The 61078-nt window shown below is 40.0% G+C and overlaps 5 protein-coding genes across 5 annotated transcripts in view; 2 read left to right on the top strand and 3 right to left on the bottom strand.

Annotated features, from left to right (window-relative positions):
- Window positions 1-2785: 2785 nt before the first annotated feature.
- Window positions 2786-26654, bottom strand: LOC311034107 (uncharacterized protein; the record flags this gene model as incomplete). The annotated part of the gene is made up of 3 exons (XM_084041851.1): window positions 26485-26654; window positions 5166-5423; window positions 2786-2943 (listed from the first exon to the last, which is right to left on the bottom strand). The coding sequence occupies exons 1-3, from the start codon at window positions 26534-26536 to the stop codon at window positions 2786-2788; spliced, it is 468 nt and encodes a 155-aa protein (XP_083897977.1). The 5' UTR covers window positions 26537-26654.
- Window positions 6816-16009, bottom strand: LOC311033447 (uncharacterized protein; the record flags this gene model as incomplete). Its single annotated transcript, XM_084040958.1, has 6 exons — window positions 6816-7031; window positions 7872-8026; window positions 10838-11045; window positions 11877-12031; window positions 14843-15032; window positions 15875-16009. 6 exons carry the CDS (start codon window positions 16007-16009, stop codon window positions 6816-6818), a joined length of 1059 nt encoding a protein of 352 aa, XP_083897084.1.
- Window positions 26655-27811: 1157 nt separating the features above from the next.
- LOC311065294 (uncharacterized protein) lies at window positions 27812-35802 on the bottom strand. Its single transcript, XM_084085552.1, has 4 exons — window positions 35606-35802; window positions 34922-35179; window positions 34146-34286; window positions 27812-29290 (listed from the first exon to the last, which is right to left on the bottom strand). The coding sequence occupies exons 1-4, from the start codon at window positions 35658-35660 to the stop codon at window positions 29139-29141; spliced, it is 606 nt and encodes a 201-aa protein (XP_083941678.1). The 5' UTR covers window positions 35661-35802; the 3' UTR covers window positions 27812-29138.
- Window positions 35803-42471: 6669 nt separating this feature from the next.
- Window positions 42472-45832, top strand: LOC311065290 (toll-like receptor 1). Its single transcript, XM_084085547.1, has 3 exons — window positions 42472-43787; window positions 44014-44131; window positions 45330-45832. Exons 1-3 carry the CDS (start codon window positions 42590-42592, stop codon window positions 45538-45540), a joined length of 1527 nt encoding a protein of 508 aa, XP_083941673.1. The 5' UTR covers window positions 42472-42589; the 3' UTR covers window positions 45541-45832.
- A 13472-nt stretch (window positions 45833-59304) lies between these two features.
- Window positions 59305-61078, top strand: part of LOC311065289 (toll-like receptor 1) — a 4539-nt gene continuing 2765 nt past the window's right edge. The window contains exon 1 of the mRNA XM_084085546.1: window positions 59305-60723. Within this exon, the coding sequence (XP_083941672.1) occupies window positions 59427-60723 (1297 nt within the window). The 5' untranslated portion in view covers window positions 59305-59426. The remainder of the gene's footprint in view (window positions 60724-61078) is intronic.

Here is a 61078-nt window from a genome sequence, read left to right as displayed (position 1 = left end):
TAATAAAAACTGCTTTTTCCTGAACACATTAAGACCGGGAAAGCATCTGTCATTTTCGATTCGAACCATTATCTTATACGTTGGCTATTTAAAAATAGCAGATCTACAAGCTCATAGCGCCACTGAGTTTTGTAACATTTGTATCTCAAATCTTTGCTTCTGGGGGATTCTATAACATTTGAAGACAATTTAGAAGACATCTAATGTCTTCTAAATCTGTGTTTCTATGATCAGTGGTTCTCAAACTTTTTCATGTCACTTACTTACTTACTAAGTTGAGTACATGTACTTAGTTACTTTCCATCCACTGGTGATCTGTATATGAATGCATTTAAAGTATGATATCTTATACTTACGTTCTCTGTGGAGTATAGAGTAGCTGGTGGATGATTTGAGAAGTGACGTTCGTTATAAGTGAAGGAACCTTTATGTGTGACTAGAATGAGGAACTCAGGTATGTGATAATAAGCAGGGTTCCATTTGTAGCAGTGGTGGAAAAAGTACTCGCATTTTTGACTTAAGTAAAAGTATCAATACTGCAATGTAGAAATACTCTGTTGTAAGTCCTGTATTCAAAACGTACAAAAGTATTGGTATCAAAATATACTTAAAGTACCAAAAGTAGAAAGTAGTCATTATGCAGAATGTCCCATTTCACAAGTTTTCAAAATGTATAAAATATATAAAAATCTTTTGAAAATAGCAGATCTACAATGCGTCACGATGCGACGCATTGTGAGCTTGTAGATCGGCTATTTTCAAATGGCCAAAATGTATATAGGACTGAAGTGGTTAATGTATGTTCTGTAATAACAATCAAAATCTACAAAGTAACTAGTAACTAAAGTTTTCAAAGAATTGTAGTAGAGTAAAAGTATAATATTTGCCTCTGAGATGTATTGGAGTAGAAGTAAAAGTATTGAAAATCATTCATAATAATGATTATATTATAAAACATACATTAACCATTTCAGCCCTAATTTATACATGGGCCATTTGAAAATAGCAGATCTACAAGCTCACATCGCATCAAACATTCTACTGCTTTTAATTTTGGTACTTTAAGTATATTTTGATGCCAATGCTTTTGTACTTTTACTCAAGTAACATTTTGAACACAGGCCTTTTACCTGTAACAGGGTATTTTTTATATTGCAGTATTGATACTTTTACTTAAGTAAAACATTTTAGTACTTTTTCCACCACTGCCTGTAGGCTTTTATGTGATCAGGCTGAGGCTGTGAGCCACTCTGCTACAGAGGAAAGACGGCCACAAACATTCTGTCCTGTTTTTCTTTAGTAGGACATTTGAGTAGAATAATAACCATGATTAGAAGAAATAATATCCATACACTACAGTTGATTGATCGTATCCAATCGTTTTGCAATGCAAATAATCAATTTTTATCGATACTAAGTACTTGCGCGTTGTACTGTATTTAGTAATTTTAAGAAGAAAGAAGAGAAAGAGGGGTTTAATTACTTTTCCATTACATATCTCTACACTTGGTTTATGGATAAATGTATGTAATCTCTGTGTTCATGTCAAGGTGCGGGTTTGTCCATATGTGTTCAAATACAATGTCCATGTATTTGCCAGAGAATCACTGTGTATACTTATTTATATCCATAATAATGTTTCCCTTAAAAAACCTGCTCTATCCACACGTTTCACACAGTTTAAATTGTTTTGCTAAATAGTTATTAGTGAATCGTATCATATCTCCATGAATGAACCAATATCGTCCATGCATCGTATCGTCAAACATTGTATCTGTCGTGATGCGTATCGTATCGCTGTTAAAATGTATCGTTACCCCCCCTATTGATTATACTGTACATTCATTCATTCAACTGGGTTACTATGAAGAACAAAGGTATTCATAGATGAACCATCACTAAGCAGATGACATATCTTTAACAGCCAATAGAGGGTAGCATAACACTAATGAATTCAAGGAGGTTTTTTTAAACAGAAGGCTCAACAGATAAATTATGAAAATATTGTTTTTTATTGCAAAAGCTAAATCTCATAACAAAGCTCACATGTACAGGCTTCAATGGCAAAGTAGCATATGTTTAAGTAAGATATCTGCAATGAATTTAAAAACAGGATTAATGCTAATATCCGCTCTTAACTTTAAGCAGCCACACATTTTAAGTCAGCAGATAATTCCGCTGATCTAGTATTACACCTCAAGCTTGTTTTTATGTCAATTCAGCTGTTAAAAAGCCACAGCATGAAACAACTAAATGTCAGCGTCTGAGACGTCAACCATAACCCACTTCATCTTAATTTCTCCTTTATAAGAGACATCAACCATAAACCAATTCATCTGACAGAAATAACTTCTGATTTCTAAAAGTTCTCTGTCTTATCATCAGAGTCACACACACACAGAGAGAGAGAGAGAGAGAGAGAGAGAGAGAGAGAGAGAGAGAGAGAGAGAGAGAGAGAGAGAGAGAGAGAGAGAGAGAGAGAGAGAGAGAGAGAGAGACACAGAGAGAGAGAGAGAGAGAGAGAGAGAGAGACACACACAGAGACACAGAGACAGAGAGAGACACAGAGACAGAGAGAGAAAAAAGTGGTTTGACATCAACCTCTGGTGTTCTTAGACATTGAATTAACGTTTGGATCCAACGTTGGAGTCCAACCAAAATCCAAGGTCTAAATAACATCAGAGGTTGACGTCAAACCAACGTTGGGTAATGACGTCAATCAAACTTTCATTTTCAACTAACCCACAACAGTCATCCAACGTTAGAGGCCAACGTTGATCTAACGTCATATTGACGTCCTGTGCCAGCTGGGCATGTTGCAGTAAAGCGGGTCTTGTGGTGGAGGAGGGCGGGTCTTCATCTTGTAGTAAATGTAGAATCCAACACACACCATGAGCAGGACGCACATTTCAGCCACTTTGAAGTAGAAATACACACTCTGTCCTGGATGACAACACAACACAACACAATGGAAACAACATGAAGTAGAAATACACACTCTGTCCTGGATGACAACACAACAACACAATGGATACAACATGAAGTGGAAATACACACTCTGTCCTGGATGACAACACAACAACACAATGGAAACAACATGAAGTAGAAATATACACTCTGTCCTGGATGACAACACAACACAACACAATGGAAACAACATGAAGTAGAAATATACACTCTGTCCTGGATGACAACACAACAACACAATGGAAACAACATGAAGTAGACAAACTCACTCTGTCCTGAATGACAACACAACACAATGGAAACAACATGAAGTAGAAATATACACTCTGTCCTGGATGACAACACAACACAACACAATGGAAACAACATGAAGTAGAAATATACACTCTGTCCTGGATGACAACACAACAACACAATGGAAACAACATGAAGTAGAAATACTCACTCTGTCCTGAATGACAACACAATGGATACAACATGAACTTCATATACAGCTTGAGGAACCGAATAGAACAGGGCGCCACTTCTCCATTGAACTTCAATGGACACGACTGCCATGTTCTATTCATTCGCTCTATTACTTGAGTGGTGTGCACGTTCTTGATATGCAACAACTGATCACAACTCCACTGAAAATATCCTCTTCATTATGGATATCCTGTATACGTCTCCATATCATCAACATCAATTCACATGCTCAAATATTTAATTTACACATTAAGAATTATACGAATGCCAGAACAAAATGATAACTAGAAAAAGTGCTCCTCGGAACACAAGTCTCCGCCAGGTCAGGTAAGTTATTGTGGCCTCCTGGTGGCACTATAATAGGCCAATGTGAAAAGGGTGCCATTTCTTCTTACGTCTTTCACGGCAATCGGACATGTTCCAAAAATGTGTTTTGCTAAATTAAACCTGCTTGTGGCACTATAGCATGTGAAAAGGGTGGCATTTCTTCCTCGGCCTAGTGGGAATGTGCGTGCAACATTTCACGGAAATCGCATTCTGCGCTCATGGTTCGAGGCATTTTGTTCAAAACAAACCAATCCTGCAGACTTTGGAAGCCAATCTTAGCTAATCAGGATGGAATATGGAAAATCGGACAGATCCGTGTTGATCACATGACTGTAGAGATACTGTGTACTGATTTGTGAGATGTTTGGAAAAATCTGTAGAAGTTAATTATAAAAAAGATGTGTTGTGCAAAAATCTGCCTCCTGGTGGTGCTATAACAGGCCAATCTGAAAAGTTCGGGGCAGAGGTTCATCTTTGGCAACCAGGAAGTGTGTGTGCACAGTTTCGCAGCGACCGGGCCAGCGGTGCCGGAGATTAGTTGTTCACAGACAGACGGACACGCGGACGGATGGACAGGGTGCAAAACATTAGCAGAAAATGATTTTAATGCTTTTCACTGTTGTACGGACAGCAATTGAAACGCAGTCACTGATTGGCCCGATCATTTTCTGATTTCTCATACTCGCTCCCTATGGGCCGAAGTCCAGACTGATACCGGGGAGGAACGTGAGAGTGAACGTTATCAGTCTGGTCAATGCCAGGCTAGCAAAACATAGTCTCGGCCATGCCTTTCTAGCCTGGTAAACCCCCCCCTTCCGGAAATCTCATTCGCATTTGATTTCAGGAATTGGGTCTGGCCTGAGGGCTTATCTGGGCGTTTCTTGCTCGTCCACAAAATGGACTCGCCTATCAGCGTCCTCACTCATTGTTCTGTGATTGACAGCTTACGTTGGCCAATCTGGTGGAACCCGAGTGAACCCGAATGGAGACGAACTGCTGATTGGCTGAAGCGGTTGTCAGCCAACGGTAGCCTACTAATCCCGCCCAGCTCCCGGCCACAGAAAGTCGGCCTGCATGCCAGACTCACTACTGAAATCAAATACAAATGAGATTTCCGGAGGGAGGGGTTTACCAGGCTAATGCCTTTCGGCCTGAGAGAGACAATAATGAAACCATGAATTCACGATGGTTGATGATAAGGTCTAAGCCAGGTTTATACTTTGTTGTACGATGTTGCGAGCCATAAATACTGTAGCTGATGTAAACAGTTCACAAAGTGACGTCTAGTGAGCTTTGCAGATTCGACATTTTCGACACGCAACACTGCACACGAAGGAGCATAAATGAATGATTACTAAAATACCACAGTCATCAGCATCAGTTACAATCATGTTCAGTCTCACCTCCACATGTAGAGATGTTCTCACTGACAGCATGACTGCTGAAGGTGTTCATGACAGAGCAGGACAGTTGTCCAGACAGACCCTGGATGAGAGTGATGTTCTGTGTGCCATGATGTCCAGAGAGGAGCTGCTTGTCCGTCAGGGTTTGTCCGTCCAGAGTCCATCTGTACTGGACACTGTCCCATTCACAGGAGCAGGACACCCTCATCTGTCCTTGGGACAGACACTCAGAGGACAGCTTAGGAGGAGACACTGGAACTGGAGGACACACAGTTAAAACACAGTGGAAGTCAACACATTAGTTTGAAAGTAGATGTGACAATCAAAAAAATGTCCACAGGGAGGGGTTTACCAGGCTAATGCCTTTTGGCCTGGCAGAGACAACAAGACTGCAATCTGTCAATTGCTAACTTGCGCCTTGAGAATTAATGTACAATTTAAACAAAGAAACCAAAAAAAAACAAAACTGAAAAAAAGATTGTAAACAAACAAATGTTATTTCTTAAATATATTAAAAACTTAAATTTTTCAAAAACAAGAAAATGCAGTGTTAGTACACAAAAAAATAATTGAATTAAAATCCAAAAAAAGAAAAGTGATTTGAGTATATTAATGTAGTAATTATTAGAAAAAAAATAGTTCAGTTAATATCAAGTACAACATTTTCTTGGTTTGTAGATAAATGTATCCTAATTAAGTCATGATCTGAATAATATGTGTCTTTGACTTCAATAGTTATATTCTTTTCTTTACCATTGTTGTAGTACACGTGATCTAGATGACTTCCATGATCTGTTGTTGGAGAATCCACTAATTGTTTAAAATTAAATGTAGAAAACAATGTGTCTATATGTTCGTCTTTGGTCTTTAAAAGGTCATCATTCAAATCTCCAAGAATGAGAGTTGGTGTTGTAGACATCTTTTCTAACATTAATTTCATTGTGTTCTTAAAAATATTAAATTTCATCTTAGGTTCTCTGTAAATAAGGACTATACGAAGTTCCATACAAAAATGTAAAAGAATGCTTATGTATTCTAAGGTGTTAGAACAAAATAATTCTTCTTTGTGTCTGACTCGACTTTCTTTGTGTATCTTATAACTCCTTAAGTACAATTTTGAGGTATTTTTACTTTACTGGAGTATTTCCAATTCTCGGTACTTTTACTTCTACTCCACTAAATCTCAGAGGCAAATATTGTACTTTTACTCCACTACAATTACTTTAGTTACTAGTTACTTTGTAGATTTTGATTATTATTACAAAACATACATTAACCACTTCAGCCCTATACATTTTGGCCATTTGAAAATAGTCGATCTACAAGCTCACAATGCGTCGCGATGTGACGCATTGTGAGCTTGTAGATCTGCTATTTTAAAATTATTTTTATTTGAAAACTTTTATTTGAAAGTACTCATTCTGCAGAATGAGTAGGCCTACTTTCTACTTTTGATACTTTAAGTACATTTTGATACCAACACTTTTGTACTTTTACTCAAGTAAATTAATAAAGGATTTCTACTTGTAACAGAGTATTTCTACTTTGCAGTATTGATACTTTTACTCGGCAAGGCTTACTTACGAAAAAGTTGATGCCCCTGATTTTGAGGCCCAATCCTGGCATACATTTACAGTGTATAAGGAGGCCTTACTTACCCTTTACATTGAGGGTGAGCTCAGAGCTGAGGCTTTTCCCCTGGGGAACGATGACCTGACAGAGGTAGCGTCCGGAGTCGGACTCCTTTGTGTTGTTGATGTACAGTGACAGGTTGGTGGAGGGCATCTCTGCCGCCGCCGTAAAGCCCACACGCCCCTCGAAAAGAGAGCTGTCCGCACCGATGGATCCCTTCGAGTACGAGATTATCTAGAAAGAATGAGAATGATGCATGATCTATACTGCGTCGTACAATGGTGTCAAAGACCAACAAACAGCACACCACAATGCATTGTGGGGTGACATGTTGTGAGCTTGTAGATCAACTATTTCTGGTATAAATTAAGCATGAGTGTATCTGATCAGACGGAGGGAAATAGCAGATCAAAGGAACATTCAGTTTCTTCCCGGTGACGCTGATGCAAGAAAGGTGGCACTGATTTTTAAAAGTATGACCTGCAGTATGGAAGCTTTGTCCATAATCACATGTTATGTTCATTGCCAGCACTGCAGAGGAGAGACAGGTGACCACAACCAGATAAAAACAGGAATGCTTAAAACCATTTAGAAGTCCCTTGTGCGTCATTTGCAATGCCACTTCCAAACTGGCCGGTGATGTTAATGAATTAAATGACGAAGTCAATTCAATGTCCCTAAATTAATGAAGGGCCCGGGCTGCCCCGTGTTTTCTGGAAAACTAATGCATGCTTCATGTGCCGATCAAGTGCCCGATAAAGTTGCCCACCCCTGCTGTACAGTATGCTATTTTAAACGATAAGAAACTAAGGTTAAGATGCAATACAAGGTGTGTGCCAGTAGCGACCAGGTCCCTTATCTTTATTATTCTGCGCACGCACGCACGCACGCACGCACACACACACACACACACACACACACACACACACACACACACACACACACACACACACACACACACACACACACACACACACACACACACACACACACACACACACACACACACACACACACACACACACACACACACACACACACACACACACAGAGCTCCCTGTTCCTGTTTCTCACCAGTTCAGTGTCGTTATTGCCCAAGAAGGTCCAGAGGATGGTGTTGGTGTTTTTATCGGTGCCAGGCGCGGGGGAGTACGAGGCTTTCAGCACCACCATCTGACCTTGTATCACCTCCATGTTCTTGTTCGGCATCTGGATCTGAGCCCACACATCTGGATTGACAGAGAGAGAGAGAGAGAGAGAGAGAGATTTGATGTTTTGATTTATTGTGTCTGGAAAAAACAACAGCCATGGTTCTGCATGAATTCTAAGAAAACGACCATTATCATTAAATACAAAAACATCCATTCGTGTCGTCCACCGTCCAAATCACGCTCATATTTGCTGTTTTGAATGTGAACCCCAGCAAACGGTATCGGAGGACTGACCAGGGCAAATCAACATAGGGATGGCCCTGTCGTCATATGAATGGCCCAGGGGTGTTTACTGTTTAGTAGCCTAGGCAAGTGGTTCTCAAACCTTTTCATGTCAAGGACCCCCAAAATGATATGTATTGTGCTGCGGACCCCCATCTCAAAAACATTTTGTGCCAGGGATTTTTTCAAAATAGCAGATCTACAATAGCGCACTCTGTGCCGCACTATGGGCTTGTATATCTGCTATTTTTTAATAGCCAAAGTATAAAATATGGTTCAAGTGGTTTAAATGATTGTAAGGCTATATTAAAGGGATAGTTCACCCCCAAAATTATTTTTTTTCCTATCGATTAGTCACCCCATGAAGACTTGAATTATTGGATTTTCTTTTGTTTTTGTCGCATTTCTAAGCCAATAATTTGATGACCGTTAGCAGTTCCGATAGAAGACACAAAGAGTCTCCTCTGTGTCTCCTACCGGAACCGCTGCCAAACGATCATTCAAGAATTTTCCAGCTGACAGCGAACATAGTAAAAGAAAGAAGGAACTGAAATCTCCACCAAGCATACCGTAAATAAAAACTTGAGGAAAGCTGAACGTACCCAATGTATGACAATGTAATGATCAAACCTCGTACTTCAACCTGGCATCTCATTTATTTTGAGATCCCAACATTCAACACAATAACTTCAACCAACCATAAAACAAATCTACAAAAAAAGCTATACAAACAAAGTTTGGATGATATCCATACTGTAGATATGTACTTCTGGAGGCACAGTCTTTCTCAAAGATGGAAGATGTGAGGACTACAGAATACTCTTTTGGCAAACAAGATTTAATCTTTTAATGCAACAATATTGGCAGCAGTTTTACCTCAGTGTGTGTTTGCAGTTTGTTGGTTGATGTATGCTACTGTAAACACGTCATTCAGTATATTCTCAGTGGGTCAACATCACCTTGTTCTGCCTCACCTCAAAAGCACCGCAACACCCTAATTTCTGAATTGAACACGTGGCACTGACTTCAATTTCCTACACTAACACAGCTAAATAGAAAGTGTTAATTTAGATGTAAATTTATCGAGTTATTCAAAGAGCAGCAACAACAATAATCTTTTCACAAATGTCATGTTTCTCCACAATTTTGGCCACATCTTCAGAGTGGGAATAGGCCTACTTGACTCAGCTCTAGTTTCAGTTCAGAGTGAAAAAGTTCCTAACAGGATTCCATAGGGATAGCCAGTGATGGTTGTAATAGCAGCAAGAGGCCTTTCAAGCGCCATTATGTGGTATTATCCTAAAAAAGGTAGTAAAAGTACTTAAAACTGGAATTACTCAAGTAAAGTAAAAAATACCTAAAATTGTACTTGAGTAAATGTACTTAGTTACTTTACACAACTGGTGATGTGACAATAAAGCTGATTCTGATGTGGATGTAATCCAGATTGAACAGCTGTATATGGCACATTCATCACCTAAAATAAAATGTATGGATCTTTTATACCAGCTTCCACAGACAAGCATGTCTGTGTTCTAGTGCCGAGTGCTATGAGCTTGTAGATCTGCTATTTTAGAAAAATCGTGAAAATGTGTGCAAATCTTTGAATACATATTTTTTAAAGCGAACAATCTTTGCTTCAGGTTCAGCAAAGATTCAGAGTCCCTGCAACAACATATTTGGAGATGGGGGTCTGTGGCTAAATACATCATTTTGGGGGTCCTTGACATGAAAAAAGTTTGAGAACCACTGATATTATAGCAACATACGTGTTCCAGAAGATTTCAAGATCAAGATTTAGAATCCCCCAGAAGCAAAGTTTTGAGTTACAAATGTTTGCTTTAAAAAAGTATGAGAGTTGGTGTTGTAGATATCTTTTCTAACATTAATTTCATTGTGTTCTTAAAAATATTAAATTTCATCTTAGGTTCTCTGTAAATAAGGACTATACGAAGTTCCATACAAAAATGTAAAAGAATGCTTAAGTATTCTAAGGTGTTAGAACAAAATAATTCTTCTTTGTGTCTGACTCGACTTTCTTTGTGTATCTTATAACTCCTTAAGTACAATTTTGAGGTATTTTTACTTTACTGGAGTATTTCCAATTTTCGGTACTTTTACTTCTACTCCACTAAATCTCAGAGGCAAATATTGTACTTTTACTCCACTACAATTACTTTAGTTACTAGTTACTTTGTAGATTTTGATTATTATTACAAAACATACATTAACCACTTCAGCCCTATACATTTTGGCCATTTGAAAATAGTCGATCTACAAGCTCACAATGCGTCGCGATGTGACGCATTGTGAGCTTGTAGATCTGCTATTGTAAAATGATTTTTATTTGAAAACTTTTATTTGAAAGTACTCATTCTGCAGAATGAGTACTTTCTACTTTTGATACTTTAAGTACATTTTGATACCAACACTTTTGTACTTTTACTCAAGTAAATGAATAAAGGATTTCTACTTGTAACAGAGTATTTCTACATTGCAGTATTGATACTTTTACTCGGCAAGGCTTACTTACGAAAAAGTTGATGCCCCTGATTTTGAGGCCCAATCCTGGCATACATTTACAGTGTATAAGGAGGCCTTACTTACCCTTTACATTGAGGGTGAGCTCAGAGCTGAGGCTTTTCCGCTGGGGAACGATGACCTGACAGAGGTAGCGTCCGGAGTCGGACTCCTTTGTGTTGTTGATGTACAGTGACAGGTTGGTGGAGGGCATCTCTGCCGCCGCCGTAAAGCCCACACGCCCCTCGAAAAGAGAGCTGTCCGCAACGATGGATCCCTTCGAGTACGAGATTATCTAGAAAGAATGAGAATGATGCATGATCTATACTGCGTCGTACAATGGTGTCAAAGACCAACAAACAGCACACCACAATGCATTGTGGGGTGACATGTTGTGAGCTTGTAGATCAACTATTTCTGGTATAAATTAAGCATTGGTGTATCTGATCAGACGGAGGGAAATAGCAGATCAAAGGAACATTCAGTTTCTTCCCGGTGACGCTGATGCAAGAAAGGTGGCACTGATTTTTAAAAGTATGACCTGCAGTATGGAAGCTTTGTCCATAATCACATGTTATGTTCATTGCCAGCACTGCAGAGGAGAGACAGGTGACCACAACCAGATAAAAACAGGAATGCTTAAAACCATTTAGAAGTCCCTTGTGCGTCATTTGCAATGCCACTTCCAAACTGGCCGGTGATGTTAATGAATTAAATGACGATGTCAATTCAATGTCCCTAAATTAATGAAGGGCCCGGGCTGCCCCGTGTTTTCTGGAAAACTAATGCATGCTTCATGTGCCGATCAAGTGCCCGATAAAGTTGCCCACCCCTGCTGTACAGTATGCTATTTTAAACGATAAGAAACTAAGGTTAAGATGCAATACAAGGTGTGTGCCAGTAGCGACCAGGTCCCTTATCTTTATTCTGCACGCACGCACGCACGCACGCACGCACACACACACACACACACACACACACACACACACACACACACACACACACACACACACACACACACACACACACACACACACACACACACACACACACACACACACACACACACACACACACACACACACACACACACACACACACACAGCTCCCTGTTCCTGTTTCTCACCAGTTCAGTGTCGTTATTGCCCAAGAAGGTCCAGAGGATGGTGTTTCTTTTTTTATCGGTGCCAGGCGCGGGGGAGTACGAGGCTTTCAGCACCACCATCTGACCTTGTATCACCTCCATGTTCTCGTTCGGCATCTGGATCTGAGCCCACACATCTGGATTGACAGAGAGAGAGAGAGAGAGAGAGAGAGATTTGATGTTTTGATTTATTGTGTGTGGAAAAAACAACAGCCATGGTTCTGCATGAATTCTAAGAAAACGACCATTATCATTAAATACAAAAACATCCATTCATGTCGTCCACCGTCCAAATCACGCTCATATTTGCTGTTTTGAATGTAAACCCCAGCAAACGGTATCGGAGGACTGACCAGGGCAAATCAACATAGGGATGGCCCTGTCGTCATATGAATGGCCCAGGGGTGTTTACTGTTTAGTAGCCTAGGCAAGTGGTTCTCAAACCTTTTCATGTCAAGGACCCCCAAAATGATATGTATTGTGCTGCGGACCCCCATCTCAAAAACATTTTGTGCCAGGGATTTTTTCAAAATAGCAGATCTACAATAGCGCACTCTGTGCCGCACTATGGGCTTGTATATCTGCTATTTTTTAATAGCCAAAGTATAAAATATGGTTCAAGTGGTTTAAATGATTGTAAGGCTATATTAAAGGGATAGTTCACCCCCAAAATTATTTTTTTTCCTATCGATTAGTCACCCCATGAAGACTTGAATTATTGGATTTTCTTTTGTTTTTGTCGCATTTCTAAGCCAATAATTTGATGACCGTTAGCAGTTCCGATAGAAGACACAAAGAGTCTCCTCTGTGTCTCCTACCGGAACCGCTGCCAAACGATCATTCAAGAATTTTCCAGCTGACAGCGAACATAGTAAAAGAAAGAAGGAACTGAAATCTCCACCAAGCATACCGTAAATAAAAACTTGAGGAAAGCTGAACGTACCCAATGTATGACAATGTAATGATCAAACCTCGTACTTCAACCTGGCATCTCATTTATTTTGAGATCCCAACATTCAACACAATAACTTCAACCAACCATAAAACAAATCTACAAAAAAAGCTATACAAACAAAGTTTGGATGATATCCATACTGTAGATATGTACTTCTGGAGGCACAGTCTTTCTCAAAGATGGAAGATGTGAGGACTACAGAATACTCTTTTGGCAAACAAGATTTAATCTTTTAATGCAACAATATTGGCAGCAGTTTTACCTCAGTGTGTGTTTGCAGTTTGTTGGTTGATGTATGCTACTGTAAACACGTCATTCAGTATATTCTCAGTGGGTCAACATCACCTTATTCTGCCTCACCTCAAAAGCACCGCAACACCCTAATTTCTGAATTGAACACGTGGCACTGACTTCAATTTCCTACACTAACACAGCTAAATAGAAAGTGTTAATTTAGATGTAAATTTATCGAGTTATTCAAAGAGCAGCAACAACAATAATCTTTTCACAAATGTCATGTTTCTCCAAAATTTTGGCCACATCTTCAGAGTGGGAATAGGCCTACTTGACTCAGCTCTAGTTTCAGTTCAGAGTGAAAAAGTTCCTAACAGGATTCCATAGGGATAGCCAGTGATGGTTGTAATAGCAGCAAGAGGCCTTTCAAGCGCCATTATGTGGTATTATCCTAAAAAAGGTAGTAAAAGTACTTAAAACTGGAAATACTCAAGTAAAGTAAAAAATACCTAAAATTGTACTTGAGTAAATGTACTTAGTTACTTTACACAACTGGTGATGTGACAATAAAGCTGATTCTGATGTGGATGTAATCCAGATTGAACAGCTGTATATGGCACATTCATCACCTAAAATAAAATGTATGGATCTTTTATACCAGCTTCCACAGACAAGCATGTCTGTGTTCTAGTGCCGAGTGCTATGAGCTTGTAGATCTGCTATTTTAGAAAAATCGTGAAAATGTGTGCAAATCTTTGAATACATATTTTTTAAAGCGAACAATCTTTGCTTCAGGTTCAGCAAAGATTCAGAGTCCCTGCAACAACATATTTGGAGATGGGGGTCTGTGGCTAAATACATCATTTTGGGGGTCCTTGACATGAAAAAAGTTTGAGAACCACTGATATTATAGCAACATACGTGTTCCAGAAGATTTCAAGATCAAGATTTAGAATCCCCCAGAAGCAAAGTTTTGAGTTACAAATGTTTGCTTTAAAAAAGTATGAGAGTTGGTGTTGTAGATATCTTTTCTAACATTAATTTCATTGTGTTCTTAAAAATATTAAATTTCATCTTAGGTTCTCTGTAAATAAGGACTATACGAAGTTCCATACAAAAATGTAAAAGAATGCTTAAGTATTCTAAGGTGTTAGAACAAAATAATTCTTCTTTGTGTCTGACTCGACTTTCTTTGTGTATCTTATAACTCCTTAAGTACAATTTTGAGGTATTTTTACTTTACTGGAGTATTTCCAATTTTCGGTACTTTTACTTCTACTCCACTAAATCTCAGAGGCAAATATTGTACTTTTACTCCACTACAATTACTTTAGTTACTAGTTACTTTGTAGATTTTGATTATTATTACAAAACATACATTAACCACTTCAGCCCTATACATTTTGGCCATTTGAAAATAGTCGATCTACAAGCTCACAATGCGTCGCGATGTGACGCATTGTGAGCTTGTAGATCTGCTATTGTAAAATGATTTTTATTTGAAAACTTTTATTTGAAAGTACTCATTCTGCAGAATGAGTACTTTCTACTTTTGATACTTTAAGTACATTTTGATACCAACACTTTTGTACTTTTACTCAAGTAAATGAATAAAGGATTTCTACTTGTAACAGAGTATTTCTACATTGCAGTATTGATACTTTTACTCGGCAAGGCTTACTTACGAAAAAGTTGATGCCCCTGATTTTGAGGCCCAATCCTGGCATACATTTACAGTGTATAAGGAGGCCTTACTTACCCTTTACATTGAGGTGGAGCTCAGAGCTGAGGCTTTTCCCCTGGGGAACGATGACCTGACAGAGGTAGCGTCCGGAGTCGGACTCCTTTGTGTTGTTGATGTACAGTGACAGGTTGGTGGAGGGCATCTCTGCCGCCGCCGTAAAGCCCACACACCCCTCGAAAAGAGAGCTGTCCGCAACGATGGATCCCTTCGAGTACGAGATTATCTAGAAAGAATGAGAATGATGCATGATCTATACTGCGTCGTACAATGGTGTCAAAGACCAACAAACAGCACACCACAATGCATTGTGGGGTGACATGTTGTGAGCTTGTAGATCAACTATTTCTGGTATAAATTAAGCATTGGTGTATCTGATCAGACGGAGGGAAATAGCAGATCAAAGGAACATTCAGTTTCTTCCCGGTGACGCTGATGCAAGAAAGGTGGCACTGATTTTTAAAAGTATGACCTGCAGTATGGAAGCTTTGTCCATAATCACATGTTATGTTCATTGCCAGCACTGCAGAGGAGAGACAGGTGACCACAACCAGATAAAAACAGGAATGCTTAAAACCATTTAGAAGTCCCTTGTGCGTCATTTGCAATGCCACTTCCAAACTGGCCGGTGATGTTAATGAATTAAATGACGATGTCAATTCAATGTCCCTAAATTAATGAAGGGCCCGGGCTGCCCCGTGTTTTCTGGAAAACGAATGCATGCTTCATGTGCCGATCAAGTGCCCGATAAAGTTGCCCACCCCTGCTGTACAGTATGCTATTTTAAACGATAAGAAACTAAGGTTAAGATGCAATACAAGGTGTGTGCCAGTAGCGACCAGGTCCCTTATCTTTATTATTCTGCGCACGCACGCACGCACGCACGCACACACACACACACACACACACACACACACACACACACACACACACACACACACACACACACACACACACACACACACACACACACACACACACACACACACACACACACACACACACACACACACACACACACACACACAGCTCCCTGTTCCTGTTTCTCACCAGTTCAGTGTCGTTATTGCCCAAGAAGGTCCAGAGGATGGTGTTGGTGTTTTTATCGGTGCCAGGCGCGGGGGAGTACGAGGCTTTCAGCACCACCATCTGACCTTGTATCACCTCCATGTTCTCGTTCGGCATCTGGATCTGAGCCCACACATCTGGATTGACAGAGAGAGAGAGAGAGAGAGAGAGATTTGATGTTTTGATTTATTGTGTGTGGAAAAAACAACAGCCATGGTTCTGCATGAATTCTAAGAAAACGACCATTATCATTAAATACAAAAACATCCATTCATGTCGTCCACCGTCCAAATCACGCTCATATTTGCTGTTTTGAATGTAAACCCCAGCAAACGGTATCGGAGGACTGACCAGGGCAAATCAACATAGGGATGGCCCTGTCGTCATATGAATGGCCCAGGGGTGTTTACTGTTTAGTAGCCTAGGCAAGTGGTTCTCAAACCTTTTCATGTCAAGGACCCCCAAAATGATATGTATTGTGCTGCGGACCCCCATCTCAAAAACATTTTGTGCCAGGGATTTTTTCAAAATAGCAGATCTACAATAGCGCACTCTGTGCCGCGCTATGGGCTTGTATATCTGCTATTTTTTAATAGCCAAAGTATAAAATATGGTTCAAGTGGTTTAAATGATTGTAAGGCTATATTAAAGGGATAGTTCACCCCCAAAATTATTTTTTTTCCTATCGATTAGTCACCCCATGAAGACTTGATTTATTGGATTTTCTTTTGTTTTTGTCGCATTTCTAAGCCAATAATTTGATGACCGTTAGCAGTTCCGATAGAAGACACAAAGAGTCTCCTCTGTGTCTCCTACCGGAACCGCTGCCAAACGATCATTCAAGAATTTTCCAGCTGACAGCGAACATAGTAAAAGAAAGAAGGAACTGAAATCTCCACCAAGCATACCGTAAATAAAAACTTGAGGAAAGCTGAACGTACCCAATGTATGACAATGTAATGATCAAACCTCGTACTTCAACCTGGCATCTCATTTATTTTGAGATCCCAACATTCAACACAATAACTTCAACCAACCATAAAACAAATCTACAAAAAAAGCTATACAAACAAAGTTTGGATGATATCCATACTGTAGATATGTACTTCTGGAGGCACAGTCTTTCTCAAAGATGGAAGATGTGAGGACTACAGAATACTCTTTTGGCAAACAAGATTTAATCTTTTAATGCAACAATATTGGCAGCAGTTTTACCTCAGTGTGTGTTTGCAGTTTGTTGGTTGATGTATGCTACTGTAAACACGTCATTCAGTATATTCTCAGTGGGTCAACATCACCTTGTTCTGCCTCACCTCAAAAGCACCGCAACACCCTAATTTCTGAATTGAACACGTGGCACTGACTTCAATTTCCTACACTAACACAGCTAAATAGAAAGTGTTAATTTAGATGTAAATCTATCGAGTTATTCAAAGAGCAGCAACAACAATAATCTTTTCACAAATGTCATGTTTCTCCACAATTTTGGCCACATCTTCAGAGTGGGAATAGGCCTACTTGACTCAGCTCTAGTTTCAGTTCAGAGTGAAAAAGTTCCTAACAGGATTCCATAGGGATAGCCAGTGATGGTTGTAATAGCAGCAAGAGGCCTTTCAAGCGCCATTATGTGGTATTATCATAAAAAAGGGTAAAAATATTTTTATTAATACATTGAAAAGTACTGCAATATTTGGGTAATAATAAATAAAAAAATAGCAGATAATAATAGCATGAATTTATACAGTATAGGTTTGTTGAATGGTGCAGACAAGTCCCCTGAGTTTGAGGAGGGCTTAGGCAAGTCTGGTTAACCCATTAAACAGACGCGTCGCTAGGTCTCTGCTAGGTCGGGGGCTTAGCCCCTCCTCGTTGCCCCTCCTCCCGCGCGCGCGCGCGCAACACAACACAATATATCTATATATATCTATCTCTCTCTCTCTCTCTCTCTCTCTCTCTCTCTCTCTCTCTATATATATATATATATATATATATATACAAATTGAAAATTTGTGAATTGATACAGCATGATGAAGAGACATCATATTCAAGGCAACGAAGAAATATTGTCAGGGCTTACTCATTCACAACAGCTGCTGTTGATTGCGCTTTCCTCTGTTCGTATATAACACGCCTATTGCCTGTATTGTCGTATCAGACCTGATGAAGACCCGCTAGGGTCGAAACGTTGTACCTACTCTAATACACTTTCTGGGAGCTAGAATACAGTGTGCCGACTTCCCTAACTCTTCTAAATGTACGTATTTTAGTTCAGCGCCTGTGAATTATTTTGACATCTGTTCAACATGGTGCCAAACGCTGTGCACTTTGTGGTGGTGTTCTATTTCTAGGTGTGAAGAGGAAAGAGGAAGTGTAACCGCCTTTTATGAAGAAAAAACGCTGTCAAGACTATTTTTCTGCAGAAAAGGGGGGGGGGGGGGTGCCGTCAAGTAATTTCAGTATGACTTTATAGGACCCAAATAATATTGAAAACTAGTACATTTAGATGTGTAATTTTAGATTATACCAGGGACAAGTGACTTGAATTTTTTTCTTTGCTCTTCCTCATGGACCTACTTGTGGATTATACCAGTGTCAGTCTACTTTATGTGGAGTATGCGGTCGACACGCACTGACATTTTGCACCTTAATCCCATGTACAACCACACAATGTGTGTGTGTTTAATTAGCAGCTTAACTAACGTCCATAAGTATATCATACACAGTATACATCTGCTGCTATGCTCACACACCTTTATATCTTATCTCAGGTACCATTTGTAAATATGTAGATGACTTGTTTCGTTTTTTTTGTTCTCTTGTTTGACCCCCCCCCCCCCCCTCTTCTTCTTCCCTTTCTTTTTTTTCTATGGGAATAACGATACAATGGGAACTATGCACGAAAACGAATTTCACCCACTTTTTTACTTGTGTAAACCTGTGATGTGCTGTGGTGGAAAAAGTACTCACATGTTTTACTTAAGTAAAAGTATCAATACTGCAATGTAGAAATACTCTGTTGCAAGTGAAAGTCCGGAATTAAAACATTTAAAGTAAAAGTACAAAAGTATTGGTATCAGGCCTGGAATTTCGTCATTTTAGGGGCAAGGCCACTTGGCCTTTGGCGTTGTAATTTTTTGGAGGGCACAAAGGCCAAATGCCAGGGCAGGAAGGCCATCCAATAAAAAAAAAGTTTTTTAAGTCCAAAATTGATTTTTAAGTCCACGGAAATAATGCATTTAACTTGAAGGTTAAGGATGATTGTATTTTAATATATTATAAGAATTGTATAACTATCTGTGAAATATAACCCATTTATTTCACAAAATAATGTGTTGGCAAATGACCAATATTTTATATAGGTCTCAATATGTCACATTCAGCCCTGGACTTCACTGACTGAAGTAGGGGTCACATTAATCACTAGATTTACAGATTCTAACCTCTAATCTCTTCAACCTTTTCAGGCCAGGGACGCCCAAACTGATGGGGTGATGGAGCAGGGACCCCCTACCTTGTAGGGTAGGGGGTAGGCTACTATATATATCATATATTTATGTATAAAATTGTGTTTTATATAAATAAACATGAAAAAATTGCCTGCTCCTACGCACAGGTTGACCCAGTAGGTGTGCAAAAGGACCTTTCTCAGGGGCGTCAATTGGGTATGGCAAGGCATGGCAAGTGCCATACCTTGGCTCCAGAAAAAAAAAGAGAAAAAAAATCATGAATAGTATAGGCTAATGCAGGTGTAAGACCATTGTGTTTGCATTGTGTTATAGGTATAATGCATATATAGTTGCTATGCATTTCAGGGGTTTTGGGGGCGTTGACCCCCTAAAAAAAGGATAGATGTCCCTTATTTTAATCTCTGGGAGTTGGCAACCCTAACCTTGCCATAGGCCTACCTTAGCTTTTGCTGAACTGACACCACTGATCTTTCTCTACAAAATATGTATAAACATACCATGTTATTGTGCATTCATTACTAAGCTATTAAAATGTGTCATGTTATGTTTAAAGACAAATTTACATTTTTGGAAAAAAAAGAAAAAACTTTTTTAAAGTTTTTAAAAACAAAAATATTTTTTAATCAAACAGCAATTTCGCGGACCCCCTGCAGTACCGTCGCGGACCCCCTGCAGTACCTTCGTGGACCCCCTAGGGGTCGCGGACCCCCTGTTGAAGACCTGGATTAGAGATTTTATGTATTTTCCCTAGCTGTAGTTTACAACCCTCGTAGACGTATTTACGATTCTGACGTCTTCAATCTACGAGAGTTGTAGGGTGCACCCCCCCATGGATTCGAGCACTTTCGGCACTTTACCCCGCTACACTCCAAACATGTACAAATTGAAAATAAAAGGTGCTTACCGCAAAGCCCCAAATGTTAACGACCTCGGCGGGGTAGTAGTGATCCCCGTCGAGGTATATCTTTCAATAAAGAAGTCTTTTAATCCAGCTTGTGTCGGAATCTTCACTGTTCTTCTTTTGTTTTAAATGAGTTTGAACTGCGCATTAGCGATTTGGCGGTCGGGAGGTGTATTGCGCATTGAACTTACAATGTATCAATACACCTCCCGACCGCCAAATCGCTGTTGCACAGTTCAAACTCATTTAAAACAAAAGAAGAAGCAGTGCGCAATACACCTCCCGACCGCCAAATCGCTAATGCGCAGTTCAAACTCATTTAAAACTAGACGCGTCGCAATTTGCAATTGCAAAGTGTGGTTGCGCCGACGCCGGTCGGGACTCGAGTAATACGCCGGGAGGAATACCGTTGCAGACTGCGCCAATTACATTGTCACGTCACTCCTGAGATCACTTGCGTTTCATTTTGAAGGGACTGACCCCCCCAAAAATCATGTTTTTGCATCAAACGGTGACATTTTGCGCATTCGTGGCGCCCCCTATGGGTCAAAGTGGAAATGCTTTTGGGGACTCGTTGAGTAAATCACCCTCGACATGTGATTCAAATTTGGGATTGATTGGACGTTTCGTTCGTGATTTTTGACATTTTTGGTGAAACGGGTCCCTCCCACTAACTTTGGAAACAATTTACGGAAGAACGGTAAGGACTATCATAATGCCGTTTGGATATGTTTATCGCAGGGGTCCATAGATCACGTGTACCGATTTTTGTGTGATTTGGAAAAAACAATTAGGAAAAGGAACAAAAAGTGTGTTTTGAAGAAAATTCAAAATGGCGGAAAATATATCCTGACGCAAATGGGCGTGGCCTATATGGGGAGATGCGTTGTGACCCAAGGAATCCAGGGGAAAAGAAAGTTTGATTTTACGACCTACGGTTCAAGAGTTATAGGCCAAAATGTAAAGTGGGCTGTTATAGCGCCACCATGTGGCCGACTGGTGTGATTATTTTTTAAATAATTTTGCAAAAAACTATTAACCTCCCCTCCAAGTCTTGTAACTGTAGCCCTTACGGTTTCCGAGAAAAAAATACTTTAATGGGAGTTTGTGCAATTCCCATGAAGGTGAATGGAGAAATTTAATGCACTAATAAATCAATATCAAAAAATCTATCCATACGCAAATGGTAGTGGCCTATATGGGGAGTTGCGTAATGACCCAAGGAATCTAGGGAAAAATACATTTTGATTTTACATTTTGATTTTACAAGTATTGTTTATCTATAAATAAATAAAGTATAAGGAGTACTATAGTGTGGTTGCCCTGTTAGGGCAACCACACTAACAAAAGAAGAACAGTGAAGATTCCGACACAAGCTGGATTAAAAGACTTCTTTATTGAAAGATATACCTCGACGGGGATCACTACTACCCCGCCGAGGTCGTTAACATTTGGGGCTTTGCGGTAAGCACCTTTTATTTTCAATTTGTACATGTTTGGAGTGTAGCGGGGTAAAGTGCCGAAAGTGCTCGAATCCATGGGGGGGGGGTGCACCCTACAACTCTCGTAGATTGAAGACGTCAGAATCGTAAATACGTCTACGAGGGTTGTAAACTACAGCTATATTTTTCACTCTTTAAAATATAGTATTTCTTAATTATTAATAATTACAGCTTGTAGATTGGCTATTTTCACGATTTTAAATTGTTTTTAAATAATAATAAAAAAGGAACATACAAGATTTCCACCCGACAGCCATAATATAGCCTATAGCCAATATATGGTTCTGTATCAGTATATGAGTCCGTTTTTGCAGATTTTCATTCTAATTGGCTACTATGCCTGCATATGAATTTCATGGTCCTGGGTATGTCACTCTGGCTTGGCGGAGATATGCCCTGTTGCGCACACTCTGCACACTGCAGCAGCAGGTGAAAGCAATTCACTTAACGAGGGCTGTGTTGCGCACCAAACAATGGACTAAAACTGTCACTTTCTAATTCTAGCTGCTGAAATAAACCTCCCAATTAGAACAATGTAGACATTGCTTGCTTTATATTAAGACTCAGAATTTGGGGGTTTCGCTGTATTTTATTAGATGTATTCATCTATATTTTGCTGTTGAAAAAAACATCGGGGCCAGGGCCGTCGTGTTAATGTCAAAATGCGCACTAGGCAACGGACAGTTTTCGGGCCCCCCCCCCGCAGCGCACATGCACGCGCGCGTGTGCGCGACCCATGCGCGCGCGAAATTTTGCGGTTATTTCGCGGATTGTGGCCGTTTTTGGGCGTTTCTTTGTTACTTTATTTCGGTTTTAGGGTTAGGGTTAGGGTTAGGTTAGGCTTATGTTATTTAATTAAAAAAAAAAAAAAAAAAAAACTTTTTAATTTTTTTTTTTTTTTTTTTGGGGGGCATTTTTCGGCCCCCCCCCCGACAAGACATAGGCATGTGCCTACATTGCCTGTGCATAAACACGGCCCTGATCGGGGCACATCGGTCTGTAGGACTACGGAATCCTCTCTCTCTCTCTCTCTCTCTCAGGCTAGAAATCAAACCTACCATTGATTAGTTCAGGCTGCGTTAGATTTATCTCCTGTTTGGCCCGGTAATGCTTTTGTGTCTATAACACGGTGTTGCGGGATTCCGAAGGTTCTATTGGAGGCTCAAAATCAAACCTACCTACCACTGTGCATGTTGTAGCTGCGCAGCTCAACCAAAGGGACTGGTGTCTAAAAAAACGTATTGACAGGAAAATCGCGCAGAGGAAAAACTGTGAAATCGTTGCTGGGCGCAGCTGGGGCACCGTGGCCGTGAAGGCATGTCATTATTTGAGGGGCACACGGCCAATGAGAGGGCCGGGCAACGACGGCCATGGCCGCCGTGGCCGCCGTGAAATTCCTGCCCTGATTGGTATCAAAATATACTTAAAGTACAAAGGTAAAAGTACTCCTTGTGCATTATGTCCCATGTCACAAGTTCAAAATGTATACAAAATATTTTGAAAATAGCAGATTTACAATCTCACAATGCGTCACATCGCAACACATTGTGAGCTTGTATATCTGCTATTTTCAAATGGCCGAAATGTATATAGGTGGTTAGAGTGTTTAGTGTGTAGTGGTTAGTGTGTTTTGCGATAATAATGCGAAAAAAAAAGAGATGTAGTGGAGTAGAAGTAAAAGTACTGAAAACTGGAAATACTCAAGTAAAGTAAAAAATACCTAAAATTGTACTTGAGTAAATGTACTTAGTTACTTTACACAACTGGTGATGTGACAATAAAGCTGATTCTGATGTGGATGTAATCCAGATTGAACAGCTGTATGGCACATTCATCACCTAAAATAAAATGTATGGATCTTTTATACCAGCTTCCACAGACAAGCATGTCTGTGTTCTAGTGCCGAGTGCTATGAGCTTGTAGATCTGCTATTTTAGAAAAATCGTGAAAATGTGTGCAAATCTTTGAATATATATTTTTTAAAGCGAACAATCTTTGCTTCAGGTTCAGCAAAGATTCAGAGTCCCTGCAACAACATATTTGGAGATGGGGGTCTGCGGCTAAATACATCATTTTGGGGGTCCTTGACATGAACAAAGTTTGAGAACCACTGATATTATAGCAACATACGTGTTCCAGAAGATTTCAAGATCAAGATTTAGAATCCCCCAGAAGCAAAGTTTTGAGTTACAAATGTTTGCTTTAAAAAAGTATATATGTATTCAAAGATTTGCACAAATGTTAAAGATTAAAAAACAAAAAGCAGATCTACAAGCTCGTAGCGAGGCACTGGGTGCCGTGCTATGAGCTTGTAGATCTGCTATTTTTTGAATAGCCCAAAGTATAAAATAATGGTTATTAGCTAAAAATCTAAAATGACACAGTATGCGTTCCCCGTCTTAATGGGTTAAGTCATACTGTACCACTGTACGACAGACAGCCATTCAAATCTCCGTCAATAACTACAGCCCAAGTTACCAGCGGTGTCCCCAAGGGCTCTGTGCTAGGTCCCCCTCTCTTCATCCTCTGTACTTTACCACTCAAAACTCTACCTCCACCAAGACCCTCACCACCTGCTTCACATGTTCATAAACATGGATGCAAAACAACTCAAACTCAAGTGCAACTAGAAAAAGTGCTCCTCGGAGCACAGGTCTCCGCCAGGTCAGGTAGGCTATCGTGGCCTCCTGGTGGCGCTATAATAGGCCAACGTGAAAAGGGTGCCATTTCTTGTTAGGCCTTGCACGACAATCGGACACTGCATTCATGATTTGAGGCATTTTGTTAAAAAACATTTGTTTCGCTAAATTAGACCTGCTGGTGGCGCTATAACAGGCCAATGTTAAAAGGGTGGCATTTGTTCCTCAACATAGTGTGAATGTGCGTGCAAAGTTTGACCGCAATCGGACGGTGCGTTCATGATTTGCGGAATTTTGTTGATAACAAGGCAATAATGCAAACTTTAGATGTCAATCTTAGCCAATCAGTATGGAATATGAAAAATCAAACACATCCGTCGTGATCACATGACTATAGAGATCATGTGTACCGATTTGCGTGAAATTTGGATAACATTGGAAGGAGTAGTATAAAATAATGTGTTTTACATAAGTCGGCCTCCTGGTGGCGCTATAAAAGGCAGATGTGAAAAATGCAGGGCAAAGGTTTTTCCTTGACCTCTAGGGAGTGTGCATACAAAGTTTTACACAGATCGGTGCAGTTATAGGTAAAAACACAAATCGTCCTGTTATAGCGCCACCATGAGGCTGATTTGACAAAATTCAAATGGTAGTTCTTCCTCGGCCTAATAGGAATGTGCGTGCAAAATGTCACGGAAATTGCATGCTGTGTTCATGATTTGAGGCATTTTGTTCAAAACGGAGCACTCCTGCAAACTTTGGAAGACATTTTTGGCCAATCAGGATGGAATATGAGAAATCTGAAAGACCCGTTTCGTTTAATGACTATAGAGATACTGTGTACCGATTTGCGTGACTTTTGGACAAAATCTGTAGGAGTACTGTCAAAAAATGTATTTTGCACAAATCGGCCTCCTGGTGGTCCATGAGAAGAATTTGGGGCAATGGTTCTGAATTGGCATCCAGGGAGTGTGTGTGCACAGTTTCAGAGCGACCGGGCCAACGGTGCCAGAGATTAGCTGGTCACAGACGGACGGACGGACACACGGACGGACGGACGGGGTGGAAAACATACTCTCTCGCCATGCCTTTCGGCCTGGCGGAGACAATAAATCAGACGGTCTCTGTAGCGTAGAGTGAATAGAGAGACCATAGAGAAACCAAATGTTCCATAAGACACAAGCTACAGAGAAACCTAGATAAATCATCATCATGAGTAAAAGTATCAATACTGCAATGTAGAAATACTCTGTTCCAAGTGAAAGCCAAGATTTTCTTAAGTAAAAGTACAAAAGTATTGGTATCAAAATATACTTAAAGTACCAAAAGTAGAAAGTACTCATTATGCAGAATGTTTTCAAATGTATAAAATATATAAAAACATTTTTAAAATAGCAGATCTACAAGCTCACAATAGACCCCTTAACAGACGACGTCACACTGATAAGAACCAGTATGCGTGCAACCAGTATGCGCTAAATGAAACCCATTCTATCAGGTCTCGCCAGGACGTGCCACACTAGCCAACACACAAGAGGGGGTTGGGGTGTGCTGAAACTAGCGCACCCCGAAACAACAGGTTGGAAATTGATTGCGTGAAACAATCACCTGCGCATCCAGTCTCAATGTTAGTAAACAATTAATTGGTCTATGCGTCGCGTTGCGACGCATTGTGAGCTTGTAGATCGGCTATTTTCAAATGGCCGAAATGTATATAGTGGCTATTACTGGTTAATGTATGTTTTGTAATAATAATCAAAATCTAAAAAGTTACTAGTAACTAAAGTTTTCGAATAGTTGTAGTGGAATAAAAGTATATTATTTGCCTCTGAGATGTAGTGGGGTAGAAGTAAAAGTACAGAAAATTGGAAATACTCCAGTAAAGTAAAAATACCACAGCATTTTACTTAAGTACAGTACTTGAGTAAATGTGCTTTGTTACGTTACACCACTAATCACATTGCAACACAAGATTCTGACCAATGATAATATAATGATTAGAAGAGATAATAGTGCATATGATTAGTAGATATAAGAGTGAATATGAACAATGTGTTAAATAGTGAATAAAGCAGCTTCTCACCATGAGACAGTCCAACGGTCACCATCATCAGTAGAACAAACACAGTCTCCATGTGGTCTGGATGGATGTTTGGAGGATGGAGAGGAGAGGAGGTCAGAGATCAGAGGTCAGAGATCAGAGGAGAGAGATGTGTCGATGTGACTCTGAGAAGCTTCACATCGACTGATAGATTCAACATAGAGCCAAACGCCCCGTGAGACACAACCTACAGAGAAACCAAGATAAACACAAGATAAAACCATTATACCTCCTCTCTGTGTATCAACCAATCTTTACCTCTCTGTATCAACCAATCATTACCTCTCTGTGTATCAACCAATGTTTACCTCGCAACACAAGAGTCTGACCAATGATAAAACATGTGGTTTGATCTGTTCTGAATAAAGAGGAAGTGGAACTGTCTTTTATGAAGAAAAAAATAAATGCTGTCAGGTAGTATTTCTTCTGCGAGGCAGAGGAGGTCACATGACTGAAACAGACTCCAATAGAAATCTATGACAGAACTTACCGAATATTAACATTCACTGCCTGAATTATTTATGGCCGTGTTTGCCCACTGCCAGAGATTTTTCATTAAAAAAAAAAAAGTACTCAGTAGCCGAGATACAGAATTTTGATACAGTTTTTTGGGAGTCTAGATCTTCGAAAAATCATATCTCCTTGGTCTTTGGGTCAAATTTAAAAAAAATTTAAAAAATGTTTTTACGTCAGTGGCAGTATTGGTAAACGGGGAATAATTATGTTTATTACGTCAGTGGCAGTGAATGAGGTAAACACAAAGTTTTATGGCACAGGTAGTGATGCGCGGGCCGACCCCTAGCCCGTAGGCCCGGGACGGATGGTAGGAAAAAAAGAAAAAGGCTAAAAAAGTAAAATAAAAGCACAGTAAGTATTTTTATATTGCAGTATTGGTACTTTTACTTAAGTAAAACATTTTAGTACTTTTCCCACCACTGCCTGTAGGCTTTTATGTGATCAGGCTGAGGCTGTGAGCCACTCTGCTACAGAGGCAGGACGGACACAAACATTCTGTCCTGTTTTTCTTTAGTAGGACATTTGAGTAGAATAATAACCATGATTAGAAGAAATAATATCCATACACTACAGTTGATTATACATTCATTCATTCAACTGGGTTACTATGAAGAACAAAGGTATTAATAGATGAACTACCATCACTAAGCAGATGACATATCGTTAACAGCCAATAGAGGGCAGCATAACACTAATGAATTCAAGGAGGTTTTTTCAAACAAAAGGCTCAACAGATAAATGAAACATATAGGTTTTTATTGCAAAAGCTAAATCTCATAACAAAGCTCACATGTACAGTCTTCATTGGCAAAGTAAAATATGTTTAAGTAAGTAAATATCTGCAATGAATTTAAAAACAGGATTAAAATGAATTACACTAATATATTAATGCTAATATCAGCTCAACTTTAAGCAGCCACACATTTTAAGTCAGCAGATAATTCCGCTCATCAGGGTAAAATGAACACTCTGGATTTTTACAGTGGCAACTCACACGCGAGAGAGAGAGAGAGAGAGAGAGACAGATAGAGAGAGAGAGAGAGAGAGAGAGAGAGAGAGAGAGAGAGAGAGAGAGAGAGAGAGAGAGAGAGAGAGAGAGAGAGAGAGAGAGAGAGAGAGAGAGAGAGAGAGAGAGAGAGAGAGAGAGAGACACAGAGATGTGTAAAAAAAATAGTAAAAGTAAAAAAGTAAAAGAGCCCAGAGTTTAAAACATTTGTGCACTTTAGCCCCTCCAAATGATCCAGAATGCCACCACAGCACGCTTGGTCTTCAACCAGCCAAAAATGTCACATATCTCCACCCTTCTCCGCTCCCTCCATTGGCTCTCAGTTACCGCCCGCACTGAGTACAAAACACTGACGTTGGCCTACAAAGCAACCAAAGGTATGATGACACGCCACATATCTTCAAAGCCTGATCCAGCAAATCAGCTAACACAGGTAAGCTGTCAGAACAGCTCTGTGGTGGGTAGAAAATTAATATAAGCCTATGAGATGTTCAGAATATAGAAATATGAACAAAGTCAGTCGGGATTGGGATGAGAATTCCCCACTTCAGAGTGGACGCTCGGCGCTCGTAAAGACAGTGATGTCACGGAAATGCGACTACTGTGTCTGTCTGCAGTCTACCCTCTGCTGTGTTAACATTATGGGTAACCCATAAAAGTGGCAAATTAAATGTGAAACACTTCAACTATTAAGAAAACAAGAAGATATGTTGACAAAGACACTCCATACATTTGGAAACATATTTTTGGCACTTGCCCTATAGCCTTGACGACCATGCAGGCTTATGCAAAGGTTAAAATGTAATTTAGGTAGCATGTTATGTAGACAGATACCAGGTCATTGTTGACCTGGCATCCTAGTGTGTATAGTTTCAATGTACATATTATTTATTATTATTTTTTATAGTTTTGACTGATGATAGGTTCCTGGTTTACCTATGATCATGATCTATGATTACTATTGCTATGCATTTTGATGTAATTAGCTCGTGTTTACCTTGCCTACTGTAAATAGCTCTGGATTAAGAGCGTCTGCTAAATGCCTAAATTGTAAATTGTAACAAGGTGTTTGAAACTGAAGGCTATTATTTTCACAGGGACAGTCGCCTAGAAGTTACTGAGTTTCCATAACAACCATGTTGCAGTAAAGCGGGTCTTGTGGTGGAGGAGGGCGGGTCTTCATCTTGTAGTAAATGTAGAATCCAACACACACCATGAGCAGGACGCACATTTCAGCCACTTTGAAGTAGACATACACACTCGGTCCTGGATGACAACACAACACAACACAATGGATGCAACATGAATAGACCATACATGGGCAACTGGCGGCCCGGGGGCCACATGCGGCCCCCACCTTCACTTAATGCAGCCCGCAGGTTAATATCAGAATACTGATATATTATTGATTTCAGCTGTTATGATTCCTAACATGTACATGGCCCGCTTTCATTACTTCAGTCTATATTAGTAGCTTAATGACTAGTACTACAATTCTATTGTCTTTTTTATGTCCAATATATTTGTATTTAAGTTCATAAAATTAACATAAGTATGACTAAATGCATTTGAAATTAAATAAAAATGTTACTTTTCAGGATTCCAATTGAAAAATAGCAAAAAATAATTCTGGATTCCAATTGAAAAATAGCAAATATAGCCGATCTACAAGCTCAAAACGCATCGCGGTGCGACGCGTTTTGAGCTTGTAGATCGGCTATTTTTGCTACTTCTGTGTGACATAGAATGGCAATATGCAATGTGGCCCTCTGGAGTGAGTGTGGAAATATAGTGGCCCTCTCCATCATCAGAGTTGCCCACCTATGAAGTTAAGTAGACTGATGAGGAGACTTGGTATAGTGGGTGTGGATCTGATCCACATCCTGTCTCCCCATGGTGAAGATGAGCGGGCCTGGGGAGTAAGTTGCAGGGCCCTTAAAGGACAACTTTAGTTTTTTACAACCAAGGTTTATGTTTTAGATTGTAATTAAAGTAAATAAAATATGAGTGTTAAAATGTTTAAATGTACTGCTTTCTATAGTTTTAGCAATTTTCGCGTTCTGTCAGATGGCTAAATATGTATTTTTTTACACAACAACCCGGTGTTTTCTTTATTATTATTTACAGTAGCTCTTCTAGCCCCCAATAACTCACATCTGGCCATCAAAGACCACAGGACCTTTTTTATTGTGTAAAAAAAGGCATATTTAGCCACCGGACAGAATGCCCCCGCCCACTGTAAAAAAATATTGCAAAAATTGCCAAAACTGTAGAAAGCAGTAAATTAAAAAAAAATAACACTCATCTTTTATTTACTTTAATTACAAGCTAAAATATAAACCTTGGTTGTAAAAAACTAAAGTTGTCCTTTAAAGGACAACTTAGTTTTTTTTACAACAAGGGTTATTTTATTAGTTTGTAATGATAATAATTAAAAGATGAGTGTTTAAAAAAAAATCATGTATTGCTTTGTATCGTTCTAGTGATTTCAGTGATTTTTAACTGGGGGGCGGGGGCATTCGGTCCATTGGTAAATAGTCATGAACGCAGCCTTTGATTTCCGTGAAACTTTGTACACATATCCCCACTAGGACAAGGAAGAAATGCCACCCCACATTTTTCAAATCAGCCTCATGGTGGCGCTGTAACAGGCATATTCACGTTTTGGCCTATACGGTTCAAGAGTTATAGGCCAAAGGTTAATCTGCCTGCCTATATATAGTGGCTCAGTTTATCGTGCCACTAGTGTTTATGCAGACGTACTAGTCTAATAATTAAAATGTGTAGCACACTAGCATAGACACTATGGCACATTATAAGTCAATTAGCCAAAATGTCTGTCACAAGCTGGCATGGTGATGACCCCTGCACACAGGTTACACTGCATGCCACACAGGTTACAGGTACATGGGTATCCCCGTTTCCTTACGTATCTTGTAGACCAGGCCCATTGCCAGTTGCTTTACGCTGTCCTCTACCCTGAGCCATCCCACCCTAGCATAATGAGCAGGGGTTATGTGCGTTCTGGGCCGTGAGGCTAGGTAGTAATCTGAGCAGTTTGTTTTGAGAGGTCTACAGCTTTGTTTTTTAATGCCTTTGTGGTGCCTTCCATTCAGCTCACAACCCAGACATCATCACTGAAATGTCCAGCCAGCTCTGTGCAGTTGTGGAGAAGTAAACATTCCTGTCCATGAGATGTGCAATATAAATAAATGTGACCTAACATGACTTGTAGGTTAGGTTATTATACGGGTTAAACTGTCAACATTCTTAGGGCTTATACTGTAAATCATTATCACTCATATTTTTTAACTACTATACAAAGTATGTGAACTTTATACGTCTGGTTTTAACAAGATACACTAGGTTTATGCTTACCTAAAAATATATATATTGTATAAAGGGCAGGAAAATAGCAAATTATGTTGTCAGTACTCACTATGCAACACTTTTAATAACAGCAGAAGGAAATGGACACATTTACAGTATCAGACATGTGGGTGTGAAGTCTAGTTTACAATATACAGTAGGACATTATGGAAGCCACGATCAAAAGTGTGAACTTGTTACCAGTGGAGGGAAAAGTACTCAAATGTTTTACTTAAGTATAGTAAAGTATCAATACTGCAATGTAGAAGTAGCCTGCTCCGTTACAAGAAAAAGTCCTGAATTCAAAATTTACTTGAGTAAAAGTACAAAAGTATTTTGGTACTTAAAGTACCAAAAGAAAAAGTACTAAAATGTTTGAAAATAGCAGATCTACAGGCTCGCGACGCGTTGTGAGCTTGTAGAGCTGTTATTTTCATAGTAAACGTAGAATCCAACACACACCATGAGCAGGACGCACATTTCAGCCACTTTGAAGTAGAGATACACACTTTTCCCAAGTCATCAGGGAAACTATGTACACTTTTGCTTGAATGGGTCTGCATCAGGGATGCACCGATATATCGGCTGCATATCGGTATCGGACGATATATGCCACTAGCAGTCAACATCGGTATCGGCAAAAAAATATAATTAAAAAAAAAACGTTTTTTTTTGGGGTGGGGCGGGTGTTATTTTTTTGCTGGTTAAAGTTACAGGAGTTAGGATGCAATTATGTTGTGTTTCTGCAGATTCTGAACAGTTATTGCTTATAATGAAGACATATTTGTTTCCCTGGCACAAAAGGGGGAAATAACACAAAAAACAAAATAAACAAATATCGGTACCGGCTATCGGATAAATTATTATATATAATAAAAAAAAAAATAGTGTAAATAAAATAAATGAATCACTGTTGTATTAAAAGTTGCTGAAAGCTATAATTCAGACAAGCAGTTGGTTTTTGAGATGCAGCTTTCTTAAAGGCAGACGGGAAGTTTGTGGTTTCCTCAAGACGTGCCAGACACACGGCAGACATGAATACCAGTGGCCTACACCATTTCGTCAATGTATGTTGTGACCCGTTGCTATGGTGTCAGCTGCAACGTTTTGACTTTTGGGGAAGCAAGCCCACATTAGGTTTGCCGGATGTAATCAAAATGTATAACTACTGTATAATTCTGTTCTGACGGGTTGGTTGGTAGATGAGCCTGGTGTGCGTATATATGAGGTGTCACATTGTTCCCCCGACTTACGATCGGGGCGAGGGACATAGCCTTGTACGAGAGAGAGAGCCCTGTATACCAGTGGTTCTCAAACGTTTTCGTGCCAAGGACCCCCAAATAGACACTTATTAGCCCGCGGACCCCCATTTGAAAAGATAAGCCAGGGACCCTCATAATAGAAGATTTGTACGGCTCTCTAGCAGTGATTTTCAACCATTTTAATTTCAAGAACCCCCCCCAGTTTGACATGCATTAGGGCTACGGACCCCCATTTAATGGCATGTATGTCTCTGGGACCCCGATTTATATTGGAAAATCAATGTTAATTTAACTCTGAGAGTGTACAAATGGAACCAAATGGACCCGTTAGGGTCCATTCCATTTGTACACTCTCAGAGTTACAGACCCATAAGGGTCCATTTGGTCCCTATCCATCATTTAGCTGGGGACCCCCTGGAACCCCCTTAAGTACCCCTGGGGGTCCTCGGACCCCACTTTGAGAACCAATGCTGTATACTATGGGGCTCTCTCCTTTTAGTTCGACTTGGTGCAGCGAAGTTGCGGTCAGCGATGTTGAATTTTGCTGTATTTAGTTGGAATCTTGGCATGCCCATAATCTAGTTAAATAAACAGTAGCCCATTGGCATGGCAATAACGGATGGATTTCCAGATTTAACAATTATAGGCAAGGCCATTTCATGGTTCAATAATTGTCTGGGGATGTTTTGTCTATAACTGTGATAGATTCATAGATTGATGAATTGTAGATTAGAGCTTGGGGGTCTGTTTTCTGTTTTACCAGAAATTATATATTTAATACTATTGTCCTTAGACCCTATATTACCTTGAGTTTTAAATAAAAAACCCTTTTCTACGAGAGAAGTCGTAAGAGGTTTTGTAATTATTCCATGGACCTGTGGGTTCAACTTCCTCTCGTGGCCCAAGGGCGAGTGTGTGCAATAGCCCGAATACTGCTTATTCGCAGGTCGTGACAAGACACACGTACTGTGACAACACAATACAACATCAACTTCATATGCAACAACTCCACTGAAAATATACATTTTACACCATTATTATTATTATGCTTTATTTTTCTAAATTTAGAATAGCTAAAATAAATGCCTTTTCTCCCCCCATTTAGTCATTATTATTATATCGAGTGACATTCGAACATTGCAAACTTTGCAAATAACTTTATTTTGCACGTGTCGGTTTTGGGAAATAGACCGAGGGAGAACAAACAGAGGGAGAACAAGTAACCCCTCCGTGTGTGTCTGTCTGTCTGTACAGTGCTGCTACTGTGTGTGTGTGTGTGTGTGTGTGTGTGTGTGTGTGTGTGTGTGTGTGTGTGTGTGTGTGTGTGTGTGTGTGTGTGTGTGTGTGTGTGTGTGTGTGTGTGTGTGTGTGTGTGTGTGTGTGTCTCTGTCTGTCTGTCTGTCTGTCTGTCTGTCTGTCTGTCTGTCTGTCTGTCCAGTGCTGCTACTGTTTTTGTGTGTGTGTGTGTGACTATGTGTGTGAACTCTCACCGGGTGTTGGTGTTGTTGGTGTTGCCGTCATTGCTGTTGCTGCCGTCATTGTTGTTGGCGTACATGAGGTGTCATTGTCAAACACCCACTGTGGAGGCATCTGTGTCCCATTGGACGACACACAGCTGATGAATCTGAAGCCTTGAGACAAACATGGTGGGCAAATGTAAATGTAAAATGGTTCATTTATATAGTGCTTTACAATGTGCCTTACGTTCACACGCAGACGGCATGCAACCCTAACCCTAATAGGGGTTCAGTATCTTAGGGTTCTCCCTATGAACCTATAGGAAGACTGAGCCAGGGATCAAACCGGGAAGAGCGGCCACTCTACCTCCTGAGCCACTGCCTCCAAATGTAAGCAAACAACTGGATTTAATGAGTCAGTGTTGTCATGATCTTTACAGCTGTATCGGAGTGGGTAGAGACTGTCTGCTAACCAGAAGGTCGCTGTCTCTACACCGGTCTGCCCAGTCTATGCGTCCCTGAGCAAGGCACTTTAACCCTATAAGTGCTGTATTAATACCAGTTATTAATACAGCACTTATAGTTAGGATGGGTTAAATGCAGAGGAGAAACTTCACCTATGCACACATGTATTGTACCAAATAACAACAAGGGGACTACATTATTATTAATATTAATTAATGATTAATTTGATTAAGAATAATGAATTCATTGTTACATTTAATTAATTGATTAATTGGTTAATTGATTAATGAATTAATTAATTAATGTTGATCAGCTTCATGGTCAATAATAATGTTCAGTCTCACCTGGACATGGTGAGATGTTCTGAAAAGCAACGTCACTGCTGACACTGTCGTAGACCAGGCAGGCCAGGAGTCCAGATGTGCCCAGTGTCACAGTGATGTTCTGTGTGTCATGGTGTCCAGAGAGGAGCCGCTCGTCCGTCAGGGTTTGTCCGTCCAGAGTCCATCTGTACTGGACTCTGTCCCCTTCACAGGAGCAGGACACCCTCATCTGTCCTTGGGACAGACACTCAGAGGACAGCTTGGGAGGAGACACTGGAGCTGGAGGACACACAGTGAACCCATTAACCCTTGCATTGTGTGCATACATTTTTTTACTTCTTTGCCGGGTCATATTTGACCCTTAACACCACAGATGTCACTTTCTTTTTATAGAGAGGGAAATCTTTGCTTCTGGGGGCCCCTGGAACAACATATTTTGAGATGGGGGGGGTCTGCCGACAAATGCATATCATTTTGGGGGTCCTTGGCTTGACATGAAAAACGTCTGAGAACCACTGATATTATATTAAACGGTTAGGATTTAGAAGACATTTGTAGAATCTCCAGAAGCAAAGATTTGAGTTACAAATGTTCGCTTTAAAAAATACATACATAAGAATATGATTAGTAGATATAAGAGTGAATATGATTATATGATAGTGAATATGAACAATGTGTTAAATAGTGAATAAAGCAGCTTCTCACCATGAGACAGTCCAACGGTCACCATCATGATCAGTAGAACAAACACAGTCTCCATGTGGTCTGGTTGGATGTTTGGAGGATGGAGAGGAGAGGAGGCCAGAGATTAGAGATCAGAGGTCGAGGGTAGAGAGATGTGTCGATGATGACTCTGAGAAGCTTCACATCGACTGATAGATTCAACATGGAGCCAAACGCCCCGTGAGACACAGCCTACAGAGAAACCAAGATAAACACAAGAAGTAAGAGGAAGTGTAACTTCCTCTTTCTTTTATGAAGAAAATATGTAAATGCTGTCTGGTGTTTTTTTTCTGCTGAGGAGGCAGACACGCTTCTTCCTTTCCTACAGTACACAATAATTAATAGTAAACGAGTGGATTTTTAAAACTATTTTTAAAAAACATTTTCACATAGTTCAACTAGCCGATCTACATCGACACGTTGTGAGCTTGTAGATTGGCTATTTGAACTATTTGAAAATGTTTTTAAAAATAGTAAAAAATGGCAAAGAAGTTTAGGGATAATGCCTGGGTAAGGCACCAGCGAAAATAGGGCCCATATGTTTTGTTGTTTACACCGGTTGATGATTATCGTCCTATTGCCATTGAAGTGAAGTACTTCTGCATCAGCACGGTGCTTTGTATTGCTCTTCTCTCCACTATTGTCATGTGAGGTGTCCAGAAGCTGCGGCTCGTCTGGTGTTCAACCGCCCCAAGTTCTCCCACACAACCATCCTTCTCCATTCTCTACACTGGCTCCCCGTAGTGGCTCGGATCCAGTTTAAAACCCTGGTGCTAACCTATAGGGCAGTGAAAGGAACAGCTCCTTCTTACCTCCAGGTTATGGTCGATACTTACACCCCTGCCCGACCACTTCGGTCTGCCACCTCGGGGCGACTAGTTGCCTCGTCCCTCAAGGGTCCTTCTGGTCGATCTACACGGTCACAGCTTTTTTCTGTTCTCGCCCCACAGTGGTGGAATGAACTCCCCACTGATGTCAGGACAGCAGAGTCACTGCCCATCTTTCGCCGCAGGCTGAAAACCAACCTCTTCAGGAAACACTACCCTTCCTCTATGCGTGGCCTACTTGTTGTCAATTAGTTGTACGAGCTCTTGTTTTATTGAATCTCGTTTATTTGATACACTGATTTGTTTTAGCTCTTGCTCATTTGATTTTCCTATATGTCTCATCTGTTTAAGAAAGTAAGTATAGCTGATATCTTGCACTTTTACCTTAGTGCTAGGCATACTCTTAGTTGCTTGTTTTAGAAGAGAATGCACTTAAGACTTCTGGTGATTAGTACTTTTCTTGCCTAAATGCACTTACTGTAAGTTGCTTTGGATAAAAACGTCTGCTAAATGACTGTAATGTAATAATGTAATGTAATGTAATGTAATGTATCACCTGAGCTGTGGTCAAATGGACTTCCATGACAACCCCCCCCCCATACATACCTTTAATTTCCATTTGGTTCTTTCCTAATTGTCAAAAACATAGCTGGGGACCCTCTGGAACGCCCTCAAACTAGCCTGGCATTGTCCAGACTGATAACGTGGATTCAGTCTCACGTTCCTCCTCCACGGTATCAGTCTGGATTTCGGCCCATAGGGAGCGAGTATGAGAAATCAGAAAATGATCGGGCCAATCAGTGACTGCGTTTCAACTGCTGTCCGTACAACAGTGAAAAACATCAAAATAATTTTCTGATTTCTCATACTCGCTTCCTGTGGGGAATGGGCCCAAGTCCAGACTGATACCGGGGAGGAACGTGAGAGTGAATCCACGTTATCAGTCCGGCCAATGCCAGGCTACCCTCAAACACCCCCTAGCCCCACTTTCAGAACCACTAATTAAAATAAAATACACAACCAATACCCTTCACAAGCTTCTTCCTTTCATACAGTACACAGTACTTGATAGTAAACGTGTGTGTTACAGCAGAGATAGAAAGGTAACATGACAAATACATTCACAGTGAATTCCTTCAACGTCTGGAATGTAGCACATCCAGTCTGTCCTCGCAGAGGAGGAGAAGGTTTTCAGTCCGGAATTCAAAATTGACTTGAGTAAAAGTACAAAAGTATTGGCATCAAAATATATTTAAGTACAAAAGTAAGAGTAGTCATTATGCAGAATGTCCCATTTCAAGTTTTCATAACATATGAAAACCTTTTGAAAATAGCCAGAATATGCAGGGCTGACGTGGTTAATGTCAATGTTTTGAAATAATAATACAAATCTACAGGGTAACTAGTAACTGAAGTTTTCAAACAGTTGTAGTGGAGTAAAAGTATAATATTTGCCTCTGAGATGTAGTGGAGTACAAGTAAGTGCTGAAAATTGTAAGTAGTCCAGTAAAGTAAAAGTACTTCAAAATTATACTTAAGTACAGTACTTGAGTAAATGTACTTAGTTACTTTCCATCACTGCTGTGAACACAATAATGAATACGGTACAACGTCTGGAATGTAGCACATCCAGTCTGTCCTCACAGAGGAGGGGAAGGGAGGGTGTTGTTTATACTGTACACAGTAATTATGTCCTATTGTCTTTGAAGTGAAGTACTTCTGCATTGGTACGGTGCTTTGTTTTCCACTTCTCTCACTGATGGGTGAGTTGGGATATATAGCGCTGAGCACACTGGCCAATACAAACTAATATGTGAGTGCGCTCCTGGTGCGCATTCCCGAACGCACCCTTTGTCATCTGAGGTGCCAGCTGAGCTGATCCTTCATTCTCCTCTTATTAACGCACTGGAAGGATGATTGTCACTGAGTTTTAGGAGTTCAGGTAGGATTCAATGTTTCAATTCCTTCTTCCTGGAAACTATACTTGTGACTTTTCCAGGGGTCATCAATATGTCCGTACACGGACAAATGTGTACGGCAAATTTACTGAGTCTCCAGGTTTTCTTCAGAATATGTATGACTCTGATTTACTATGACACTATACAGTAAGTACTAGTGGTTCTTGCTTTATTTGCAAGGACCACCATAACTCTGAGAGTGTACAAACTCCGCCATAACCACCATAACTCTGAGTGTGTAAAAAAACTCCACCATAACCACCATAACTCTGAGAGTGTACAAACTCCACCATAACCACCATAACTCTGAGAGTGTACAAATGGAACCAAATGGACCCGTAAGGGTCCATTTGGTTCCATTTGGTTACAGACCTGTTATAAGGTCATTCTGGGCTAGTTCTTTAATATCGTTGTCCACTCATTTTGTATGTCCGTGGCAAAAAAATATATTTTTACCAAAATGTCCACCACAAGCCAGCATGGTGTTGACCCTTGGAATTGGACTTATCTGTTTTATATATAGGCTGCAGTATTGTTAGTTGTAAAAACAAAAACAAAATGAATTCCTAGTGTCTTCATACACTGTTCTCTCTGCACTCTATTGACCTTGTTTGCTGTCTAGAGTTCATGCTTTCTCTCCTTATTCCATCTCTCACTTACAGTAAGTCTCTCTGGATAAGAGCATCTGCTAAATGCCTAAATTGTAAAATGTGAAAATAATAAAAAAAGAAAAAGGTCTCCGCCAGGTCAGGTAGGTTATTGTGGGCCTGCAATGTTCAGAATTTGTCAATCAGGATGGAATATAAAAAATCGGACGGAACCATCTTGATCACTTGACTATAGAGATAATGTGTAGGCCTACTATTTGCATGATGTTTGGACAAAATGTGTAGGAGTAACACAAAAAAGAAAAATCGGCCTCCTGGTGGCGCTATAATAGGGCAATGTTAAAAGGGTGGCGTTTGTTCTTCAAACGTAGTGCGAATGAGCGTACAAAGTTCCACCGCAAACGGACGCTGCGTTCATGATTTGCGGCATTTTGTTCAAAACGGGCCACTCCTGCAAACTTTAGATGTCGATGTTAGCCAATCAGGATGGAATATGAAAAATCAAACAGATCCATCTTGATCACATGACTATAGAGATCATGTGTACCGATTTGCGTGAAATTTGGATCAAATATGAAAGCTTAATCTCAGAATATGTGTTTTACATAAGTCGGCCTCCTGGTGGCGCTATAAAAGGCTAATGTGAAAAATGCAGGGCAGATGTTTTTCCTTGGCCTCTAGGGAGTATGCGTGCAAAGTTTCACGCCGATCGGTGCAGTCACAGTTAAAAACGCAAATCGGCCTTTTATAGCGCCACCATGAGGCTGATTTGAACATGTTCAAGTGGCATTTCTTCCTCGGCCTAGTGGGAATGTGCGTGTGAAATTTCACGGAAATCGCAAGCTGCGTTCATGAATTGAGGCATTTAGTTCAAAATGGACCAATCCTGCAAATTTTGGAAGCCGACCATAGCCAATCAGGATGGAATATGGAAAATCAGACAGATCCGTGTTGATCACATGACTATAGAGATACTGTGTACCTATTTGCGTGATGTTTGGATAAAATTTGTAGGAGTAATATCAAAAAATGGGTTTTGCACAAATCGGCCTCCTGGTGGCGCTATAACAAGGCCATGTAAAAACATTGGGGCAGAGGTTCTGAATTGGCATCCAGGGCGTGTGTGTGCACAGTTTCGCAGCGATCAGGCCAACGGTGCCGGGGATTAGCGGTTCACAGACGGACACACAGACGGACACACACACGGACACACGGACGGACAGGGGGTAAAACATACTCTCTCGCTATGCCTTTCGGCCTGGCGGAGAAAATAATAATAATACTAAAAAGGGAAACAGGTAGTAACACACAGGGATAAGGAATAAAAGTATGAAGAGTATAAAGAGTATGAAATTATGTATTGATTTGGTATTAGGATATATTTGATAAGGATGAAACATTAACTTCAATATAAACGGTAAAGTTGATATCGTTTTTGATAAACCTGTAGGAGCCATGAATTTGTTTGTTGCAATCAATGGGTTTATTGTTATTATGATGATTATGTTTGGTTATGTTGATTGTTAATCTTTGGGGTACGTGGGTGATTGAGTGAAGGGAATAGGGGCGATCACATGGTTACCTCAAAAGCATCACCTGTTCACCTGCTGAGAACAGAGAGAGAGGGTGTTGGAAGCCGTATTATTTGTTGACTGCTTCATTCACTCTATTTGTTTTGCTTTATTTTGATCGCTGTGATTATGTTGCTATAAGTTTGAGCACCCTTTAACTAACCCCTTAAAACACATTGTTTGAACCCAGCGAATCCTTTTGTTAAGCGGAGCGCGTCGGACAATTTACAATCTCATCACCTCTCAGTGACTTATTTAGTTTGGTCTCATGCAGTCGCATACATAACCTTTGGAGAGTCTTTCACTGTACAGCTTCATTTTAAAGTTTCAATCTGACTGGATAATATATTTTTACATATTTTCTAAGTTATTGTTATAGTTTCTTTGATTGCGGAATACAGAGTGATCTACCGTATAAATTAAAGATCAAATAAAAGGTTACATGTCGTCAGCTCCTCATGACACTGGCCATATCTGGTAAAATGGCCCATCTCCTAATTGAAAAGGATCATGCTGTTCCCTCCCCTTTTAGTATAAAGGCCTAACTCCCTAGTGTGACTTACTGTAGGCCAAAATAGGCAATTATTTTGACCTAAGTCACATGGTTTTGTGACTTAGGCCAAAGAAATTGCCAAAAAAAGTGCCTAAATCAGTAAATCATTTTCAGATTCAGATTTAAACCTATTTAAATCTCTTATGTTACATAACTGACAGACAGTGTTATTTTTATTGTAATAGTCATAATTTGTTATAAACGTTTTGGGTGAAATGAGAAATATCATATAGTTTTGTTTTGAAAAAGAAATGTGTACTGTAACTGTTTTACTGTTGTATCCTCTTTAGATCATCAATGCTGAACAGTGTTGTCACCAACCAGTGTCCACAGCAGAATTACTCCACCAAAAGTACCTGACAGTTGACCCTGAAGACAGCCATGATGCTACAGACAGGAAGCTGCCATTGTTTCTCCTTCTTCTTTCTGTTGTTCACGCTTCATCTTAATCCTATACTGGCTTACTTCCTGAAAAACTGCACTGTTCTTTACTCTGACAATGTCACTGCTGGTGTTTCAGTGGAATGCAACAGTCGTCACCTCCTTAGCGTACCAGACGACATTCCCAGAGAGGTTATATCATTAACACTTGAAGCTAATGTCATTCAAAGGATAAACAAGGAAGATTTTTACAATCTGCTGAGTCTCAGATATTTGGAACTGATGGAAAATTGTATAACTCATGTAGATGACGGTGCTTTTGTCCCTTTGGTGCATCTTAAAGAGCTCCATATGAACCAAAACAAACTAACAACACTGACAGACAATATGTTTCAGGGACTGTCTAACCTCTTGATACTGAGCTTGGATGCAAACAATATCACATCCATCAACCCTGCTGCCTTCCAGTCACTCACCAGCTTACAGGAACTAAGTCTGACGTCCAACCAGATACACCAAATGACAGATATCATCACCGTCTTGCAACTACCACGCTTACAGAGGCTGAACATCTCAATTTACGAATTAGAGTCTTTTCAGTCAAAAGATCTGCCATTAAACGTGTCCTCTGAGCTCAGGGAGTTGAGAATTAGTTCTGGTTCGATAAAAAGGTTCAGCATCACAACAGCTGTGTTTCCACATCTTTGGTTAATCGACCTGTCATTATGTTGTAACACATCTGGATGGGAGTGGGACATACCAAACAAGTATTTTCTCAGGAATATAACTAAGGTGTATTTTTATGGTCCTTATATGTCTTTTAACTCCATCAGAAAGTCTCTACAGAGCCTCGATTCACTAGAAAATCTACACCTGCGTTATATGGAGAAGTGGATAGACAGAGGTCTCTTACATAATGCCTGTCAAATACCCACAATGAGGAAACTTTACATACGCTTTAACAGCATTGCCAACATAAGCCAAACACTGTCACCTTGTACTCGACTAACCTACCTGGACCTAGCATTTAATGAGCTGACTGAACTATCTAAGGATTCAATAATACACATGAAGCAACTGAGTTATTTGAACCTTGCCGGTAACCACCTTCTAAAAGTGCCAGATGTTGTTAATTATCTCCCCATGCTTCAAAACCTAAGCCTGCATCATAATAAAATTAATAATTTAAGCTGCTCAGACTTCTTAAATGTAACCAGACTCACACACCTTAATCTAGATAACAACCACATCATTGAACTCAAACAGTGTGTTTTTCAACATCTTAATGAATTAAAGGTTCTAACTATGAGTGCCAATCGCATCTGGATGTTTGGCGATGCATTCAAGATTGGTCTACAGAAACTAGAATTATTGGATTTCAGTTGGAATCAAATTTCATTCCTCGGGAAGGGGGTTTTCACAAATCTGAAATCGCTCAAACACTTAGTCCTTGAATCAGAGGCACTGTACAAGTGGGACAGCTCTGCTGTAGAAGGTCTGGATGAACTTGAAACTCTTAGTCTAAGTGTTCATTTAGTTGATAGAATCATATCATTATTTTATTTACCGTCACTGAAGAACCTGAAGAGCCTTAAAATACAATGCAATCAGCAATTATTTACTCCTAACATATCAAACATCATATTTAAAAACACACCAAGCCTAGAAGCTCTCGATCTCTCCAACAATAAACTTAAGTCCCTGGACTTCCTGGAACAAGTAAACCTGACTCGACTCTCTCGGCTGGACCTGAAACAGAATGAGTTGGCGGTGATCAATGTCTCCGTGTTCAGTTTTTTCCCTGCTCTCAGGTATATTAACATGGCTGACAACCCTTTCACATGTGATTGCTCTAATGCTGACTTCCAGCAGTGGATGCAGAACAACAACCAAACGCAGGTAGTTGACACTCACCGCTATACTTGTCCATATCCTCAGGAAAAAAGGTTTCTGGACTTTGACTATCATTCCTGTTGGGTGGACACTAGCTTCATCTGCTACATTTCCTCCACTTGTGTGATTGTGCTAACTCTGCTCACATCCTTCGCCTACAACTTCCTGAGGTTGCATCTTCTCTATACCTACTACCTCTTCCTGGCCTTCCTTCATGATGCCAAGGAAAGAAAGAGGGGGTCTCCTCAGTGCTACGATGCCTTCATCTCCTACAACGTTCACGATGAGCTCTGGGTTTGCAGAGAAATGCTTCCAGTGCTGGAGGGAGAGCAGGGCTGGAGACTCTGTCTGCACCACCGAGACTTCCTACCAGGTACAAACATCTCTCTATCTCTAAGTAATACTGTATTTATATAAATATATCTGTCTTTCTTTCATCAACAGTTGTAAGCAGGTAGAGACCTCTCTCTGTCTGAAAACCGGTGTTGTCTTTAATGGTATTATTATTACAGTGTGTGGAACTATATGTCTGTCTGTCTCTCAAGAAGTGAAATAGTTTTGAATCGGGTTTGAATAATGTTTGTATTGTTTGTTTCCAGGTAAACCCATCATAGAGAACATTACAGATGCCATCTATGGCAGCAGAAAGACCATCTGTGTGATCAGCCATCATTACCTGGAGAGTGAATGGTGCTCTAGAGAGATCCAGATGGCCAGGTGGGGGCAGTATTGCAGATGTTACAGCTACAGTGGCAGCATTATAGCCCCATTCATATTTTAATTTATACATTTAAAGATAATTAGTCCCTTTTATTTATTTATACCCTTTAGTCCCCCTGTTTTTCTTTAGGTATTGGTCAGTGTACATTTGCACATACGTGACATTTGTGACCCAGGGCAAAAACATCACAATTCCGGCCACTTTACAGGAGAATGACATGTAATTAGATTTTAGTCACATGTGTGTTAAGCACAGATTCAGAATGTTGAAATAGAATTTTAACTCATTAATCTAAGAGTGAGAATTGTAACTGACATGTTAATATGAACATAATGCATAAATATGCATCATATGTCATGTTAATATGAATATAATGCATAAATATGCATCATAAGTCATGTTATATGAATATAATGCATAAATATGCATCATAATGTCAGACACATTCCTCCATCATTTCACTGGGTGGGATTATAAACCACTGCTGTTAAATCATGTCAGCTGATGGTGTAAAGAAGTGGTTCTCAAAGTGGGGTCCGGGGACCCCCAGGGGTCCTTGAGGGGGTTCCAGGGGGTCCCCAGCAAAATGTGTTAACCCATTAAGACCTGGAACTTTGTCCTTTTTTTTTTTTAGCTAAAAAAAAAGCATTCTTTTACACTTTGGGCTATTCAAAAATAGCAGATATACAAGCTCATAGCGCGGCACCGAGTGCCGCGCTATGAGCTTGTAGATCTGCTATTTTTGAAAAATCGTGAAAATGTGTGAAAATCTTTTAATATATATCGTTTTAAAGCGAACATTTTTAACTCAAATCTTTGCTTCTGGGGGTCCCTGGAACAAAATATTTTGATGGGGGTCTGCGGCCAAATACATATAATTTTGGGGGTCCTTGACATGAAAAAGATTGAGCACCACTGATATAGAAACAAACGTTTTTCAGAAATCTGTTGAGATTTAGGAGACGTGTAGAATCGGCTTCAGGTCTCAATGGGTTAACATACAGTAGCATGATAATCAGTAAACCCTACAGTACAGTACAGGCTTTGAGAAGCACTGCTGCATGGGGAACCATGTTGGCTAAAACTCAGAGCTGTTGAAGATAAACTCTCTGCCCTGTGGCTCTTGGTCACTATAAATAAAACTGTCCATACAACTTGACTGAGTGTAAATGTCCTCTGGTCTCCTGTGTGCAGCTACCGTCTGTTTGATGAACAGAAGGACGTATTGATCCTGGTGTTTCTGGAGGACATTCCAGCCCACCAGTTGTCTCCCTACTATCACATGAGGAGGCTGGTGAAGAGACACACCTACCTGAGCTGGTCCCAGGCTGGACAGCACCCTGGACTGTTCTGGCAGAACCTACGCAGAGCTCTGGACACACCTCACACTGACCTGTCCTCCTGAACCCCCTGAGACCACCAGCATGCCTGTTCTGGAGGGACATGGACCCACAACCTGTCAAAACAAATGCATTACTGTCTGGTTCATTTGTGTATTAGGCAGTGGTGTAAGGTAACTAAGTACATGTACTCAAGTACTGTACTTAAGTACAATTTAGACATTTTTGACCAATTTTCAATACTTTTACTTCTACTCCACTACATTTCAGAGGCAAATATTGTACTTTTACTCCACTACAATTATTTGAACACTTTAGATACTAGTTACTTTGTAGATTTTGATTATTATTACAAAACATACATTAACGACTTCAGCTCTACATTTTCGGCCATTTGAAAATAGACGATTTTCAAAGGAATATTAGGAATTTTATACATTTGAAAACTTATGAAATGGGACATTCTGCCTAACGAGTACTTTTACTTTTGGTACTTTAAGTACATTTTGATGGCAATACTTTGGTACTTTTTTTTTTGTAACAGAGTATTTCTATATTGCAGTATTGGTACATTTACTTAAGTAAAGCAATTGATTACTTTTTTCACCACTGGTAATAGGTACTGTACATTATTATGTTATTTTCATAACCTCTTTACAATGAATGGATATTACAACAAACATGTCAAAAACAGAATGTTGGCGAGTGAATTCTGTCATGGCTATGGGGTGAGAGGAATATATGACCATATATTGAGACTGTAAGTGAAATATCACTTCGTACCATGTCTGCATTTCCGTCACCCTGTGAACTCTCAGAAGCACCCGGCTCGCCAAGACGTATTTCTGCATTTTTAGGGTGCTTCCTCTTTCACTGTTTGTCACCCCATGTTATATCTGAGGAGAAGCTGAGCTGTGGTCACATGTGTGGTCAAAAGTAGACTTCATTCCTGTCTGAGTAAAACACTGGAAGGATGGTTGTCACTGACGTTTAGGAGTTCAGGTAGGATTCAATATAATTCCTTTATCCTGGAAAGTATTATTCATTGTGACTTTTCTGTGTTATATCTTATGTAATAGGGATGATGTATTTGCTATGTTAAAGGGCTGAACCAGTTTTTTTTTATTTTTACTTCTAGCTTGACAGTCTTTGTATGTATACTGTATATATAGGCTAAATGTATCCAGGCTTATCTTATGTTAGATCTCGTAATTCACAGCCGTTCATATTGAAACACTGTGGAAAAACACTACAATAATTTGAAAACAACAGCGTAATCAAAAACGACTATAGTATAACTCTAGTACAGTGGTTTTCAACCAGTGGTCCGGGGACCACCAGTGATCCTTGAGGGAGTTCCAGGGGGTCCCCAGCTAAATGATGGATAGGAACCAAATGGACCCTTATGGGTCTGTAACTCTGAGAGTGTACAAATGGAACCAAACACTCTCAGAGTTAAATTAACATTGATTTTATAATATAAATTGGGGTCCCAGAGATAGAAATGCGGGTAGAAATGGGGGTCCTTGACATTAACATGGTTGAGAATCACTGCTAGAGCCGTAAAAATCGTCTCTTATTGGGGGTCCCTGGCATATCTTTTCAAATGGGGTCCCTGGGCTAATGTGTGTCAATTTGGGGGTCCTTGACGCAAAAAAGGTTGAAAACCACTGCTCTAGTACAAGCCATTCGACCAATTTCTTCTCTGTCTCTTTCTTGTCATGTAGACACCAGAGTCTTTTGTTGAGATTCTGAATTCTTCCCATCTTTAAACCAATCCAGTAACTTTGATTGGTGCAGGGCTGATCATGGATCAGATTGTAAATACCATTATTTATTTATTTATTTCACTGCAGATAGTCATAAACATTACATCTGAAACCGCAACCCTTAAATTCAATTAATTATTTCAATGGAGTAAAATCTTGTTTTATTTAATGGCCTTCCTGCCCTGGCATTTGGCCTTTGTGCCCTCAAAAAATTGAAAACACCAAAAGCCAAGTGGCCCCTAAAATGACGAAATTCCAGGCCTGGAAACATTTATAGAATAAAAGCAGAAAATGTGATATGTTATGGTAAATGGTGCATTTATATAGCGCTTTTATCCAAAGCGCTTTACATAGAGTAGATTGTGCATTACATTCACCCATTCACACACACATTCATACACCGATGGAGGAGGAAACCATACAAGGCACTAACCTGCTCATCGGGAGCAATTAGAGGTTCAGCGTCTTGCTCAAGGACACTTCCACACTAACTCTGGGGGGGAGCCCGGGATCGAACGGAGAACCTCACGGTTGCCATCCGGCCACTCTACCGGCCACTCTACCCCTGAGCCACTGCCGCCCCATGAGCTTGCCTGACATTGCCAGGGTTATTGTGCTGTTATTGCAGCTATTATCATAATGTTCAGGTTTCTGTACCAGCACTGGCCGGGTTGTTGTGTGGGTGAAGGTTCTCTCTCAAGCCCCAACCTCGCACTCCTTACACCCCCCCCCCCTCCCACTCACTCACTCACTCACTCACTCACGAACACGCACGGTCTCGACTGCAAAGCGTAAATAAATGAAGTAATGACCACCCCCGAAACCCCCCTCCCCACACACACGCTTGTGGGTTCTTCCTCTTTCACTTCCCTCCACTATTGCCACACCATGTGATGGCACACACACACACACACACACACACACACACACACACACACACACACACACACACACACACACACACACACACACACACACACACACACACACACACACACACACACACACACAGAGAGGACTGGCTCAATGATTCAAAGTCATCAACCACTTTGAGCACACACCAGGAGCATTTATCTAGTGATTTCATTCACATGAATTCAAAGTGATGCTGGTTGTGTCATGACTACATCCACACAGAACGTCAATATTATGAAGTGATAAAGAGATGCAACGAGATCGATATTTTACTGCGAGTAAAAGCATCAACCTGTATGAATGAAGCTTCAACAAATTAATAAATTAGTTTGATGTGTAATATTCCAGACACCATTTTGGATGGTTTATTGGTCACACGGCCTTTAAGGTTCTTACAGTGATAATACAATGTGAGACTTGGACTATATGATTTATCAATGCAGGTTTTAACAGACAGACCTTTATTCATGCAGTAAATTCAGCTGTCATGGCAGTACAGCAATTATGAAGCACAGAACAGAGAAGATGATACAGCTAAGACTATGAGTGTTCCGTTTTGACACTTTTCCTTCTTTTTTTCAGCTTTGTACAGCTTCATTTGACAGTTAACATTTTTATTTTTTTTAAGTTATTGTAAGTGAGTCCCAGATGACAATGACATGGGACAAGTCTGTCCACACATGATGCTATTATCCTTTAAAGGGAACATGAGACATGTGGAATATAGACTGATAATCTATGTAGAGTTAAAGATCAAATAAAAGGTTCCATGTGTACTGTAACTGTTTTACTGTTGTATCCTCTTTAGATCATCAATGCTGAACAGTGTTGTCACCAACCAGTGTCCACAGCAGAATTACTGCACCAAAAGTACCTGACAGTTGACCCTGAAGACAGCCATGACGCTACAGACAGGAAGCTGCCATTGTTTCTCCTTCTTCTTTCTGTTGTTCACGCTTCATCTTAATCCTATACTGGCTTATGTCCCTAAAGACTGCACTATTCTTTACTCTGACAATGTCTCTGCTGGTGTTTCAGTGGATTGTTATTCTCGTGGTCTTGTTAGCATACCAGACGACATTCCCAGAGACGTTATATCATTAACACTAGTGAACAATAAGATCCAACAGATACAGAGGAATGATTTTTACCATCTGTCAAATCTATCAGATTTGGATTTGAGTTTTAATTCAATAAGTCATGTAGATGACGGGGCTTTTGTCCCTTTGGTGCAACTTAAAGTGCTCAATATGGAAAATAACAAACTGACAACACTGACAGACAATATGTTTCAGGGACTGTCTAACCTCTTGATACTGAATTTGGATTTTAACAATATCCAATTCATCAACCCTGCTGCCTTCCAGTTACTCACCAGCTTACAGGGAATACGTCTGAAGTCCAATAAAATGACAGATATCATCACTGTCTTACAACTACCACACTTACAGGTGCTGAACATCACAATTAATGAGTTAGAGTCTTTCCAGTCAAAAGATCTGCCATTAAACATGTCCTATGAGCTCAGGGAGATGAGAATTACTTCAAAGTCGATACAAAAGTTCAACATCACAACAGCTGTATTTCCACATCTTAAGACAATCGACCTGTCAGAATGTTGTAATGAATCTGGATGGGAGTGGGACATACCAGAAAAGTATGTTTTAAGGAATATAACCACAGTGTATTTGAATGGTTCTAACTCCATCAGAAAGGCTCTACAGAGCCTTGATTCACTAGAAAATGTACAGCTGAGGTACGATTGGTACAAAAGGATTGACAAAGATCTCTTAAATACTATCTGCAAAATACCCACCCTGAGGACACTCAGCGTGAAGGGTTACAAAAACAGCCTTAGTGAAACACTGTCACATTGTACTCAGCTTACCAACCTGGATCTATCAGGCTGTCGCCTGGATGAATTGTCTAAGGATTCAATAGAACAAATGAAACAACTGAGTCATTTGAACCTTGGCAACAACTACCTTTCCAAAGTGCCAGACGATGTTAAGAATCTCTCCATACTTCAAATCCTAAACCTGCGTGACAATAATATTCTTGATTTAAGCTGCTCAGACTTTTTCAATTTAACCAGACTCACAGACCTTTATCTAGATAACAACAACATACATGAACTCAAACAGTGTGTTTTTCTACATCTTAATGAGTTAAAGGTTATAACTGTGAATAATAATGCCATTTGGACATTTGGCGACACATTCAAGACTGGTCTACAGAAACTAGAATTATTGGATTTAAATAATAATGTTATCTCAATGCTCAGCCCAGGAGATTTTAGAAGTCTGAAATCACTCAGGCACTTAGAAATGGAATTAGGCCTGAAAGTACTGTACTCTGACTGGGACAACAACTATTTGGAAGGACTAGTAGAACTTGAAACATTTAGTCTATTTTTTAATCTTAACCCTGTCGGAGTTAGAGATATATTTCCCTGTGAGTTACCGAAGAGCCTGAAGACCTTTAGAATACAATTCAGCCCACAATCCTATCAATCTGTATCTAGATTTGGATTATTAATACCAGACATGTTCTCAATGATGAAACATTTGGAACACTTTATAGCCGAGAATATCTATAATGAACTACCAGACAGAGACATATTTAAGCATGTACCACAGCTGAAGACTCTTACCTTAAGGAACGGTAATATGCCATACCTGTCCCCAGAGATATTAGACCCAATACAAAACTTAGAGTCTCTCGATCTCTCCAACAATAAATTGAAGTCTCTGGATTTCCTGGCACAAGCCAACCTGACTAGACTCTCTTGGCTGGTCCTGAACCAGAACGAGTTGGTGGTGATCAATGTCTCTGTGTTCAGTTACCTCCCTGCTCTCAAATATGTTAACATGGCTGACAACCCTTTAGCTTGTGATTGCTCTAATTCTGACTTTCAGCAGTGGATGCTGAACAACAATCAAACACAGGTAGTATTTGCTCATAACTATACTTGTGGCTTTCCTCTGGATAAAAAGGGAACCAGGTTTCTGGCCTTTGACTATCATTCCTGTTGGGTGGACACTAGCTTCATCTGCTTCCTTTCCTCCACTTGTGCGATTGTGCTAACTCTGCTCACATCCTTCACCTACCACTTCCTGAGGTCACATCTTCTCTATACCTACTACCTCTTCCTGGCCTTCCTTCATGATGCCAAGGAAAGAAAGAGGGGGTCTCCTCAGCGCTACGATGCCTTCATCTCCTACAACGTTCACGATGAGCTCTGGGTTTGCAGAGAAATGCTTCCAGTGCTGGAGGGAGAGCAGGGCTGGAGACTCTGTCTGCACCACCGAGACTTCCTACCAGGTACAAACCTCTCTCTGTCTCTAAGTAATGCAGTATTTATCTAAATAGATCTGTCTTTTTGTGTCACTAACGGTTGGAAGCAGGTACCTCTTTCTGTGTTGTCTAGCTTATAGTGGCTTATTATCCCTTATTATCTGTTTCCAGGTGCACCCATCATAGAGAACATTACAGATGCCATCTATGGCAGCAGAAAGACCATCTGTGTGATCAGCCATCATTACCTGGAGAGTGAATGGTGCTCTAGAGAGATCCAGATGGCCAGGTGGGGGCGTCATTTGTCTGATGTGTCACTGTAAAATCCATGAAAAAAGTATGAGGACCACATTTACACACATGAAAGAGGCAACACAATTTGTGTATTATGTTGAATTGACTTTCATTCTTTCTTTTTTTCTTTCTTTTCTTATGGCATAGAATGATAATAACCAGTAATCAATAATAATACTAATAATATTACAATATTCATTTATTATTATGAATAGCAGCAACCAATCAACAGCTTCATCCCGTCCCTCTAACCTCTCCCTCCACCTTCCAGCCTCAGAAACTGGATACTGAAATTATTAAAAACTTTTAAACAGTTAAATCCTTTAATTGGGATATGTCTATGATTTTCATGTTGCCATATTTGGTAACCATTTTAGAAAAGAAATGAGCCATACAAGGCTGTGGTTTACTGTGATGTTAGAACAGCTATAAGAGGGTCTGAAAGGCTGTGGTTTACTGTGATGTTAGAACAGCTATAAGAGGGTCTGAAAGGCTGTGATTTACTGTGATGTTAGAACAGCTATAAGAGGGTCTGAAAGGCTGTGGTTTACTGTGATGTTAGAACAGCTATAAGAGGGTCTGAAAGGCTGTGGTTTACTGTGATGTTAGAACAGCTATAAGAGAAGTCTGAAGCACTGTGCTCCGTGACGGGCCTCACTTCTCATTTCCAGGGTAAACCACAGCCTCTTGTGGCTTATTGCTTTAATGAACTGCTGTGGATGTAGAACAATGTAAAGAAGAACAAAAGATAAGGGTGCTGTAATCAAATACAAAACACTGTGGTGGATCACAGTGGTATCAGAGCTGGAGGAGGGTAGAGGCTCCATCACAATGATTATGTCTCCCTACAATCCAGGATGTTTTGTCACATTGTTTGTGATTTGGTGCCTTGCATTACAGAGGAATTGAACATTCACTGAATGTGTGTTTTCTGTTTGTTGATGATACCCACCATCAGAATATCCTCTTCATTTGGACCAAGCTTCCCTTATTCAGGTCTTAAAGTTTATCCACTACAATATTCAATGGTTTAAAGTTCTGATGTGGATTACAGTGTAGGCTTTAGTTTAAAGAGTCTCTTTGTCAAACCACAACAAACAGTCTTTACCTCCCAAAATGGAACCCCCACAGCCTCACTTCCTGGAACTGTTCTACCAGCTATCACTTCCTGGAACTTTTACAACATGTGCTGCTTTTCCCCCACAGCGCCCCCTATGAAATGAACCCTGACAACAGAGAATGAATGGATGTGTTCATTGAATTAAAACAAAACACCATTTCCTGTACAATACATTTAGGTTAAATATTCAACCATCTTTTTAACCAATATATATTCCATTTGTTATCAGCAAGTACGTTATCATTCAATACCAATAGATACCCTTTCAGAGATTTATGTGGCAGTGTCACACTATAAACTTTATTCACTTTAAATAAATAATTCACAGAAAATAAAGTACATATTTTTTTAAATGCAAGTAGTAGTTTGTCTGAGCATAAATAAAGTGTTAATGTAAATAAAGTGTTACTTGATGTAAATAAAGTGTTACTTAATGTAAATGAAAGCTGACTGAGTGTAAATGTCCTCTGGTCTCCTGTGTGCAGCTACCGTCTGTTTGATGAACAGAAGGACGTATTGATCCTGGTGTTTCTGGAGGACATTCCAGCCCACCAGTTGTCTCCCTACTATCACATGAGGAGGCTGGTGAAGAGACACACCTACCTGAGCTGGTCCCAGGCTGGACAGCACCCTGGACTGTTCTGGCAGAACCTACGCAGAGCTCTGGACACACCTCACACTGACCTGGGTTTGAATGAATAATCTGATATTTCATGTTGATATGTACTTAGGCACTCGGGTGGGCCAGCGGTAAAGTAGCTGCCCATCACAGTGATATTTGTCACTGTACGTATTTCTACGGGCTGGGGGCGGGGCCCGTCAGCAGGGAGTGTTGGGCGGGAGGAGTAGAACGGAGGCTTTACCTCCTCCCGTTGGGGGCTCCTCACTGGCAGGTGAGTCAGTAGGAAAGGTGAAGGAGGTATAGATTATATAACACATACAGTATTGAGTTTATATGTTTTCATTGTTTTAAAGTGAATTGTTCTAACATTGTTTTCCTGAATACAACCACAGTCACTCCTCCCTGAGGTCCTATTCTCCCTAACTTCACATTCACATTTATGGCTTTCTTCATTGCTTGTGCAGAATTCCCCCTTCCACCAGTAGGTGGTGTTGTGTGATGCAATATACATATTAGGTTATTTCAGTTAGGCAGTGTGTAGGGGTCTATAAATATGTGCTGCACCCATTTATTTACCCTTTTTGTATGAAACGGTCAGATGAGTGAATGCGCGTGCAAGTTTGTTTGAGTTTACATGCATGCCACCTTTTGTTAAGCACCATTGACTATTTCTTTCACACCTGTGGATGTTTATTTCATTCAACCAGCTACCCTTAATTTGCTAATTGATTTGTTTGTTTAGCACATGGTTGATGTTAAAGCTAATGCTAGCCTATATGCTGTGCCTGTATGCAGTTCCTTACAGTGAACAACTGTATTGTATATATTGTTTTATTATGTTTACATAAACTAACTGCTGACCTGTACCTGTGCGTGCAAACTTTATAAAGAACCTGATTACTGGCCACCCTTGCTTCTGTGAACCTTTTGACCGAAGTCCGCTGTGGATGAGGAGACATGGCCAGTCTACTTATAGCTCTAGACAGCTTCATTAGCTAACATTGCTCATTAACATATTAATCATCTTTGATAATATAGGCTATGATTCTATAATCTAATGACTGGTTTTATTTGCTCATTGGATTTGATTGATTGACTGAATGAATATTTTATTGGACAGGAATGTAAAACAGCACGAGTACAGTCAAACACTTTGTCTAAAAGGATAACACCAAAAAAAGTCCTTGCAGTCTTGTTTCCATTGGGGTCCTAGGTATTCAATTCATCAACACATAAAAAATAGCACCAAACATTCAATATCATCACATTGGAAGCAATCATTATTCTCATTATTTGTTGTATTATTCCATTATAATTCTCCTTTACTATTAAACACATTGTATTTGTTTGGTCATTATTGTCCTTGCTGAAATAGCACTCAACACTTTTAGTTTTTGATTGATAACTGCTAATAGATATAGATATAGACAAGGATTTGAGTACTGTGATACATCATTTCTATTGATTTGCTCATTGTATGATTCATTGATAAAATACATTGATTGAATTTGAATTATTGGATTTATTTATTTATTCATTTATAGCCGATGTAAACATTGTAGATCTGCTATTTTCACTATTATTGATATTTTTGGTACTTGGTAATTTGTACTTTTGAATCATTTTTAAAGCAAGTACTCAAATACAAATTGTAATTTGACAGAGCAACTTTCACTTGTAGTGGAGTAATATTTGACCAGGAGTATCTGTACTTTGACTCAAGTACTGCGGTTGAGTACTTTGTCCATCACCGGTCGTGGCCAAGTTGACCAAGCCGTTGTAAAGTATATGGTCTCTGTCAGGTGTAACCCTCATATGTCCAAAACTGTTACTATTCAGGATTCAAATTCAAAATCATCAAAAGTAGCAGATCGATAAGCTCACAACGTGTCGCTTCGAGCTTGTGGATCTGCTACTTTTGATGATTTTGTGTGGGTCTTCAACGGGGTATCCGGGACCCTTAGGGGGTCCTCGGAGTTAGTACAGGGGGTCCGGTGGAGAGACAATGTTCTATCTCGAAAGAGTTTCTCTCTCTGTCTTTTTTGTTTTTACACTAACCACTTGAACCCCAGCATCCCTATTCTGGGGGGAACATTCACCAAAAAATAGCCGATCTACAAGCTGACAGGACGTCGCGCTGCAACACCTTGTCAGCTTGTAGATCTGCTATTTTTGGTGAAGAAGTTTGGTGTAAAGGCAAAAAAGCACTAAGTACAGAGCTAAATGTCAAGTTTACTAGGTATTGAGGGTTTATAAGTGGTTAAATGTCTAGAAAATGCATAACATGAATCCAAAATATAAATAAGTGTCTAAATAAACCAAATAAACAAAGAAAAACATTAATTTACACAACACTGATGATAGTGTCAGTCAAACAAGTCAGTCTATGAAGCAATGAAAAAGTTGAAATCTGCAACAAAATTGTATGCAATGTAGTTGGGGGGGTCCCTGCTTCATCTCTCTCTCAGCTAAGGGGTCCTTAGCCTGAAACATGTTAAAGACCCCTGAAGTAGGGCATTCAGTTACGAAAAAAACCCAAAAGTTAAAATATGGAGGTAAGAGGATTCTGCCCGACAGTAACGATATAAAATGTCTGGAAGTCCTGCTCTATAGACACTTTATCCTGGAGAGAGGATATGGTCTGGGTCTGGGAAGGACGTTCTCCTTGAGAGAGGATATGGGTCTGGGTCTGGGATAGCCTGGTTCCAGACGAATCTGCCATTGCAAAAACAAATTGCCCTTGGCAGATTAGGTCTGGCCCCTCTCAATAGAGATTTCATTTCTCTCCCTCCAAAGTTGTGAGGGACCAATCAGAGCCCAGTATACAGATATGGGGTCGGTTTATCACCAGAGGGATTTTTTTTATTTGCCCCTTGGAAATGCAGGTTCCACACAGAGATTCCAGACTAATATCTACGCAGTGATATTAGTCTGGCCATGCCAGGCTAGGTCTGGGAAGCTCCACAGGTGTTGTTCTGTGCCGTTAAGGTAGACTGGTCCTTCTGGAGCTCAGCCGGGCCACTGTGTCTCTGAAACAGTTTGGACAGCCTGACAGACACAAAAGAAGCACGAATCAACAACTGATTACTCGTGTTTCTTAGCAAAAAAAATAGCGCAAGTACTCAGCGGGTCAGGTTTTTTCATAACCCGCCACGCCCCAACCCTCTGCTTTCCAGAGAGAGAGAGAGAGAGAGGGGGGAGAGAGGGGGGGGGGAGAGAGAGGAGATAACTCGTCCGCCCGCCTCGCGGGCCAACCCGCGGATCAACCCACGTGCGTGCGTGCGTGCGTGCGTGCGTGCGTCAGTGGTGGAAAAAGTACTCACATTTTTTACTTAAGTAAAAGTACCAATGCTGCAATATAAAAATACTCTGTTACAAGTAAAAGTCCAGAATTAAACATTTACTTGAGTAAAAGTACAAAAGTATTGGCATCAAAATGTACTTAAAGTACCAAAAGTAAAGGTACTTTATTTATTTATTTTGCCCTTCTCTCCACTATTGTCATTGAAGTGAAGAACTTCTGCATTTGCACGGTGCTTTGTTTTGCTCTTCTCTCCACTATTGTCATTGAAGTGAAGTACTTCTGCATTGGTACGGTGCTTTGTTTTCCACTTCTCTCACTGATGGGTGCGTTGGGATATATAGCAGTGAGCTCACTGGCCAATACAAACTAATATGCGAGTGCGCTCCTGGTGTGCATTTCTGAACGCACCCATTGTCATCTGAGGTGCCAGCTGAGCTGATCCTTCATTCTCCTCTTATTAACGCACTGGAAGGATGATTGTCACTGAGTTTTAGGAGTTGCGGTAGGATTCAATGTTTCAATTCCTTCTTCCTGGAAACTTGTGACTTTTCTGTTTTATACATAGGCTACAGTATTGTTAGTTGTAAAAACAAAAAAATAATTAATTCCTAGTTTCTTTATACACTGTTCTCTCTGCACTCTATACTTATGTGACTATTGACCTTAATTGCTGTCTAAAGTTCATGCTTTCTCTGCGTATTCCATCTCTCACTTGTACAGTAAGTCTCTCTGGATAAGAGCATCTGCTAAATGACTACATTGTAAAATGTAAAAATAATAATAAAAAAAGAGTAAACAGGTAGTAACACACAGGGATTAGGAATAAAGTATTAAGAGTATAAAGAGTATGAAATTATGTATATCATTGATTTGGTATTAGGATATATATTTGATGAGGATGAAACATTAACTTGAATATAAACAAGCTAAATGGTAAAGTTGATAGTTTTTAATAACCTGTAGGATCCATGAATTGGTTTGTTACAATCAATGGGTTTATTGTTATTATGATGATTATGTTTGGTTATGTTGATTGTTAATCAGTGGGGTACGTGGATGATTGAGTGAAGGGAATAGGGGCGATCACGCGGTTACCTGTTTTGCTTTATTTTGATCGCTGTGATTATGTTGCTATAAGTTTGAGTATACGTTTTGCTTTAATGTTGCTTTAAGGAAACCCCTTAAAACACATTGTTTGAACCCAGCGAATCCTTTTGTTAAGCAGAGTGCGTCAGACAATATACAATCTCATGACCTCTCAGTGACTTATTTAGTTTGGTCTCCTGCAGTCGCATACATAACCTTTCGAGAGTCTTTTAGTGTACAGCTTCATTTTAAAGTTTCAATCTGACTGGATAATATATTTTTAGATATTTTTTAAGTTAATGTTATAGTTTCTTTGATTGCGGAATACAGAGTGATCTATAGAGTTAAAGATCAAATAAAAGGTTCCATGTGTACTGTAACTGTGTTACTGTTGTATCCTCTTTAGATCATCAATGCTGAACAGTGTTGTCACCAACCAGTGTCCACAGCAGAATTACTCCACCAAAAGTACCTGACAGTTGACCCTGAAGACAGCCATGATGCTACAGACAGGAAGCTGCCATTGTTTCTCCTTCTTCTTTCTGTTGTTCACGCTTTATCTTAATCCTATACTGGCTTACTTCCTGAAAGACTGCACTATTCTTTACTCTGACAATGTCTCTGCTGGTGTTTCAGTGGATTGTTATTTTTGTGGTCTTGTTAGCGTACCAGACGACATTCCCAGAGACGTTATATCATTAAGACTAGCGGGCAATAATATCCAAAAGATAAACAGGACAGATTTTTACCATCTGTCAAATCTCTCAGATTTGGATCTGAGCGGTAATTTAATAACTCATGTAGATGACGGGGCTTTTGTCCCTTTGGTGCAACTTAAAGTGCTCCTCATGGACTATAACAAACTAACAACACTGACAGACAATATGTTTCAGGGACTGTCTAACCTCTTGATACTGAGCATGGATTTTAGTAATATCAAATTCATCAACCCTGCTGCCTTCCAGTCACTCACCAGCTTACAGGCACTACGTCTTAAGTGTACTCAAATGACAGATATCATCACCGTCTTACAACTACCAAGCTTACAGGTGCTGAACATCACAATTTATGCAGAGTCTTTTCAGTCTAAAGATCTGCCATTAAACATGTCCTCTGAGCTCAGGGAGTTGAGAGTGAAGTCTAAGTCCATAAAAAAGTTTAGCATCACAACAGCTGTATTTCCTCATCTTAAGACAATCGACATGTCATACTGTTGTAATAATGATGGATGGGAGTGGGACATACCAGACAAGTATTTTCTAAGGAATATAACTATATTATATTTGATTGGTGATATTATGTCTTATAACAACCTCAGAAAGGTTCTACAGAGCCTTGATTCACTGGAGTACCTACGGCTGGGGTACACTGCGTGGGGAGATCTCTTCAATATTATCTGCAAAATACCCAAAATGAGGAGACTCAGTGTGCATGGGAACGTCAATGAAAGCCTTAGTAAAACACTGTCACCTTGTACTCAGCTTACTCACCTGGATCTATCATATAATCACCTGACTAAACTGTCTAAGGACTCAATAAAACAAATGAAACAATTGAGTCACCTGAACCTAGACCATAACTACCTTTCTAAAGTTCCAGACGATGTTAAGAATCTCTCCATGCTTCAAATCATCGACCTGAGTTACAATCATATTAAGGATTTAAGCTGCTCAGACTTCTTAAATTTAACCAGACTCACACACCTTCATCTAGATAACAACAAAATACATAAACTCAAACCGTGTGTTTTTCAACATCTTAATGAGTTAAAGGTTCTAACTCTGAATCGCAATTTAATTCAGACATATGGGGACACATTCAAGACTGGCTTACAGAAACTAGAATTATTGGTTTTAGATAACAATGACATCCAATGGATCAGTGAAGGGGAAATCAGTCTGAAATCGCTCAAGCACTTAGACATAGAATTCCAAGATCTGTGGAGTTCACGTATTAACAACTATTTGGAAGGACTCGATGAACTTGAAACACTAAGTCTGAATTTCAATATCAAACTCTTCAAAATTAAATCTTCACCTCCCCATGAGTTACAAAGGCAAAACAATAATACCACCTTACTGAACAGCCTGAAGAGCTTAACAATACAATGCCATCAAAAATACTATGATAAAAAAACATGGGACATGCTCTCAGATATGAAACATTTGGAACATTTGGATCTCTATGGCGTAGCAGTATACTCAGACTCATTTAAATATGTACCACAGCTGAAGGCTCTTTCCTTAATAAACTGTACTCTGACGTCCCTGGATTTCCTGGCACAAGCCAATCTGACTAGACTCTCTTGGCTGGACCTGAGCCAGAATGAGTTGACAGTGATCAATTTGTCTGTGTTCAGTTTTCTCCCTGCTCTCACAGATATAAAAATTAATGACAACCCTTTATTTTGTGATTGCTCTAATGCTGACTTTCTGCAGTGGATGCAGAACAACAACCAAACACTGGTAGTTGACGCTCACCGCTACACTTGTGCCTATCCTCTGGCTAAAAAGGGAACCAGGTTTCTGGACTTTGACATTCATTCCTGTTTGGTGGACACTAGCTTCATCTGCTACATTTCCTCCACTTGTGTGATTGTGCTAACTCTGCTCACATCCTTCGCCTACAACTTCCTGAGGTTGCATCTTCTCTATGGCTACTACCTCTTCCTGGCCTTCCTTCATGATGCCAAGGAAAGAAAGAGGGGGTCTCCTCAGCGCTACGATGCCTTCATCTCCTACAACGTTCACGATGAGCTCTGGGTTTGCAGAGAAATGCTTCCAGTGCTGGAGGGAGAGCAGGGCTGGAGACTCTGTCTGCACCACCGAGACTTCCTACCAGGTACAAACATCTCTCTGTCTCTAAGTAATGCTGTATTTATATAAAGCTATCTGTAGGAACCCCCCCCCACCGTCTGAAAAACTGTGTTGTCTTTGGCATTATCATTGCAGTATGTAGGCTAATAATATCCATCGGTCTCGCAAGAAGTGAAATAGTTGTTAAAGGGCAAGACCACTTTGGTAGAGGTTTGGATTGTTTAGTTACCTTGCCATGACTTGAACTCCAAAGGTGGACAAGAAATCAAAAATAATCGCTCCATTGATTAGAAATTGATAATTCAAAATATGCTCCTCATTGACTTACATTGTAGGTTAAAGCGGCTCTTTTAGCACGTAAACAAACACAAACAAAGCTG

The sequence above is a fragment of the Gymnoscopelus microlampas genome (assembly GCF_963454915.1).
Source record: "Gymnoscopelus microlampas genome assembly, chromosome: 18".
Lineage (NCBI taxonomy): Eukaryota > Metazoa > Chordata > Actinopteri > Myctophiformes > Myctophidae > Gymnoscopelus > Gymnoscopelus microlampas.
The sequence above is the reverse complement of the archived record's forward strand: the minus strand, read 5'-3'. Positions and strand labels throughout refer to the sequence as shown.

Coding starts and splice junctions, on each gene's coding strand:
- LOC311065294 (XM_084085552.1), bottom strand. CDS start 35,660: ATGGAGACTGTGTTTGTTCTACTGATCATGATGGTGACCGTTGGACTG. Junction 35,180..35,605: donor GACCGTTGGACTGTCTCATG/GTGAGAAGCTGC, acceptor TGTGTCCTCCAG/CTCCAGTGTCTCCTCCCAAG. Junction 34,287..34,921: donor GAACATCTCACCATGTCCAG/GTGAGACTGAAC, acceptor GTTTGTCTCAAG/GCTTCAGATTCATCAGCTGT.
- LOC311065290 (XM_084085547.1), top strand. CDS start 42,590: ATGAAGCAACTGAGTTATTTGAACCTTGCCGGTAACCACCTTCTAAAA. Junction 43,788..44,013: donor CCACCGAGACTTCCTACCAG/GTACAAACATCT, acceptor GTTTGTTTCCAG/GTAAACCCATCATAGAGAAC. Junction 44,132..45,329: donor AGAGAGATCCAGATGGCCAG/GTGGGGGCAGTA, acceptor TCCTGTGTGCAG/CTACCGTCTGTTTGATGAAC.